The 72,089-nt window shown below is 43.0% G+C and overlaps 3 protein-coding genes across 3 annotated transcripts; 1 reads left to right on the top strand and 2 right to left on the bottom strand.

Moving 5' to 3' along the window:
- Positions 1 to 965: 965 nt before the first annotated feature.
- Positions 966 to 2,035, bottom strand: Ticam2 (toll like receptor adaptor molecule 2). The gene has a single exon (XM_041659705.1). The coding sequence runs from the start codon at positions 2,033 to 2,035 to the stop codon at positions 1,340 to 1,342; it is 696 nt and encodes a 231-aa protein (XP_041515639.1). The 3' UTR covers positions 966 to 1,339.
- Positions 2,036 to 22,089: 20,054 nt separating this feature from the next.
- On the bottom strand, positions 22,090 to 30,788 carry LOC121453176 (transmembrane emp24 domain-containing protein 7). The gene is made up of 3 exons (XM_041659706.1): positions 30,374 to 30,788; positions 26,657 to 26,902; positions 22,090 to 24,845 (listed from the first exon to the last, which is right to left on the bottom strand). Exons 1-3 carry the CDS (start codon positions 30,575 to 30,577, stop codon positions 24,609 to 24,611), a joined length of 687 nt encoding a protein of 228 aa, XP_041515640.1. The 5' UTR covers positions 30,578 to 30,788; the 3' UTR covers positions 22,090 to 24,608.
- Positions 30,789 to 30,909: 121 nt separating this feature from the next.
- Positions 30,910 to 43,977, top strand: LOC121453177 (eukaryotic translation initiation factor 1A). Its single transcript, XM_041659707.1, has 2 exons — positions 30,910 to 31,062; positions 42,277 to 43,977. The coding sequence occupies exon 2, from the start codon at positions 42,488 to 42,490 to the stop codon at positions 42,920 to 42,922; it is 435 nt and encodes a 144-aa protein (XP_041515641.1). The 5' UTR covers positions 30,910 to 31,062; positions 42,277 to 42,487; the 3' UTR covers positions 42,923 to 43,977.
- Positions 43,978 to 72,089: the final 28,112 nt, after the last annotated feature.

The following is a 72,089-nucleotide window of genomic DNA, read 5'->3' as shown; positions in this document are numbered from 1 at the left end:
GGGCAGCTAGGGCTACATAGAGAAAGCCTGTATAAAAACAAAACCAAAAAACCTGAGTAAGCATGTATAGATTCTTTTCTGTGTCTGTCATTAAAAATCAATTATGATACAAAATATCAATTCATTGTAAGCAGGCATTATGTCTTCTGCAATGATCGCACTATGTAACACCTCATGAACATTTAAGGCTTTGCTTGTTGCTTTCTGGCTTCCAGTTTTTCCTGTCCTGGGAGCGTACAAAAGCCTTTAGAGATTCATCAATCCAACCCTTTCATTTCCTAGACAAAGGAGAATGGCTGCCCACTGGCACATTCATCCTCAGTGGCAGAGATTGGCTTGCAAGTAGGTCTCCTGGCCCCCACTGGGCACTTTCTCATTATTTGACATGACTCACCCTTAGCCACAAGCCCAGCCTGTGCTTGTTTGCCGAGCTTCGGTCTCAAATAGGCTGCAGTTCTGTGAGGGAAGGTACAGGTCCATGTGGGCCTAATAGACCCAGAAAGGGGAGATGCTAAAAATACAGTCTCTACACAAACACACACCACACCCACACTCAGTCGGACCACCCTAGATAAGAAACATCCCCTGATTCAATCACTGTGTATGAGGGACGTTTCTAAGGGTTCACATACAAGGTTATTGATTTCAGAGGCAAACAGCTAGAGAATCGCATGTTTTTTACAAGCTCTGCGAATAAAACCCTGGTTACAGATGGGAACTGGGAGGTCAGGGGACATCTCCACACAGTCCCTAGTACCATACTCTCAGAATGATTGCTAATTCATGGTGGAACCTGGTTCCAGACTCCAGCACAAACAAAACCACAGAGGGTTAGATTATTATCAAAAGCCCTACCATTCTGACATCTACTTCTGATCTACTATGTGTGTGCGTCCACACGGCACATGTCCCAATCTGGCCATCCGTGTTTCTGCTTGACAGCACCAGGATGCTTTGTGGTACCATTCCTGAGAGAAATAGGAATGAGGTGGTCGGGCCTCTCACGATCAGAGCCATTTTGTTCATGTCTTTTGAGGCCTTTTAATACCGTAGTTTGGAAATGTCTGTCATACATGCCTGTTCACAGTAACGTAAGAAATGAGTTAAGAATATTCATAAACTGTGGAAACTATAAAAAAGTGCTAGAAACTGACAGCCTGGAGTTTATCATCAGAAAGTACCACAGCCCCAAGCCTGCAGAAATGTAGCTTCCCTGTGCTCCACAGAGCTCTTGAAAGCAGCCCCACTCATAGAGAAGCATTGCCTAGACACTGCTTTCTCAAGTGAAGATGAATCATTTTGTTTACAAAACAGGAGCCAGCCGGGTGTCTGCTTCGTCTCAGGCAATGAACTGTCCCCGTAGCGCATTCCGCGTCTCTTTCCATATCGTTCGCTGCCTCTCGTACACGGACTCCTGGAAAATCCTCTCCACTTGGGTAGAAAAGCCTCGGCTTTCTTCCTCTAAGGCATTGATGGTCTGTAGTGCCAAGGGAGTCCTTTCCCGAGGGAGGGGGCTGTTCAGGGGCCGCATGGGAATGACGGAGTTGTACTTGTGCTGCCTGTTCACAGAGTTCATCAGGGAGGTGTAGAACTGGAAGTTACACCAGGTGTCTCGTAGGAAGTTTTCAGTCAGTAACAAGATGGTCCACGCAGACCCATTTACAGCATCGTCTAGATTCTGCAAATGCAGCCTGCCACACGGCATCTCGGCAAAAATTATCCCTGGCCTGATACCAAAGTCATTTTGAAGCAGATCCTGGACCCTGAGGGCCTCATCTATGTCGTCCTCTGCATGCAGGATCACAAATTTGAGGAAGGCTTCTTCTTCAGCTTCCTCCTCAGGCATCTCTCCTTTTGCCTCAGCTCCCTCCTGCTCTCCTGTTGGCGGCTCTGTTCTATTGCTGTGCTCCACAAAACCATGCAAGGACACATCCTTAGAATCCTCGGATTCATGGCAGTCTGGAGCTGCATCCTCACTGTGTCTCTTGTGCCAAGAAAGAGGACAGTGATCTAGTTTAGACTTCCCAGCTCCCATGGCAGGCACGTGGAGCAGAAGAGGGAGCTTTACTTGAGTCTCAGCATTTCTTCTCAATCTAAAAAGGGAATAACAAAACAGAACATTATATGTTTAATCAAAACATTAAAAAAAACCTTTTGTTCAAACTGAAAAAAACTAAAAATAGACAAACACTGTAACATAAAGGCCTAAGAAAGAAACAACAGCCAATCAAGAAACCAAACTATCAGGCTTTTGTGAGTTTCACTAGGGCTGCCAGAGACAAGAGAAACATTTTGGTAACAAACAGATACAAATGAGGAAAATATCCCACAGATGACTGACAGTTGCTCTGCTGAGTCAGCACCAAGGGATCTGAAATGTCGGTGTTCAGGATTCACTGAATTTCTGTGGCGGTGGACGTGATGGAGAAGAAATTAGGATACACAAAACCATCTTTCCCCAGGTAGTCTTCAAAATGCTAGAGAACAAATATTCACCTGAGGAAAGTTAATAGCCCTGTTTGTGTCAAAATCTAGGGACTAAGATCTGCGGCTTTCTCGAGTAAAGCCAACCGAGGATGAATTCCCATTTATTCTTTTGTGATCTGAGATTCTGGAATTAGAAGAATTAGACCAGCTGCAAAAGAAGCGTGACCCATGTGAGTGGGATTTAAATCATTCCAGAAGATGTTGGCAAGGTTAACTTCAAGGGAGAATCTTTCATCAAAAGACAATTTAGACTACACGAATACTACTTTCATATTTTCAAATATAAGCTACGGGATATATAATCTATTATTTATGCTCAAAGACCAGATTCGAAAATAAAGTAGGTTTTTGAGCCTATGCTTTTCCCCAGCTTGCACACGTTCTTGGTGCCATCTTTCTCTTTCTTAATGACTTTCTCTGTTTCTGTTTATACCATCATATATGTGTATACAGCCACGTCCACAATGACCTAAATAACACAATGGCAAGGGGTCGATATAATTCAGATTTAGAAGAAGTAGTGACACTGTTGGAAAAACACACCTGGAATATCATTCTGGTACATGGAGAGGATAAAATCCCTTGCTGCTGCCTCAGGTTAGTGAAGGAATTGATAGTCCCTGCTTGTCACGTGTGGTATTTGTTCTTTAAGGCTGGCTCCAGGGTGCTAGTTGACCAAGAGGCAGTCGAAAGTGCCACTCTAAAACGTAGCCTGCATGCATTGGAAATAATAAAACCTAATTAATTTGCCATTCTTCATTGGCTAGGACTCACTGCTGCCTTTTGTTACTGGGGAGGGTCTCATGAGGTCACTGCTCACCATGTGTGTCTGTGTTTAGTCTGACTCACCTTTTAAAAAAAGGCAGATTCTCGGACATATACCCAAAGGGTACTTTATCCCACCATAGCAACAACTGCTTAGTCGTGTTCCTTGCTGCTTTATTCACAACCACAAGAAATTAGAAAGAACCTATATGTCCCTCAAGAGATGAGTGGATGAAGAAAATGTGGTGCATTTATACAATGGAATATTACTCAGCCATCAAAAATTAAATCATTAAATTTGCAAGTAAATGGGTAGAACTAGAAAAAGTTATCCTGAGTAAGTTAACCCAGACCCAGAAAGACAAATGTAAGTATTCACTTATATGTGGAGATAGTCAATAAGTCAATGGTAAGAAGGTATAATCCATAGAACCACATCCGTTAGGTATAGAGTGAGTGGGTGCAGATAGGTGTCCCCAGGACAGGGGAGTAGTATATTTATGAATGGATGGATGGGAGACTGGAATGGAAGGATCAAGAGGGGAAGGAAAGCGGGGAGGATGAGGGAGGGAATATGGAGCGACACCTAAAATTAACAGCCATTTGAGGAAGAGTGTGGAAACCTAATACAACAGAAGCTTCCTAAAATATATACACAAATGAAGGCAAGCTAAATGAAGGAGCCGAATAATGGGGGAGACAGATACCCAACTTGCCATCTCTTGTCACCAATGAAGCTTCAGGTTCCAGGATTGGATTATATCTAATTGAACTGTTGGCCATAGGGGTTCCATGGGAACCCCCAAAACAACCCAGGCTATTGCCAAGACTATAGGTTGCTCTCCACAAATTGATAGCATTACTAAAGACACCACCTATAAAACTCATTGAACATCGAGAAATGGGGTTGGTACCTTCACCCCTATGTTCTAGTGTCTTTGGTACAGCAAAATACTTTGCTGATGGCGGAAGATACAAAATAATCCCACAGTAGTTCAGAATTATGTATAATCAAGGGTTATTTATTTAGGGGAGACTCACAGATCACTGTTCTAGATCACAGTCCTCTACACGAATGGGGAACAGGAACCGAATCTAATAGCTGGAAGCAAGAACCGGAAGCAAGAGAGTGAGCGCACACTTTACAGCTAGCTGCATTTATAGTATAAGAGACCACACCCAAGTGTGCTGATATCTTAAAGGCTATTGGCTGAAGGAGCTGAAGGAGCTCCCACAGTAGTCTGCCTGCTGCCAAAGGAGATATATAAAACACCAAGCCAGACACTAATGGTTTGATCTACAATGGTATTTTGTTGGCAAGATATGCTAGTGCAATGGTGGCAAAAAGTTTGTGTGAGTAACCAACCAATATCTGATTCAACTCAAGGCTTACTCCATAAAATGCAACCCATACACAACAATGCTTGGGTGACCATGAACCTGAGGCTAGGTAGCCCAGGGACCTAGGGTAAAATCAAATATGACAGTTCTATAAATAAATAAAAACTAATAAAATGATTCCTAATGACATTTTGAAATACTAATAGATCAGAGCAGAGGTTCTCAACCTTCCTAATGCTGTGACCCTCTAATACAGTTCATGTTGTGGTGACCTCCCCAACTATAAAATTATTTTTCTTGCTACTTTATAACTATAATTTTTCTACTGTTATGAATCATAATGTAAATATATGATCTTCAGATAGTCTTAGGAAACCCCTGTGATAGGGTCATTAGATCCCTCAAAGGGGTCACCATCCACTGGTTGAGAATGAATGATCTTGTTCAGCCTCCATCAAAAAGGCTTCCTTCTACAGCAGATGGGAACAAATACAGAGACCCACAACCAGACATTATACAGAGAATGAGAGACCTAGGAACACTCACCCTCAAATGTGATGGCTCTGTCAATCCCTCCCCTCAGGGTTCAAAGAACCCCTTGGAAGAGGAGGCAGGAAGAGGACCTGAAAAAAGTGGAAGAGAAAGAGAGGATGGAGGACACTACGAAAACAAGGCCTGCTAAATCAATGACCAACACACATATGAACTCACAGAGACTGAAGCAGCACACACAAGGACTACATGGCAGAGGGAGAGGCAGCCTGCTCTAACTGATTTCACAGGATCTGTTACAGATTAATTTAAGATGTGTTACATTCATTTATTCTGTAAAACATTTGTTTAATGATGCAAAGATGTGTTGCTTTCTTTTATGTTGCTTTTGTTTAACTCTGTGGAGCTGGGTTACTTTGCCTGTCTAAAACTCCTTATAGTCTAATAAAGAGCTGAACAGCCAATAACAAGGCAGGAGAGGGATAGGCAGAGTTGGCAGACAGAATAAATAGAAGAAATCTGGGGAAGGGGGACGGAGGAGTGAGAAAAGGAGGAGAGGAGGACGTGAGGGGCCTGCTACCCAGCTACACAGAAGGCCCACAGAGTAAGAAGTAAAGAAAGGTGTATAGGATAATGATAAAAGCCCAGAGGCAAGAGGTAGATGGGATAACTTAAGAAAAGCTGGCTAGAAACAAGTCAAGCTAAGGCCGGGCATTGATAAGTAAGAACAAGCTTCCCTGTAACTATGTGGGAGCTGGGGGGTAGACCCCAAGAGTCAGAGAGTAAAAGACAACCAACAGCAGGAGACAAGCACTGAGAAATAAGGAGAGCAGAGAGAAGTGTCCTGAGATGAGCAGACTCAGCACAATGCGGGAGGGACGGACAGATCACTTGGGGAGAGTGCAAAAGGAAGCCAGAGAAAAGCAATATAGAAAGCCTGTGTGAAGCCCGGTGGCGGTAGCGCAGGCCTTTAATCCCAGCACTCGGGAGGCGGAGGCAGGCGGATCTCTGTGAGTTCGAGGCCAGCCTGGTCTACAGAGCAAGTTCCAGGACAAGCTTCAAAGCTACAAAGAGAAACCCTGTCTCAAAAAACAAGCAAACAGAAAGAAACCCCGTGTGTGCGCAGGATGCAGGACAGCCTGAAGTGTCATTCCTCAGGGCCTATGTACCTCATTTTTCAGACAGAGACTTGGAGCCCAACAGTTAGGCAAGGCTGGCTGGCCACTGAGCCCCAGAGATCTGAGTTTGCTGGGATCAAAATGAACACCTCCACCCCCAACTTAAAAAAAAAAAAGGGTTCTGAGGATCAAAACAAGGTCCTCTTGCAAGCACTTTACTGACTGAGTTATCTGCCCAGCCCTAGAAAATTTTGTCACAAAGAAAAAAGGTTAAAAAAAAAATGAAGGAAGACTAGTGGAGGGGAAAGGGATAATTTATAAAGGTGTTTATCAGTAGGAAAGTGTTGAAGACATAAAGGGCAGGCAGGGATGTGACGGGCAGACAAGAGGGAGTAGTTGGTCTTCACTAGATAAATGGGCAGAGTGGTATGGATACAATTGTGTGGGGGGGGGTGGGGAGGTGGAGGGGCATTGGTGGATATCTGTAGAAGGTCTCTTCTTCTCTATTCCCAATAAGATAGGAATGGGGACCTTGCTGCGCGTTGCCTCCTCTCTCATTTTGAAATGTAACAGGCAGTGCCTGTTGGGGAGAAATATCATGTCTGCATGCATGTGTGCATTCCTGCACAGCCGCAGAACGGAGGAGTCTTAGGCTTACTCTTCTTCCTAGAAGATGTCTGCAAGCAGGTCAGGGCACCAGGGCTGCTCTTTCTGCAGAAATTTCCCAGGAGGTCCCTCTCAGGTGTTTCAGCTGCAAGCCACCCTGTCTGGCCCATGACTAAAGATGGAAAGAAACATCAGTGTGCACATCCCCTTCTTGCTAAGCTTAGTCTCCCCATTCTGCTCTTTGTAATGATTAATTTCACGTGTTGGCTCCCAAGGCCATTGTAGCCAGGGATTTGGCCAGTGTAAATCCATGAAGGTGATTAACATTTAAATCAGTAAAGCTGGAGTGAATGGGATTAGCCTTCATAATGTAGATGGGCCACATCCCATCAGCTGGATGTTCAGAGGAAGGATTCTGCCGGGAGAAGGCAACACAGTCTTTAGAGTCAAGAATGTATCAACTTACTGTTGCTATTCTTGGTTGTTATTATTTTGTTGTTTTTCCAGATTTGAGATCGAACCTAGCGCCAAATACTGGCTGGGGGGGGGGGGGGGCGGGCACCTTACCACTGAGATACATCCCCAACCCCAGGAATGCGCTCTCAATTCTCAGTCTGGCTCACCCTACTTAGCACTCCCCGTCCTGCAAGCCAATCTTTAAAATTTACCCTTCTCCTGGCCTCCAGTTATCTCATATGGGGCCCATTGTTTCAGAAGGACTTTTAATACAGTCTTCCTTGGAAGGATGGAAACATAGCTCAGCTGATAGAATGCTCACCTAAGAGTTTCCTGTCATTAAGTTAAAGTTAATCTTTTAAAAACATTTTGACCACCTAATTAGAAGGGTTCTCAAATGGTAGGAGTAAAATAATAATCTGATAAAATACATATGAACATTAAACTTTCAGTCTGTCTGTGTGTTTATCATGGGAAAAGGTTATATATTTAAATAAGTACCTTTGAAATTTAGCACATTTAAAACCTTAGTATGTCTGTGATGTTTGAGTCGGAGAACCTTTTTTCTTTCCTATCTAACAGCACCATCTTGTGGCAGAAATAGGTAAAGTCGATGCTTCTTGTTCAACTAATGTTTTGCTATTAATGAAAAAAAACTGCTTTATTGTCATTTACAGGTTTTGTTGAAAAGTTATTCTACACCGAGACTTGCTGGGTTTGAAGGATGTGAATCCAGGATGGGCAGACAGACAATCAGGACCCACTGCACTCTGCTTCATGCAGGGTCCAGATGATGGGGATGCACTCGGGAGGACTACTTACAGCACGGAGCAAGGACCAGGAGCGCATGGGTCTCAGAAATGCTCAGGAATCAGAGGCCCAACTGTGTCGGGATCATTCTGCAGTAGATAGTTATAGGGTTCAAGTTTACACATGTGGGATACAGGGATAGAACAGAGGTAAGGGAAGGCTGGGGGAAATTATGAGCAGAGGAGACTTAAAGGTATTATGTTCAGGGGTCTGGAGAGATGGTTCAGTAAGCCCACATACTGGACTTGCTGAGAAGCCAGGTTCTGCTGTGGAGTATTTAACTATGTAAAGGTGTGTTGCCTTTGTTTATGATGTGGAATTTTACTGTAACTGTGTAAAGATGTGTTACATTTGTTTATGATGTGGAATTTTACTTTAACTGTGTAAAGATGTGTTATATTTGTTTATGGTATGGAATTTTACTTTAACTGTGTAAAGGTGTGTTACATTTGTTTATGATGTGGAATTTTACTTTAACTGTGTAAAGGTGTGTTACATTTGTTTATGATGTGGAATTTTACTTTAACTGTGTAAAGGTATGTTACCTTTGTTTATGATGTGGAATTTTACTGTAACTATGTAACGGTGTGTCACATTTGTTTATGATGTAATGATATGTTGCATTTGTTTCACCTTGCCTGCCTACGGCACCTGATTGGTCTAATAACGAACTGACCAGCCACTAGGTAGGCAAAGAACGGATAGGTGGGGCTGGCAGGCAGAATAAATAGGAGGAGAAATCTAGGCTCAGGAAGAAGAGTGGAGAGAAGAATGAAGAGAATGAAGGAGAAAGAGAAGGAGATGCCCAGGGCCAGCCAGCCAGGCAGCTATGGGATAGGACATACAGAAAGAAAGGTGAAAAGCCCAAGGTAAAACATAAAGAGAAAAAGGTGCTGGGCCATGGTGGGGCACGCCTTTAATACGAGCACTTGGGAGGCAAAGCAGGTGGATCTCTGAGTTCAAGGACAGCCTAGTCTACAGAGAGAGTTCCAGGACAGGCTCCAAAGAAACACAGAGAAACCCTGTCTTGGGGGAAAAAAGTGGGGGTTGGGGGTGGAAACAGGTTAATTTAAGTTAAAAGAAACAAGCCTGAGCTAGGCCAAGCATTTAAAACTAATAGTAAGTCTCTGTGTCATGATTTGGGAGCTGATTGGTGGTACAGGGTTCAGTTCCCAGAATCCATTGGGTGCTCACAACTGCTTACAACTTCAGCTCCAAAGGATTCAATACCCTCTTCTGGCTCTATGGGCTCCTAGACTCAAGTACAGACATCCACACACAAAAGCGGTAGCCCAAGGCTACGTCTCAAACTGTCAGCAGAACATCCCTGTGGCACTCATTTTGGGAGCATGGAAGACGTACATTTGAGGGATTGTGGAATCCCGATCCACAGTTTTGGAGAGCAGCTGAGGACAGGCAGTATGTGCCAGGACTAGAGTCCTTGCAAGGAAGTGTTGAGAGGCCCATGTGTGAACCTGTGAAGACGAAACCTAGGCTTCAGTGGAGATCCCAGGATGTTGGTGATGGCAAAGCTGTGGGATGTCTGCCGTAGAAAGCTGTGAGTATGGAATGGAGGGGGCTCAAGAGCAAGGCTGAGTGCTGCAGGTGGCAAAGCTGGAGGAGTTAGGCTACCCAAGGCCTGGCCAATTTAATTGTGACAGTACTACAACCACCTCTATACCGGACACTGAGCTACAGGATTTGGTGTTCACCCTGCTGGGTTTTGGTTCAGTTTTTGTCTGACTATCCCTTGCTATGCTCGGATTCTTCTCTTTTGAAATGAGAATGCTAACTCTGGCAGGGGACTGGAGCGATGTCTCAGAGGTGATGAGCATACTGTTATAGCTATACAAGCATTTTATAGCATACTATTCTTGTTATAGGACCCAGGTTCAGTTCCCGGCACACAAGTCACGGGGCTCACAACCTCCTGTAATTCCAGCTCCAAGGGCTCTGACATATTTGGCTTCCAAGAGCACCTGTAGACAACGTGTACACACCCAACACACAGCCATAATTAAAATAAAATAAATCAAGAATGTTTACTTTGTGCCATTTTATGTTAGAAGAATGAGATTTAGTTTTGAACTTTTATCTGAACTCATAATTAAGAGAATTTTGACTTTTAAAGTTTAGTAACTATTAAGGACTCTGAGATCTTTTGATGCTGGACTGAATTTAGTGTCCATTAACAGCTATGAGCCTACAGGGACGAAGAGTGAACAGTGATGGCTTAAAAATGATGCGCTTGCCTGTGATGTCGACAAGAGGTGAAACCGTGACAGTCAGCGCCAACTGTCAACTGGTTGCATCTAGAATCACTTAGAAGCCACGCATCTCCACATACCCACCAGAAATGATCTAGTTTAGTCTCTGGCCATGCCTGCGGGGGATTGTTTGCTTAGGTCATTGTGGTGGGAAGGCCTGGGTATTGGGGTTAGCGCCATTCCCTGAGTTGGGATCCTGGACTGTATAAGAAGGAGAAAGTAAACCGAGCATGCATCTGTCACTTTCCGCTTCCTGATGGCACTGTGATGCAGCAAGCGATTTCAAGCTCCTCCTGCTTGGATTTTCCAGTGCTGGGGAGCAAAACACCTGAGGTGTTCCGGGGCTTGCTAGCCAGCCAAGCTGAATCGGCTAGTCCCAGGGCGAGAGAACTTGCCTCAGAAATCAAGGTGGGCGGCCATCTTAAGGGACAATCCCATAGGTTGATCTCTGGCGCACACAATGTGTATATATGTGCATGCACGATCATACCCACAGGCTCCCATATGTACACACACACACAGAAACAGTAGCAATGTTTTGGTATTAAGAAAGCACCCCAAATATTCCTGCAGTCTGGGAGGACTGATTGATAGTTACAAGAGTGGATGAAATATGGCTGAAGGAAGGCCTTTCATGACTCTAGGAGATTTTTGGGTCTTGCTATGTAGTCCATCTTTGACTCCTGCCTCATGTGCTACCACTCCTGCCTTAGGAGATTTTTTTTCAAAGGTCAATGAGCTCGTCTATATTTGAGATGTCCAATAGAGAGTAAACTTAGTGTTCTTATTTCCAGAAGTCACCCCTTCCTCTGAGCCCATGAGAGACTCAAACTCTGAACGTTGTTCTGTGGGATTTCCATGAAGGCAAGACCACAAGAATAAACACCAGTGACAGGGACCATAGCATTTCCTGGAACAGCTCACCACTATTGTTCTTAGTAGGTCAAGCCAATAACCCCTGACCCATAATACACTGTCAGTACGTGCAAAATTGATGGGTGGATGGACGAATGGACCATTTTTTTCTTTTTAATCTGTTCGACCTCAGACATGCTTCTCTGTAGATGAAAGGTTTATATTATCTGTTTACCAAGACAGAACCCTGGAAAGAACCCTCACCCCCTCCCCCATTCTCTCCCTAGCTTCTCCCAACTAATCTTTGATTCCTACAAATATGTCTCCTAAACTTTACAAAGCCTTTTTTTAAAATCCTTTCCATGGTATTGTCTCTATGAGGTAAAGACTCACATCCCTCCTTAGATGTCTATAAATCCCATAACTCAGCTGGCCTCATGGCCTCCACATCTCTACCCTTTTAGGTTATTTTTAGAAACATTTTTCTGCAATGGAAAATCAGAAATGAAAAATGCTATTTTTCTTTTTTTTTAAATATTTATTTATTTATTATGTATACAATATTCTGTCTGTGTGTATGCCTGCAGGCCAGAAGAGGGCACCAGATCTCATTACAGATGGTTGTGAGCCACCATGTGGTTGCTGGGAATTGAACTCAGGACCTTTGGGAGAGCAGGCAATGCTTTTAACCACTGAGCCATCTCGCCAGCCCCCGAAAAAAATGCTATTTTTCAACTGCTTAAAGATCCCCAGATAATAACCTATACCTTTGAGGGAAAAACTCTTGTTTTCTTTGAATAATATACTAACCCTCCATGACTGCATCTCTCCTTTTCTCTGTAACATCTGCCCCTACTTTGTTACCTTTCAAAGATATAACATCCAAAACTATTGGCAATCCCCAAAACCTTCTGTTCTAGCTTCATTTCTGTTGTTGTGAGAAAATATTCCAGCAACAGGTGATTTAGAAGAGAAAGGATTTGTTTGGCTTATAGTCCCAAGTTCCAACACATCTGTGGTGGTCACAGACTTTTATATTTGAATGTTTGGGTCCCAGTTGTTGGAACTGCTTGGTAAGGATTAGGAAGTATGGACTCATTGGAGGAGGCATGTCATTGGGGTGAGCTTGGAGGTTTCAGAAGCCCAGACCAGGACCAGTCTTACTTTCTTTGTCTGTGAATCAGGATGTAAGCTCTCAGCTATTGCTCCAGCACCATGTGTGCCTGCCCACTGCCACACTCGCCCCTATGATGGTCATGGAACAACCCTCTAAGTAAGCCTGCAGTAAATGCTTTCTTTTATAAGTTGCCATGGTCATGGTGTCTCTTCACAGCAACAGAACAGCAACCAAGACACCATCATTCAGGGAAATGGAGGCAGGAAGTCAAGCAGCTAGTCACATGACATTCACAGTCAAGAGCAAAGAGGGAACAATGCATCCTTGCTTGCTTGCTCAGTATTCAGCTAATGCTCTTTAGTTTTATAGAACCCAGAGCCCAAAGCCAAGGGATGGTGCCACTCACAATGGCTGGGTCTCCCAACATCAATTAACAATCAAGACAGTCCCCTGTAGACAACAGGCCCACCTCATTTATACAGTTTCGTAAGTTGCCAGCAAACCTAACCAGCACACCCTCGTGTGTCTTACCTGTGTTTTGCGTGTTTAGAACATAGGCTCCCATTGTCTACAGAAGTAGTCTTTTCTATTTCAAGAAAAGACGGTTTAGGGCCATGTTGTCAGAAAGCATACCATGTCTGGGTTGAACTGAGTAGTGTTCCCCTGAGTTGCTGTAGTGTCCTGGCCACCTCAGCACTCTTGTAGTCCTTGCTGACTTGGGAGGCAGCTTCAAACTGCCTCAAAACCCACTCTGGCAAATGGCAATGTAAAGTGTTATTTATTCCCATGGCAGAATCCTATTAACAATGTTTATCAATTAAATTAACTCCTTCTGTAATAATTAGTTGATACAAAATAGTATATATAGGATGACCCTAGCTTTGTAATGCAAAATACTGATAAAATAGACAGGAAAAACTACACCAAAGTTAGTATTGATTATCTGTGGATGTTATATATACAAGGACATATAACTATTTTTGTTCATATATATTTACACATATGTATAAACACATAAATATTTCTCACATACATAAACACACATAAGTACATGTATTTTACAAGGATTATGCTATATGAAGAAAGGGGACTTACTATATAAAAATATTTTCTGTTTTGTCTTCTAAAATGCAGGTCACATTAACTCAATGCCCATATAGCGTGGGTTAAGCCACCTTTATATTTAACTATATTCCATCTTCTTTTTATATATGTACAAATTTTGCAATAGAATGGATTTGCTAACTCCACAACAAATCCAGTTCCCAGAGCTTCTCCAGTCCTCTCCACAACTATAAATACTACTCAGTCACCAGAATCTGAGTATCACCACAGCATGCAGAGGAGGCCCTAGAGAAAGCAAATGCTTAATTACTTTAAAAACTGCCTCTGTCAAGGTTGGAGAGATGGCTCAGAGGTTAAGAGCACTAGCTGTTTTTCTAGAGGTTCTGAGTTCAATTCCCAGCAACCACATGGTGACTCATAACCATCTATAATGAGATCTGGTGCCTTCTTCTAGTAGGTAGGCATACACGCAGGCAGAACACTGATATATATATATATGTATATATATATATATATATATATATATATATATATTTGTGTGTGTGTGTCTGTAGGAAGCCTTAAAGCTAGTGGTTACCCACCCAAATACATATACATGTATATGTATAAAATAAATAAATAATTTAAAAATGCCTCTGTCCAAGTACAAAAAACAAAATGAAAAATTGATTTTCATCCGCGTATCTATTTTTCTGATTTTGGGAATCCAATCTTTTAGACTTTCTCTTCACCCCCTCCCAGATTATTGCCTATTCTTTTTTTTTTTTAAGTGGCCTCCCAGATCTTTTTTTTTTTTAATTTTATTTATTATGTATACAATATTCTGTCTGTGTGTATGCCTGCAGGCCAGAAGAGGGCACCAGACCTCTTTACAGATGGTTGTAAGCCACCATGTGGTTGCTGGGAATTGAACTCAGGACCTTTGGAAGAGCAGGCAATGCTCTTAACCACTGAGCCATCTCTCCAGCCCCTATTGCCTATTCTTTTTGGTACATTTCAAAGTTCTAGGATTATGGATGACTGGTACCGTATCCAGCTCTTTTCTTTAATTTTCTATATCCAGAAGACAAAATGAGAACTTGTATAAAAGACAAATCTCCAAATGGGGAAAGATGATTTACTTTTAAAAATAGAATTAATTTTAAGGCAATGGAATGTCCAAATGACAGTCAAAAGAAAGACGGCAGGGCTGGAGAGATGGCTCAGAGGTTAGGAGCATTGACTGCTCTTCAATAGGTCCTGAGTTCAATTCCCAGCAGCCACATGGTGACTCACAGCGATCTATAATGAGATCTGGTGCCCTCTTCTGGCCAGCAGGCAAACATGCAAACAGAACACCATATACATAAAATAAATCTTAAAAAAAAGAAAGATGTAACCCAGACCCAGAAAGACAATTATCACATGTACTCACTCATAAAGTAAAGAAAACCAGCCTAGGGGCTGGAGAGATGGCTCAGAGGTTAAGAGCACTGACTGCTCTTCCAGAGGTCCTGAGTTCAATTCCCAGCAACCACATGGTGGCTCACAGCCATCTGTAATGAGATCTGGTGCCCTCTTCTGGCCAGCAGGCGTACATGGAGGCAGAATGTTGTATACATAATAAATAAATAAATCTTTAAAAAAAAAAAAAAAAAAGAAAACCAGCCTACAAATCACAATCCCAGAGAACCCAGACAACAATGAGGACAGTAAGAGAGACATACATAGATCTAATCGGCATGGGAAGTAGAAAAAGACATGATCTCCTGAGTAAATTGGGAGCATGGGGACCTTGGGAGAGGACTGAAGGGGAGGAGAGAAGCAGGGAGGGGAGCAGAGAAAAATATAGAACTCAATGAAAATAAAAATCAATAAAAATAAAAAAATAAAAAGAAAGATGGCTGTACAGTTTTAACATCAGCAGCAGCAGGCAGATGGTTTATAGATATCACAGTTTCACGGGATACCGCAGTCTCTGCTTACTGGGGGTTGCTTTCCTTCAGTTTCAGTTTCATGGGTTTAACCACAATCCAAAACTACTAAATGGAAAAGTCCAGAAATGTGTAATTCTTGTTTTAGTTTCTTACTAGTCTAAGCAGTGTTCCACCTGGACCTGAGTCATCCTTCTGTCTGGTAATATCCACACTGTATTCTGTTTGTCCTGCAGTCACTATGTAGAATGTCCACACTGTATATTCTGTTTGTCCGGCAGTCACTGTGTAGAATGTCCACACTGTATATTCTGTTTGTCCTGCAGTCACTATGTAGAATAACTGTCAGAGTAATACAGGGTGAGTATCCAAGTAACCCTTATTTTGGCAATTTTATTACAGTATACTGCTATTACAGTTCTATTTTGTCAGTTACTAATTTCTAGCTATGCTTAATTGATAAATTAAGCCATCCTATAGGTACATGCATGAAGAAACCCTTACTTTTCATGCGGTTTTCAGGAGCCCCCTGGATTGAGTGGATAAAGGCCGGCTGTTGTACTAGCTTCAGTACCTAGCACCCCACTCGCAGGGCAGCGGCAGAGGGTCTGGTTATACCAGGGCAGAGCTCAACTGCACGTGAGAAGGAAGAGGGGAGCGAAGAGTCAGAGGGAGTAGCAGTCACTGTGGCAGAGAGGGAAGGCAGAAGAGATCAGAAAGTCGGGGGTAGGATCCCAGGCCTTTAAAGCCACTGTTAAAATTGTTTGTTTTGCTTTTTAATCATTCTGATGAGAAGCTACCAGAGGGTTTTGAAGAGAGTAAAAGTTCTGACATTAAAAATAAATAAATAAATCACTGTTTTTTAGAGGCTGGCTCTAGAGAAGCCAGGGCAGAAACATCTCCTATGGCTTAGCTTGAGAGGGAGAAGGCAGTCAGGTGCAGACCACGGAGTTTGCTGGAGGCTTGAATCTCAGCTGAAATGAAGACAGCAAGCCTGGGGTGCTCATGCATACCTTCAGTCCCAGCACACAGGAGACTGGAGACAGAGACAGATGGATCTCTCTGAGTTTGAGGCCAGCCTGGTCTACACAGTGAGTTCTAAGACAGCCCCAGCCTACATAGCAAGATCCTGTCTCAAACAGCAACAACAAAACCCAACCAACCAACCAAAGGCCAAAATGATTCCTAGAGCTGGGGCCGTAGCTCAGAGGTGGAGCACTTGCCGGTCATGCACAAGGCTCAGTCCCCAGGGCCGGCAGAAAATAACAGTTCCCGGATTGTGACCCGCATAGACGGCAACAGTGTTCACTGAGATACGGAACATCACTAACAGCAAGCAAATGAGAGGCTGAGTGCGTTGTGTGTGACATCAATAGTTCTGTTTGCATATATGAAATTAAAACATCTATTAGATTGCTAGTTGGACACGTCAATAAAGAGCTGGATGTATGCTTGCGAACTGGAGAAGTAAAGCTAGAGATTATAATTTGTAAACCATCATTGTATAGATGTTACGTATAGTCAGGGACTAATGGTTCCCGGTGGAACTCATCTGGGGAGAATATATCACTAAGAAAAAGATAGCCAAGACCTGGGCTCTGGGACACTCTTTAGTCACTGAGAAGCCTCAGTGACCAATGGGGTGGGAACACAGCAGAAACCAAGAAGCTGCAAGTCTAAGGAAGAAAGCAGACCACTGAGGAGGCACGCACCTATGACAATGGCGACTGACTGGTCAGGGAAGACGAGAACTGAGAACTGTGCGCAGACACCAGCTTTCACAAGACTGTCCCTGATGTCACCCAGAGCCAGCAAGGGGAAAAGGAGGAGGAGAAAAAAAATAGAAGTAGGAACACAGGCCCAGAGGCAAGCCTTCCAAAGAGGCTACTTATAAAGGGGAGCCAGGATATGGGGACATTTGGCCTGGGGGTATTATTTAAAGGTGGTATTCAACATTACACACTTGCTAAATTGATGACTAAAAAAAACCCATCAATGAGGAGCAAAGGAGATGTGATTGTACGACAGGAACGTGGTTTGTAGGGGGCTGGAGAGATGGCTCAAAGGTTAAGAGCATTGCCTGCTCTTCCAAAGGTCCTTAGTTCAATTCCCAGCAACCACATGGTGGCTCACAACCATTTGTAATGGGGTCTGGTGCCCCCATTACATACATACACACAGACAGAATATTATGTACATAATAAATAAATATTTAAAAAAAAGAAACGTGGTTTGTACTTCAAGCCCCATATAGTAACAATGACTTTGCCTCAAATATAACTCATTATTCTTTACGTGCTCATCTGTTCTCCAATAGAAATGATAGACAATGGAGCTAACTCCGAATATGTCCATGACACTGCTAAAATGTTACGTCAGTAAGGATCATATTTTAAAATACTTTTTAGAAGTTTATTGTTCTACAGAACTTGAGTGGTTCTAACTAATGCAATATTGAAACCAGCTCAAATGACCTCCATTCAAATTAGCCCTGGAAAAGCAGAAGAACAAAAAGCCTCACCCACAAAATCTTTCTGCATTGGCTCTGCGTGGCTGGCTGAAACAGCACAGAGCCCTTAAAAGTCACGTAAGCCGCTGGGCTATTTGCTCATGGTCCTGGGTGTCTTTCAAAAATCTGTTGCCAGCACTCCAGAGGGATAGGAAGGATAGAAATTTGATGGGCTACATAGGGGTGGAGGCTAGCCTCCACTACATGTCTTAAAACAAAACCTTCCTAGTCAAAACGAAACCCAAGATTGGCAAATAGGTGCGCGGGTTTTCCCTCCAGAAAGGGGCAGCCCTCGGATGGAGGCACCGGGCCTGCCCAGCAGACACTGCGGACCGACCTGGGCAGCACGCTACTCCCAGCCGCCCGTTCCCGGCGCCCGCAACTTGCCTGGGAAGCAGGGCTGCGCGTCCACGAGGCTCTTCAGTTTTCTTCTCCCACTGAACAAGCCCTAATTGACAGGTGACTTGTCGCAGAGGTCTGAAAGTTAGAATGTGACTGCCAGAGATCTTGTTCCGAAGCTGCCGCGACTCGGCACGCCACGCCCAGCGAAGACCTGGGCTGGTCCTGGAGCCCTCGGGGCGACGGGCTTTGCCTTCAGAGGTCGTGCTCTGCGGGCCTCCCGGTGTCCTGGCAGACTGGGCCACCAACGACCGAGTGGAGGGAGGATGGGGTGCACTGTCCCCAGGAGGAAGCAGATGGCCAAGGGCGGAGGAGGGGAAATGCCGTGGGGAACTGCTACCCAGGCAAAAGCCGGCTTGGCTCCCTGGTTTTTGTTTTCTTCGTTTTGAATTTCTGTTTTCCTCCTTTTAAATTAAGTCCCAAAGTCCAGGCTAGGAGAAGCCCGGAAAGGAATTCGGCTTCTATCTGTTCCTTACAGTCCAAATAAGGCCCAAGACCACCACCACCACCAACAACAACAACAAAAAAACCCCAACCAAACCAACCAACAAGAAGAATCTAGTAAAACTACAAACCTTCCAGAGTCCCCATACTCGATTTTTACCTCAGGCTCCAATGTTGGACATACCTCAAAAATTCCGTTAGATCTTCTCTCTTCTGACATTTTGGTGATTTTGAGACAGGGTCTCACTATGCAGTTCTGGCTGTCCTGGAACTCACTTAGTAGGATAAATTAAAAAAAAAAAAACGGATGCGACTGCTCTGAGGTACGATGGAAGAAAGTTTACTGTGGAGATATGGGAAGAGCATAGTCAGAGACAGGGACATCTGGGAGAGTCCACAGTGGACCATGAGGAGAGGGACGGGGGGGGGGGGGGGGGGGGAACCAGGTGCAGCAGCCGAGACAGCAAAAGGTAAAAGAGCGAGTAACCAAAAGATCTGGATTATATAGGAAAGAGTCTCTGGGGGAAGGGTAGGTACTGAGGGATGCTGCGAGAATCTGGCAGCCAGGTTCGTTTTGATATGTTAATAGGCACCCCAGCCATTTGTTCCAGGGTTTGAGATTTAACACAGACCAAACTGGCCTTCAATTTAGGGATTCTGGCTCTGCTGGGATTAAAGTGTGTGCGCCTCCATGCCTGGCTAACTGACAATTTCCACTTGCTTATCGAGGAAAGGAATTTTTTTTTTAATATTTATTTATTATGTATACAATATTCTGTCTGTGTGTATGTCTGAAGGCCAGAAGAGGGCACCAGACTCAACTACAGATGGTTGTGAGCCACCATGTGGTTGCTGGGAATTGAACTCAGGACCTTTGGAAGAGCAGGCAATGCTCTTAACCACTGAGCCATCTCTCCAGCCCTCGAGGAAAGGAATTTAACCAAATCCAGGGAGCCCACGGATAGCAAATTGGCCTTGGAAGCCTGTTGTCAGAGGCACACAGAACAGACCTCCGAGTTACTCTCCTCTCTCAGCAGCCAACTGGGTGTACCACTAACCTTGGGAGCCAGTAGATAGTCCCTACTCAGACTGCTGCCCTGCTGCTCCTTAGGGCGCTATTTTTCTCTGGCCATTGTCTTCTCCAGGGTTGCTTGGGTGTTGCCCCACATGGTCTTTGTGCTCTTCTTGCCTCTTCTCTCAGTTTCCTTTGCTTGCCCTCTTCCTCTGGAAGTTTTAAGAATCAGTGTCCCCTGCCGGGCGATGGTGGCGCACGCCTTTAATCCCAGCACTCGGGAGGCAGAGGCAGGCGGATCTCTGTGAGTTGGAGACCAGCCTGGTCTACAGAGCTAGTTCCAGGACAGGCTCCAAAGCTACAGAGAAACCCTGTCTCGAAAAACCAAAAAAAGGGGCTGGAGAGATGGCTCAGCGGTTAAGAGCATTGCCCGCTCTTCCAAAGGTCCTGAGTTCAATTCCCAGCAACCACATGGTGGCTCACAACCATCTGTAATGAGGTCTGGTGCCCTCTTCTGGCCTTCAGGCATACACACAGAAAGAATATTGTATACATAATAAATATTAAAAAAAAAAAAAAAGAATCAGTGCCCCTTTTCTTCTCTAGTAAACTATAAACTACTTATGTGTACCACTTGTGTACAATGTATAATCACATCATCAATCTAACTGTGTGCATCCAGATTAATGTTGAGTCAGTATTCTTCCTCTGGTTCTCCCGACCATTCCCAGAAATTCAGAGAACCTTGTTTGCGAAGAAGCAGCGGTAAAGCCAGCATCTCTAAGTCCCTGATCTGTGATCTCAAACTCTATTGTGGTGACTTGGACAATGTTGCAAACCTCTGTTTTTGTTCTCAGTGGAAAATTAGCCTTTGTAGCAGCATGTCCCCAGTTTTCCCTCAATGAAGGAACCAGCAAGGTTTAGTTTTATCAGTCTTTGTTGTAATTGGTTAGTTGTGAGGCTGATCATTTGTCGGGCCAGGCCATTTAGTAATCAATAGGAAGGGTTAGCTCATCAAGGACATGACAAAAAGGAAAGCAGTGCCATCTGTTATGGCTAACTTCACCTTCCGTGCGTTCCTGCTGTAAGGTGAAGATGCTGAATGCAGGTAGCTGCAAGGTTTACCATCCTAGCAACCACAGAACTTCAATCAATAAATACTGCTCCACCTGTCTCTCCTCCGAAACAAACTAATGACAGATGTAACGAACACCTACTTCCCCATTTGACACACCAAGTGCGCCAATGAGCTAAAAGTCATTACCGTCCAGGGTAAACCGACTCAGCCTTTCCCACTCTTAAATTGCCTCAAATGTGGCATCGATCATCACAACACATACATGTACTGTCTGAAGAAGTTAAATTCGTCATACACATATAAACTTGTTTTTTTTTAAAGATTTATTATACAGTATTCTGTCTGCATGTATGCCTGCATGCCAGAAGAGGGAACCAGATCTCATTGTAGATGGTTGTGAGCCATCATGTGGTTGCTGGGAATTGAACTCAGGGCCTCTGAAGGTACAGCCAGTGCCCTTAACCCCTGAGCCATCTCTCCAGCCCCAAACTTAAGTTTTTAAAAGGATAAAAAACAGGACTTTTCAGTCCTTCACAATCCAGAGTAAATATTCAACAAATGCCAGTTTGCACAAACTCTAAGTTTCCTCTTTGTAGAGACCTGCCCAGGAACCAGATGTCTTGTCAGTCTGTGTGGGTGGGGTGAAGGCAAGTCAACTCTAAGTTTTTTTTTTTTTTGTTTTGGTTTCTCAGGACAGGGTTTCTGTGTAGCTTTGGAGCCTGTTCTGGAACTCACTCTGTAGACCAGGCTGGCCTTGAACTCAGAGATCCGCCTGCCTCCCAAACCACCACCACCACCCAGCTTAAGGCTATTAAATTTTAAACAATCTAAGTTAGCTGACTTAAAAATTAGACCAACTGATGGTATCAATGTCGTCCATGAACATTTTCATTAAGAATTTTAAGGATAAAAAAACAAAGCAGTGGTTGCACCCTTCTTTGTAATATTTTCATTAGTTCCTCCTATGTCCTCCTCCTTTATGAAACGAAAAATAAACACTACTGTTGCAGAACAATACTATGAGCTGTGTTATTTTTGTTCTTTGTCTTCGTTTTTTGAAACACACATGGTTTCTCTGTTTAGCTCTGGCTGTCCTGGAACTCACCCTGTAGACAGGCTGGCCCCAAACTCAGAGATCTGCCTGCCCATGTCTCCTGAGTGCCGGGATCAAAGGTGCTCTGTGCCACCACACCTGGCCAGTTCTACACACTGGCTAATCTCTTTTGTCTTTCTTTCCTCTCTGAAACCATTTAACATATAAACACTGCCCAGTCTGAAACAGTACTATGAGCTGTGTATTTCTAAGGAGTTTTAGAAAGAATTAAATTCTGATAGAAACAAGTCAAGTCAATTTGTTGATTTTTTAAAATTTTTTATTTTACATGAAACTGATTGGTGCAATCCTGTGGAACCATCTTTAGAGAAAATTCTTTTTCAAAAGTAAACAAAAATCCTTTGTATTATTTATATATTAATTTGCCTAATTTTTGAAAACAAAACTCATAGCTTTATCCTACTTAACTATAAATGATACATTTAAGAAATTGAAACAAAAGATGGATAGCATAGGCATAAATGAAACCGTTCAGTAAACTGCTTCAGTCCACTGTATTATTTGAGCCCAAAGGAAAAGCTGTAAGCCACAAACTATAGTTTTAATAGAACACAAGAATGTTTAGATTATTAGCAAAGCAATATCTTAAAACATATCTTCATTCAATATTTCATATTGAAATAACTCATGTATAAAGTTGCTTTCCATTATTTACTTTAAAAATAATACAATTATGATGTTCAAATATGTAGTCATATGACCAAACAAAAAAAATATTTGGAAAATTCAAACTCCTGCAACCACTTATATAAAGATTACAGAAAAAAAAAGGACAAGCTACAAAATACATCATAGGAGGAAAACAATATCACAGCATTTATGTTGGGTATGTATTTTCTTATATATTCATACCAGTTGAACAGATAGCTGTCAAAATTTAGTGAGCTATTAAGAAATGAAACTAAATTCATACTATTTTTGACATTAGGTAACTGCTGATTTCATGTTTGACTCATGGTTTCATTAAAAATGATTTATAGTAATATTTACTATCATGACATTTTGAGAGGCACAGATTAAGTGAGGGCATTATTATGCCAAACCTGGCAGAATCTATACCTGACTCCATTTAATTACAGTGTAAAGTATCTGAAGAGCCCATGGCAACCAGATATGGCATTTAATATGTGCCCATGCTGAGTAACCACATTAACATTGGTGATTAAAACATTCACAGCTAAGTAGATGAGACATTTTAAAAAGCTGCAGGACAACTTCAATACAAGAACTCAAATGGATAAATCTCCAAAATCTTAAACTCTTCTTAATCTGTTTGTAAAGTTTGTTTAAGGAGTGGTGGTCTAGTCGTCAAGACCCTAAGAGATGGAAAACATGTTTACTCCTTCTACACTGGGACATCATAAATTAGTAAGCAAGACAACCTGAACTCATTTTGCTCTTACATGCAGAAGTGTGTGTGCGTGCGCGTGCACATCTTAAAATGGCTTAAATTTAAGAGTCAACTTCTCTAGTCAGTAATGGTAAAAAACTAGAATCACTAGTCAGTCACTATCCCATGATGTCAAGTGTTAAAGTCTCCACAGCAGGAGACTCATCTGACTCTCATCACCTGTGGTGAAGAGGCATGACTGAGAAGCAACTGCCATGGTTGTCCTCTTTTCAACAGAAGAGAAGCCTGCTACCTATACAATTTTCCATCATTATGTATCCTATTCTGAATACTTGGATCAAAATCTCATTTCAATCAGTTTAATCCACACAAGAGTAAGACACAAACAGTAGAACCAATTCTAAAGACTTTAAAATAGGAAACATTCACAGCATTCAAAATTTGTAATTTTAGGGCTGCTAGTCAGAATCTGTAGAAACAAGACAGAAATGAAGAGAAAAACTGACTTCTCAGTGCACCACATGGTCAGTATGGCACCTATGTGGTACCAGGTCCCAACTGTAGACTGAAGCTGGGAATGACGTGACCAGAACGTTCAAATGACTCAGATCCCCTTTTTTCTTTGTAAAAGCCCTGGAAATGCAATGTCGCGGACAACTCACTAAAAATGTTTCTATTTCATTACCCATATTGTAGTGTCTCATATTCTTTATCCTAAGTTACACGGTCTGATTTTTAAGGTCTATTATGCATTTTTTCTGAGTGGTGGCAACACCTCTAAACAAATAACATAGCTAGTTATAAATCATAGAATGAGAGATAACAAACAAACCAAAAACCTGTACATTTTCCAAACTAGCAAGAAATAAATTATATCATGATATATCAATGAAAATTGTACCAATATTAACTAATAGTTCTATGGTAGATTATTTTCCCTCATAAAATTAAGCAGTGCAGAATAGGGCTTGGCTACAGTTAATCACTTTTGGTTTTCTTAAAAACACAACTTTATTCACTATAAACAATTAAAAGGCAGTTTTCTTCCTCTGTAATACACAGACATTAAATCTAAGATTGTTTTTTAAAGTCTCAACTACCTATTAAGAAAAGGATTTTTAAATGGTTAAAAGGAATCAGAATACCAAAGTTTAGTGTATGAAGAGTACATATAAACCAAGAAAAAGTAGATCATTGGTGTTAGGTATTTCATATGAATAGCTGCATTAAGGTCCAAAGTTTTTCCATCTTTACAAATAAAAAAGGTGTCCTCTCCCCATGGGGATCTGCATCGTACATCTCTCCCAGCACGTATGAGAAGGGTTTTAGAATGCTGCCAATGTTAAATCTTCAGTACCTAGAGTTAGAGGACAGTAATTACAGTGGCAATGGTGCATCTGAAAGCGTAGTTATGATCCAACACGAGTTGTGGTGGTTCTTTTATCTGAGAAAAAACTTTTCAGAAGAAACACCTGCCCTATGCTAACCACCAGAAGAATGAGGGCTTCTCCTACTGACCAATAGGCCACTCTTGTATTTAGATCCTCTGCTCGGCTTCGGCCTTGAGCCTCCCTCAGTCGGAAATGAGTCTGATAGTCGATGACAGACTTCAGAGCTTCGTGAATAGAAACACAAGCAGATTCCATCTAAACAGAAACATTTCCAGTTAGTTTAATGTCTTTCATAGTTCTATACCTAGCATATTCTTCTGCTGTTTTTCATCTCACTCTCTCACTGGTTTAACTCTCTGTAGTGAACAGGCAACCATTCTTTCACTCTTATTAGTTGCCCTGGCAGCGATGCTCTTCTATACATTCCCCTGGGCCAACCACTGAAAGAGGCCTGTTCCCCCAACCAGGATGCCACACTTCTAAGGCAGTTGATGGGACACAAACTAACAAAAGTGAATATTTTCCTTTTTTAGTTAGGGTCAGTGGTTATTAAATTTCAAAAAGTTCTTAAGAACTAAAAGAGGCCGGGCGATGGTGGCGCACGCCTTTAATCCCAGCACTCGGGAGGCAGAGGCAGGAGGATCTCTGTGAGTTGGAGACCAGCCTGGTCTACAGAGCTAGTTCCAGGACAGGCTCCAAAGCTACAGAGAAACCCTGTCTCAAAAAAAAAAAAAAAAAAAAAAAAAAAAAAAAAAAAAAAAAAAGAACTGTTATACTTGCTGGTGTAGTGGTGCATGTCTTTAATCCCAGTACTTGGGAGGCAGAAGCAGGCAGATATCTGTGAGTTCGAGGCTGGCCTAGTTTACAGAATGAGTTCCAGGACAGTCAGTGCTACACAAAGAAACCCTGCCTCACCCACAAAAAAAAAAAAAAAAAAAAAAAAAAAAAAAACCAAACAAACAAAAAAACCAGAGAACTGTTAGGTTGGAGAAAATTACTGCAATTAAGTTAAATTCATTCCTACAATTTTTGAGATATTGGCTAATTTTTAAATCATTAAAAGTGAAAATTTTCATATATATTCAAAGAACAAAATAGCGAGTCCCATATCCATATTTATTAATGCATGGCTGATCTTGTTTCATCTTTATTTCTATCTTTCTGATGATTTAGAGCAGTTCTTTTTATTAAGATTTTTTTCTCCATTTACACATGCGTCTCACACACACTCACACACACACACACACACACACACACGAGTGTTTTCTGCATGTATGTATGCCCACCAAGGTCTGAAAGAGGGCATCAGATCCTGGGGAACTAGAGTTACTGATGATTGCTGGGTCCTCTACAGACCAGCAAGCACTCTTAACTGCTGAGCCAACACTCCATCCATATTTAAAGCCATCTATGATACTGTGGCATTCCTTTACAACTGAAAGAAGATGCTTTAGAACACTGGAATTATTAGCCTTGCTACTTTTCTATCTTAGTGGCTGCTATGGTATGGGTCCCCAGTGTCCCCAAAGGCCATAAGCTAAAGCACTGGCCACTGATGGAAGAAGAGAGAATCTTTAGGCGACAATGTCTACTAGAATGGAGTTCTGTCTTTGGGGGTTCAACCTTGAAAGGTATACTAGGATCCTGGCCCCTCCTCTCTTTGCTGCAGCGAAGGTGAGCAACTTTCCTCTACTACGCATCCCTGGCAGTGTTCTACTTCTCTACAGGTTAGCTGACCAGAACTGCAAACTGAGACACACAAACCAAAATGACCCTTCCCCGCCTAGGTTGGTTATCTTCAGCTCTCTGTCCCAGGAACGGGAGACGAGCTGTGAGCTACCACCCGTGTTAACACTTCTTCCTTTCTCTACACTTAGGGGTTCATAACATCTTTGAACATGGGGTTGCACCACAGAGGTCTCATTATCTATTGAATGTCTAATCTGCAGGAATTTAGAATTTTAAATCATTTCAAAATTCAATGTTCATCAAGGAGTGAATACATGCTATTACATCATGTACTCTTTCCCCCTTTTAAGCAATGCTCTTCAGCTCTTTTTCATTACCTGGGTAAGGGCACTGACTCGGTTCTCACTGGGAAACAAAGGTGGGTCTTCTCCAACTTGAAAATCAAAATACACCGTTTTGTGTGTGAAAGTAGAAAACTCATTGCTGAAGCAAAATTTGTATGTCCCATTTCTGGAGGCAGTGAAGGTGAAACTGTCGTACTGTTTCTTCATCTCCTTGTATAACACCTGACCGTCAGGATCTTCTAGTCGACAATCTACATCGTAGTGACCACCAGTGATCACCTGGAAGAGAGTTACAGTGATCACGGTAGCTAACATTTGAAAACAAAATCAAATTTCTTTCTAAAATGACAGTAAGGCTGACAGAGGTCTTCCTATCACAACTTCACAGACCCTGATTTTTACCAGTGGATTAAAGACAGAGTTTAGACTTCAAAGAAATTTCTATTACTTATATGACCTTTTGTTTCAATAGTCACACAAGATATAATTTGTATTCACAGAGCTACAATGTACACATATATATTATACACACAAACATGTACAAGTACAAATATAAATGAATGAACTCGTTGGATTAAGACTAGGGCTGTGAAATGCTATGTAAATATTATACCAATGAGCTACATCCCTTGCCTGATTTTGCTTGTGGACTAGATCTTGCTAACCTGATCAGAATGACTACAAACTTGATCTGGTTGCAAGCCTTTAATGGGTAAACTCTCCCTCCAGCCAGCACACGTTTTGTTTTGTTTTTTTCTTTCAGTTTTGTGTTTTAGTTTTTGGAGACAGGATTTCTCCAAGGCCTGGCTGTCCTGAAACTTGCTCTGTAGACCAGAGCAAGATCAGCCTGTCTCCCAAGTACTGGGATTAAAGGCGTGCACCACCACTGCTTGGCCTACTACAAATTTGTAACTCACCACTTCAGTTACAAAGAAGGTGGGATTACATGTATGCCAGCACACATGGTCAGATAAAACATTGTGGGGCTACAATTTTAAAAAGCATTTAATAAACAGGGCATTTACCCTTCTCTTTAAAAGTAAATACCGTTTCTTCTAAGAGAAAATGTCTTCATTCTAACATATCTAGATATTCATACCTGATTACAGGATTCTGAATAAAACAAATTGAAAAAAAAAAGACTTGGTTACCAGCCACATTTGTTCTATCAAATTTAAAAACAAGCAACCTTACTTTAGTTAACAGTACCTCTTCTAAATTTGCTCACCCGTTCCAACTAAAATTGGGTATCATCTCAAACTCAAATTCCACCATCTGTTCACAAGATCACAACACTTTCTTGACCATCCTAAACCGTCCATTACTAATCCACAATATGCTATGGTCCCAAATGCCTAAAGGTTCTCAAATCTAATCTCTTCTAACATGGGGTTTCCCAACCTGGTAGTAGGGGCTGTATTGTTCTGGGCACCATACCACATTCAAATTTAGGACTAATCTCTCTGCAATCTCAGTATATTAGATGTCAGCTGCAGCACCCCACAACTTGCAATTTCTCCCTGTGGGGTGGGAGTCGGGGTGTCCTATCTATTTTTATCTTTCAATAAAAAAAAAACCCTCACTTAAAATCTTTTGAACACTCACTATACCCTATCAAGAGTCAAGATCTGTCATATCAGCATGCACTCCCTCCTACCTCTTGCCTCAGCAACTTCCTGTTGTCACCCCCAGACTTCACAAGCTCTCTGCCTAACATCTCTACTGACAATGGGGTTCAACAGAATTTGTTTGCCAACATATCACAGAACCTAACACTGCAAATGTTTATAAACCTAGTTTATTACAAGACAATGTAATATAAAACATCATTGCCAAAAGTTCTCACAGAGATCTGGAGAGATCAGGTATGGGCCTTCTTTGCCCTTCCCTTTTGCCATCTGGGCCAGATGTACTCAGACCAGGACCATTCAAGTGTGAAAGGAACACCTTGCAACCAGAGAAACCAGAGTTTTGTCTGAGTTGTCTTCTGGCCATATAGGCACAGGTAACTAAACTTTAGAGCAGGGCTCAGAGTCAGGAATTGGGCTACAGGGGAGCAGAGAGACCAAATACAAATCATGTTAGTTACAGGGGAAAAAAAGACAATCTGATCCAAAATCACCTCTTCGAACTCTCAGCTCGCACAGCCATAAAGCAATTTTTTTTTTAAAATTTATTATGTATAGTGTTCTGCCTGCATGCCAGAAGAGGGCACCAGATCTCATCATTATAGAAAGCTGTAGGCACAAGGGTTGCTGAGAATTGAACTCAGGCCCTCTGGAAAAGCAGCCAGTACTCTTAACCTCTGAGCCATCTCTCCAGCCCAAGCAAAACTATTCTTACTACTTGAGAGCCACCTGCTAAGACTTTAGTACCAGAGCTTAGCCTAATGCCAGGCCTGCTGGAACTTTCAAACTATCTCTTCAGTGTGCCCTTTCCTCCTCTGCTATATCGCAGACCAAACCTTAATTATCCTTCCTTGGGCAGCTCAAACCTCACTGCTCCACTACATTTCTCCTGGTGAGCGCTTTGTCCCCTGCCAGCATTCTGCCCGTGTAGCACTGCACTTTAATATCCAGACTGTGTCTACTCTAGGCAGTACCACAATAGAGTTCATCTTGAGACTCTCATTTCTAGTCCTTACAAGTTGGGTGACCTTGGATCTAAGCCCACCTTGGGTTCTGTTTTACCAATTGAAAGGAATACAAACTCTTCTCTATTTTATATTAGTTTTCTTGAGAAAGAACATATATAAAACATTTGGCACTCTGTATACATAGAGATTTTTTTAAACTGTTATAGCACCAAGCATATTATCTACAGCTATAAAGTTCAAGAAATGTATATGGAACTCAGGAAAGTCTGACTTACATCTTACAATTCCTTTGTAATTATATATGCTGAGAATTGATACACACATATATCCTCAATTCTTTTTTGATCCTTAGTCTCCTCTCCCTCCCTCATCAAGTATTACCACGGATATAAACACAAATTACCACGTACTGTTGATTTTACCTTTTGTTTTTCTCCTTCCGCACTATGCTAACCTAGTTGAAGCTATTATCGCTTCTTTAAAAAAAAATACGTTTACTATTTCCAATTATGTGTGTGGGCGTGTCTGGGAGAGAGTGTGTGCATATGAGTGCCAGTCGAGGCCAGAGGTTGTTGGATAACAAAGGGATGCAGCTCCAGTTACAGGTGACTACGAGCCACCTAGCACTCCAGAATTGCTGGAATGTTAAATGAACCTATGAACAAAAACGGGAGACTGTTTTAGTCTACTTTAAGAAATCACACTGAAGAGAAAAGTTCCTGGTTTACACTGTCCCCAAACTGAGAAAGAGCCTCTGGTGTAGTCACAGTTTTTTTTTTTTACAACACCCTTGACAGATGATCTTTAAAAATCCCCTAACAGAGAGCTTCCAATCACGTCTGCAGTAACCAAGAGTCCGGGGTCATAAAAAAACACCCCCCCCCAGACCCTAAAAGATCATGGAGTTATATTAAATCCGATTACACTGGAGTTTTGGATTACAGGAGTAGAGATGGGCATTTGTGTGCAGTAACAACTTAAAATAAACCCCTTAATTTCTTAAAGAATAAAGTTATTTAATAGTGCTCAAATTCAATGAATGGCACCGAAGAATGTCACAGCCACAGGAAGCATTTCTGAAATTCACAACGCCCTGCCTCCATAACCGATGTGACTCAGGTTAGGCCAACCACAGTGGCTGGGGCCGGGGGTACCTGGAACTCCAGAGTGCACTTGGTGCCCTGAGTGATGTCCTCGTAGAAGCACTGCTTGGCATTGTCGGGCAGCTCAAAGGTGATCTCGGAGGCGCCGCTCGGGCCAGACAGCAGCAGCAGCCCCCACAGCAGCGGAAGCAGCCTGCAACCCCAACGGCCCGCAGCGGCCGCCCAGCGCGGCGACGGCGCCGACCCCGGCATCATCCCGGCAGCGCGGCGGCCTCAACGGAGCTGCGGGGCCTCGACGCGCGCAGCAGGCCCGGCCCCCGCCGGCCCGCGAGCCTCAGCGACGCGTGCGACGGGGAGCGAGCGCGGGCTTCCGAAGAGACGCGCTGAGGGAACCGGCGCCGCTCCGGGAAGAGCCGAGGGACACGGGGGCACAGCCGGCGGACCAGCGGAGGAAGAGGCCTCGCTGACCGGAAGTACAGCGGGCGCCTCGGCGGAAGGGGCGGGGCCGGGGCAGGCCCCAGCGACCCGGATGTGATATCCGGGGGGCGGGCGAGACGTTGGAGTGAGGACGTGGAAGCGCGCGAGGCCTCGGCGTTGCGGGGGCGGCCTCCTTGGGCGAGGGGCGGGGCCGCGCGGGAACTCCACGGAAGGGGCGTGGCCGGCCGTTGCCTAGGAGGGGCGCGTGGTCTCGCTGCTCGCCCGGCTGCGGTGGTGAAGGGCTTCCGCTGCGTTTTGTCACCGTGAGTACCGAGTTTGGGGACGCTCCGAGGGACTCCGAAGAGCTCACCGGGGCGGGGGCGGGGAGCGGGGACCCCTTCGCCGGTGGCGGAGCGCTTTCTGGTTTGCAGGAGGCTCTTATTAATTGTAACAGTGGTGGAGGAGGCAGCTTCGGCAAAGAGCGCATGTTCTCAGAGCTGAACACGAGACTGGGATTTCTAGTCCCTGCTCGTTACCTCCCGGCCCTCTGACCTCTGCCTGGATGCTTAAACCTTCTGCTTTAATATAAAGAGTGCTGATAAATACGGATTATTGCACGGCTTCATTATCTGGGAAGGGCCTCTAGAGGAGGGGCTGGCACGTGGTGAGCACTAGCCAAGTTTCGGTTTAATAAAAGCACACGTCTGTTGTGTACCCCTTTTCAGGGTCCTTCCACCAGAGTAAGGGAGTTGAGGATCCAACACAGCAGAATTACTAATTTACCTATGAGCAACATGGCGTTTCTTAATACATTTTACCATGCGTCTGCCAGTCAGGTGGTGGCTTTTTTTTCCTTTTTTTTTTTTTAGGAAAAGGCAGGGATGGACTTTATTAGAACGGGGGTTTGTGAGTGAGGGTGGGGTAGGTTATATAAAAGGAGAGGAGACGGAAGTCTCCTCTATGGCCTGGGGCACCCAAAGCTTCTGCCGTGGCCAAAGGAATGGAGGCCAGAGGTCACAGCCTTAATTTTATCAAGACTGGGGAAAGACTACACCTTCCTGAGAACCAGGCCAGAAACAAATATTATTTTGTTGGCGAGTGAAAGTAAAACTGAATTTGACAGTGAGAACTGTAGGTTCTGTTTTCTGACTGAGCTGGGTGAGATAAAAGGTAATGCTCTTTTAAACTAACCTCGGGCCGCAATCCCAGCACTCATGGAGGCAGAGGCAGGCGGATTTCTGTGAGTTGGAGGCCGACCTGATCTACAGAGTGAGTTCAGGACAGCTAGTGATAGACAGAGAATCCAGTCTCGAAAAAAAAAAAAAACGAACAAAATAGAAAAGAAAAAAGAACTGAGCGGTAACGTGACTCAGGAGAGCTTGTCCAAGGCTGACTCTTCAGCCCTGCGGGGGTGGGGGTGGAGGGGATATCTACGACACACCCAAACCAGTCTGCCTTCTTTCTTCCTAAGAGGACAGTGCAAATAAATAGGGAAGAAGGAATAAGATTTAAAATCTCAGTACAGTATGAGGGGTTTGTGAGGGAGGAAAGGGGAAATGATATAACTATAATCTCAAAAAAAGTAATAAAAATCAGCGCAATATCACTTTTAATCGCAATTAAATATTACCAGACAGGCAATTTTTTTTTAATGATAAACATTTTATTTCTGTAAGTGTAGTATAACAAAGGCAATCTTGGTGGCGAAAACAACTAAATAGCAAGGAGAGGGCAAGAAGAGAGGTTAGAAAGAAGGAAGTGTTGGTGCGGCTGCTTCGACAGGCTAACAATGCTAGACATGGTTGTGCACCGCTAGTAGAAAGGTGAACTGGACAGCCACTTTGGGGAAAGCCTAACATGTAATAACGCGAAAGATACATGTAGACTATGGAATACATACATGACCTGCAAGTTTCACTTTCCATATTTTTAAAATTGTTTTTTTGTTTTGTTTTTTTGAGACAGTTCCTCTGTAGCTTTGATGCTTGCCTAAGAACTCTACAGACCAGCCTGGCCTTCAACTCAGAGACCTATCTGCCTCTGCCCCCCCCCCCCCCCCCCCCCCCCCCCCCCCCCCCCCCCCCCCCCCCCCGAGTGCTGGGATTAAAGGCAGTGGACCACCCTTGCCCTGCCGGGCTAAGATTTATTAAGTGTACAGTATTCTGTTTGCATGTTTGCCTGTACGCCAGAAGAGGGCAATGGATCTCATTAGAGATGGTTGTGAGCCGCCATGTGGTTGTTGGGAATTGAACTCAGGACCTCTGGAAGAGCAATCTCTCCAGCCCCACTTTGCATAATTTTATATCATACTGTACAATGTACCTTAGAGTATTTACTGTGGAGCATGATTCTCAGAGTATCTTCTGAAGTCTCCTGGAGGTTTCTGAAGCTCTTTCAGAGGGTTTGTATTTTTTGAGGCTGGATTTTTCATGTGTTTCGATCAACACAGCATAGCAGATTGAAGGAGGTGAGCATTCAGGCTTTTTTATGAGTCTAGATTTATAAAAGTAGTAAAGCACTGTCTTTTATTTGATGAATTATGCCTCATTTTCAAACATATTGTGTGTGATAGGTTGAGTTGTATACCTTCAGACACGATTCCAAGACCTCATTCCCATCTCTGTGGATATCGCTTCATTTGGAAGTAAGATTTCTGCAGTTATTGTTAAATTAAGATCCCCATAAGAGATTATCCTAAATCTGGAGTGAGCCCTTTTAAGTGCAGTGATTGGTGACCTGATAGAGAAAAGACACACAGATAGATTTGAGTGGTGTGTGCACAAGCCAGGGAACACCGAAACTTGTCCATAGTCCCGAGAAGCTGTTCAGAGCCTCCAGACAGAGTGAGCCAGTACCTTCACTTCAGCTGTCAGGGAATAAGCTTGTTATTTTAAGTCACCGAGTTGGTGGTTATTTGTTACATGGTATAAGGGACATGACCATATTTCATAAGTTTAGTGAAAACTTGTCAAATATCTTTTATATAAGAAATGTCACATGGACCCAGTAGTCAGCACTCATGCAGATGTGGGGGACAGCAGTTGATAATCAAGTGCCTCCTATTGATCTCCGCTTGGGTTTGGAAACACGTTATCCAGGATCTCACAGATTGGGCTAGACAGACTGGCTAGCAAGCCCAAGGATCTTCCTGCCTCTCTCCCTAGCTCTGGGGTTGCAGGCACAGGGCACCCCCGTGGGCTTCTTTATGGGCTCTGCAGGTCTGAGCTCAGGTCCTCATGCTTGTGCAGCAGGCACTTCACCCTCTGGGCCATCAGTCAGCCCAGCCCCTTTTCATAATTTCTGTTTCAAGAGCTAGACAGACAGACAGACACAGGACAGATGCTTGGAGTCCATATTCCTAAATCTCTGAGAGCTTCTACAGCCTGTAATTTCCCCACAGTAAATTTGAATTTCACAATTTGGTGTGTGAGTGTGACAGCCTATCTGATCCCGAATAGAGAACAAAGCCACGAGGAAGCCCTGACATTGCTTTGTCAGACAGGGCACGTTTGTTTCTAGGAAAAAGCAGAGGGTCAAAACCACTAGTTCCAGAAACTGCTAACCAGGAGCTGAAGTGGCAACTATGGAAGAAATCTCTAAAAGCCAGGAATCCAGTCAATTCCTGGGTGGTTAACTCGTCAGGAAGTTTGGTAGACCATATTGCTTGTCTCTTTGTAGAAGAAGTTCCTCAACATGGCAGAATTAAAATTTGGTGTTACGAGCTTGATATTTTGGGCCAGTAGTTTTTTTTTTTTTAATTTTATTTATTTATGTATGTTTGGATTTTCGAGACAGGGTTTCTCTATAAGGGCCAGTATTTTAAACCCCCAATCTGTGTAGCGATATGGAAATTGAAGGTAGTGAGAGCCACGCTGCCTTTCTGTTTCAGAAAACCTCATTGCCCCAACAGCCTTTGGCCACCAGGTGGTGCTGTTCACTTTCCAGATTCCTGCACAGGCACTGCCTTGTTCTGCTTTCCGAGGTTTACAGAATTGCAGCTAAAACATTTGTGCAGAATTCGCTCAAAAACACCAGACCAACAAAAGGGAGAGTGGGGGTGGTTAGGTAATGGAGAAAGAACACTGACAGCTGCTTTTAGAGAGTCATGTTAGGAATGTAAGCCTTTCCCTAGTGCGGTGAAGAACCGGCAAATTGAACCACAAAAGGACCTAGTTGGAGTTCTGTTGTTAAAAAGAATGTTCTGTCTGCCATTAGATTAGATTGAGGTGTATAAATAGGGAAGTAAGATTAATCTATGTAAAAAAGTCATTAGCAAAAATATGACAGTGGTTGACTAGGTGGCTGATGGGAGTGTCTGCTGATGCAAGGTGACTGGAACGGAGAGGCTCTGAGTCATCACAGAGGCGCAGAAAGACTGGCCTGCTGTGACTGAATGAAGGTAGGGATGCTCAGGAGAGCGAAGTGGGGGGCAGTACCTGAGGCAGACACAGAAGAGGCTGGGGTGGGGGTGCTTAAAGCAGTCGTTTCAGTCTATGAATGATGATCTGTTTTCTAGACCCCATGCTCAGTGTAACTCATGGTGCTTTCCTCTGTTATGTAAGACACTTTCTTCCTTTAGTTACTCCCATCCTCTAAAGACACCGTATAACTCCCCTTATATAACTTTCTTGCTCCTGTATTGGCACATAATGAATGCCCGACTCTATTAGTTAAAGACATGTTATAGAATGATAGAGAGGCACCAAAATCTTCCCCTTTTGTTTTGATATACATGGTAATGCTATTTTAATCATTGTAAATAATTGACTTTCGTGGCATGCATGCTTTAAATGGTGTATTTACTAGGCTGTTTTGTATCATATGTGATTGGTTATCTTTTTGTTTAAAGTGCCATATGTCTTGGAAAGCAAACCACATTGACAGCCACAGGTAGTTGTAAGTCTGTATTCTAGGTAGGAAGCAGCTGAAAAGTTTATCAGTTCATGGGCATAACTGAGGGTTTACATGAGCTGTCCTGTGCATCCAGTAACAGCGGAAAGAATAATAAACAATGTCTTTTAGCCTCATCTAGGCCCTGGGGTAGGGACAGCCTGTGTGAGGGACATTGCAGCTCAGAAGAGCCCAGTTAAGAGTGAGTGTCCTTTGGAAGGCCACTGTGTGTGCGTGTGTGTGTGTGTGTGTGTGTGGATAGATAGGTAGGTAGATAGATAGATAGATAGATGTAGTTAACTATACATTCAGTTCCCTTTTGAGGTCTGTTGAAGCAACTTCTGCCTTTTAGAGAGTCACTGTTGGAATGTCCTCTCTCCACTGGGCTCAGGGAGCCAGTTCATGCCCATTTGTGTATTCATTCTTCCCCACTTCCCAGCTGAAACGGGCTTTGTGCTTGTTAGACAATCCCTTTAAGGTGGAGCCACATTCGTTCTTATTCAGCATTTCCCACCTCGCTAAAGACAGCTCATAAAGCATATTTAAATAGTTCCAGTGTGCTCCTCTCAATCTAATTACAGACAAATACTGTAATTATTAGATTATTAAACAGGGTTTCTCTGTGTCTCTTTGGCTGCCCTGGAACTCACTCAGTAGACCAGGTCGTCCTTGAACTCAGACAGATCCACCTGCCTCTGCCTCCCACGTGCTCGGATTAAAGACGTGTGCCACCACACCCAACTTCTCTCCCTTTTTTTAAGGACGTTATCCTTTTTTTTTCTAAAATATTTATTTATTTATTTGTTTGTTTGTTTATTTATTATGTATATAATATTCTGTCTGTGTGTATGTCTGCAGCCCAGAAGAGGGCACCAGACCTCATTACAGGTGGTTGTGAGCCACCATGTGGTTGCCGGGAATTGAACTCAGAAGAGCAGGCAATGCTCTTAACCTCTGAGCCATCTCTCCAGCCCCTATCCTTTTTCTTTTGTGTTCTAAGCCTGCATATATTTTTAAACACACACTAAGCCATTTAGAGGTTTTTTCATCTAAATCTAACTTTACTGTATATCCTTTTCTGACCACACGAGTCTTTAATTTGCTAAGCGATGTGGCTAGGATTAAAGCTGTGGCTTTGACTGGGTCCACACCATTCCTTAGCTTTCTGAGAGTCTAGCTTTGTGGTGGAGGTACTGGTGGGAGCCATGTTTATTGCCAGAACTCTATGGAGTTTCAAGGTCCCTGCCACCACCTAGAAGCCTGTGGTCGGCTCTATAAACACTATTTAAGTACTGTGTGAAGGACAGTTTGCTTTTGTGGTGCTGAGATGAAATGCAGCTCTTTTGCATGCTAGCTCCAAAGCATTAACTGTTCTTTTCATATGGGTTCGGATATATTTGTTCATAGGACCCATAGAAGTCATAGGGAAGCAAAACACACAAAGACACATATATCTCGGCATAAACAAACATAACTGTGTTTTTAAATACATGGAGAAATTAAGGTTGTAAAACTAATAATGGTAAAGTCAAGGTTTGAAACCATATTTAATAATGGGATTCTACACTCTTTATTCTTAGGTTTTTTGAAAATTAAGGGGTTGAGATGGGTGTTCTTTATTTACTCTGAAGCCATTACACTGGAAGTCCTCCGTTCTTGGCTGAAGCCCCCCTACCCCCTGGGTCTCTCCATGTAAACAAGGCTGGCTTGGAACTCACTGTGTACATCAGGTCATCGCAAACTCCTCATCTTCTACCTCAGCCTCCCAAGTGCTGGGATTACAGGCATGCACCTGTACACCGTGCTGCTTAAGTATTAGTTTCAATAGACCCAATTTAATTATTTATAGAAAATTGGAATGTTAAGCCAGACAGTGGTAGCCTATGCCTTTAATCCCAGCACTCTGGAGACAAGAGACAGGCGGATCTCTGTTTAGTTCAAGACCAGTCTGGTCTACAAGAGCTAGTTCCAGGACAGGCTCCAAAAGCTACAGAGAAACCCTGTCTCGAAAAACCAGAAAGAAAGAAAAAAGGAAAGAAAATCGAAATATTAGCTTTTTTTTTTTCCAGATTTTTTTTTGCTCATTCCACAGTAGGCGGCATGAACGTCACATATTTTTATTGAGTTTTCTTGCCATCAAGTCCTGCAAGAGTGATCAGGCTTAGATGACTGCTGCCAACAGTGGGTTTGGGTTGCAGCTGAGTTGGGTTGCTCACAGAATGGGCAACCCACCGCTTTTACTGCAAGCGTAAAGTAAGCCTGCTCTCGATCTGAAGTAAGATGACAAATTTAGCAGCTCAAAACATGACCAAGACAAAGCCCCAGGAAGGGCAGTCAGGCTGTTTCAGACTTGATAACACCAGAAGAGGAAGGCAAGCGGCCCATGGACACAGCCTGTCAACGTTACTGCACTTAATACCCAGTACAGAGCTGTGGTATCTGAGCATGTTCACAGTTTGCTTCTTCATACCCACCAGGTCCATTTCCAGCAGAGCTGATGAAGAAAGCCAATTTCCCCAACTCACAGTGGGTCTTATTGACTTAACTTATGCTAATTGTATAGCTTGAAAGAAATCTCTTTTTTTTTTTAAAGATTTATTTATTTATCATGTATACAACATTCCTTACCTGTATGCTTGTATGCCAGAAGAGGGCACCAGATCTCATTACAGATGGCTGTGAGCCACCATATGGTTGCTGGGAATTGAACTCAGGACCTCTGGAAGAGCAGTCAGTGCTCTTAATCTCTGAGCCATCTCTCCAGCCCCCGAAAGAAATCTCTTAATGCATGTGCATCTCTTTGACCAGTAGTTAGGTTGAGCATCTTTCCCTATTGACTGGCCCCTCGTTGCTGCTGTGAACAGTATGATGTCCTTGTTTTCTCAAGTTTGTTTACTTGGCTCTTCTTGAGCCCTGGAAAAACATGGCTAGGGCTGTCAGTGTCACAAATTGAATAAGACTCTGGTCTTGTCCCTTAGGTTCCTCCACACTAGTTGGGGGATGAACTGCACAAGCAAATGGTCTGAATGCCAAAGGTCAAAGTTAAAACATAGTTCTCCATCCAGCTGTCACAGTCCTTCCATTTCCAGGTGGAGATGTAAGAAATAAACCTTCTGCCCCAAGGCACAGACCACTGTGCAGAGAAGACAGTTCTCATAACAAAGCAGATTCCAGGCTTGTGATAATAGGAACAATGTACCAGGGTACAGCAGGTCAGAGACAGTAAGATTACATTCCTAATATACACAACCTTTGTTAAGTAAAGAGAATATGTAAGAAAATACTATACCATCAGAACATGTTTTTATTAAAGATAGCACAATACCATGAAAAAAAATTCGGAAATGAAAAAACCAAAGTTTCTTTTCTGTTGTCATTTTCTAACAATGTGATACTAAGAAATTTTGTTAATAATGTCACAAATAATATAAAAAAATGTTAAACATAACCTCATATTTGTGGGGCAAATACATATCGTGTATATATGAAAAGTTTAAATCATTAACTTTAGATCAAATGCATTTTCTACCAAGATTTAAGTTACCTTTGTAGAAATTGACAGATTGATCATATGGATGTGGAAAGACCTCAAACAGTCAAAAAAAACAAAGAACAAAGTTTAGTGAGTCATACCTCATCATTTTAAAACTTACTGCAGGAATTTACACAGCATGTGGTTCTAGTGTTAGGACAGATAAAGCCTCGTAGCTACAGACAGTTGTGTCAACAAGGGTGTCAGAATTTCTTGCCCAAATATCTTAAACTTGTACCAGCAACTGTTCTCTCTTTCCCTAAATACAAAGCTATTGCTTATAGTCCTAGAGAATTGTACAGTTCTTTTGTGTGTGGTTAGTGGTTTCAAGGCAGGGTTTCTCTGTGTAACTTTGACTATCCTGTAATTTTCCCTGTAGACTAGGTTGGCATCAAACTCAAATCTGCCTGTCTCTGTCTCATGAGTGCTGGGATTAAAGGTGTGCACCACCACCACCCCACTGAGCATTGCACTATTCTTTATGGTGTGGTTTGCTATTGCATGTTTATAAATATTCCTTCAAATTACCCAACATGACTGTACCATCTTTTTACCCAGTGAACCCTGGGACTAGCCCCAGAAATCAAAGCAGAGTCTTTGAAACCGACCCTAGATTGTGTTGTGCAATACTTGAGGAATACATAGAGAAATGGGCACTGTTGCTCAACTGTCACTACTGATGACCTGAAATGACAAGGTATTAAGAAATCAAGTAGCTGTGGAACTTGACTGCTGCAGTGATAATGCTTTTTTTTAAAATAGCGTCTCATGTGGCTTATTTTGATGGCACCCTAGAGAACATAAGTGGAGAAAAGGAGACACGAAATAGCCAGACTTCATGAGCAGTCTGGCTCTAAATGTACTATGTATGTATTGCAATATAGACAATATCGCTTAGTGCTCTGCATAAGATCTAATATAGGTTTGCAAGGATTGTCGCACCAGTTAACCCTCAAATCCATGTGGTTACTTATGGTAATGTAAGGACACTTAGGAAAGAAACGGGTGGGATTCTGAATCATGACTAAAGGTTTACTTAGTAGAGAGAAATCACACCCAGGTTTCACTAGTCTCACATGTGCTCCGTCTCAGTTGATTGCTAAAAAGTGGAATAGCCTGTTGATAACACAGTTCTAAGAAAGCATGCTTGTAGGAGGCTAGTTTATACGTTTGAGTATGTGCCTTAAATGAGTGGCTGAATTAATCTAGTAACAACAAATGTTTGCAAAACTGTACTAGTAATTTAGTAGGACAATAAATTCTTGGCAATCAATAATATACAATTTGTTTTTCAAAAATTGTAAACCATAAAAAGAAAAAACTTGTTGGGATTAAAAACAAATGACAGAAAACTCACCAATATAATATTGGCGATAAGAAATAAAGTCCCGAGTTGAAGAGCCAGGGAGAACATTACTAACTGTAGGTGTTATTCGCCCTGCTCACCCTAAAAAGACTCAGGACTGACAGGAATTTTGAGTTTAGTAAAAGCACTGGACATCTTTATGTAAATATCAAAATACTAAAATATTTAAATGATATTTTTGGGTTAGTTCAAAAACTTTAAAAATTCAGAAATAAATTCTGCAAAAAACTGAGAAATTTAAAATATATCTACATAAAGGAAATAATTTGACATTTTAAGATATTTAGACTCAATTAAATGTTAATTCTATCTGATTGGTCTATGGATGGTATATAAGAAAAGAGAAAAAGGCATTATATCTAAGTTCCCGAAAGAACTGAAAAGTAAGGAGGCTTGGGAGATGGTCAGTTGGTAAAGTGCTTGCTGTAGAAGCATAAGGACTTAGACTTGCTCCCCGGCACTCTGGGTTTACTCTACCAGCGTGCCTAGCGCTGGAGATCCCTGGGGCTTGCTCACCACTAGCTGAATCCGGGAGCTCCAGGTTCAGTGAGAGATCCTGCTTCAAAAAACAAGATGGAGGGGCTGGAGAGATGGCTCAGTGGTTAAGAGCGCTAGCTGCTCTTCAGAGGTCCTGAGTTCAGCAACCACATGGTGGCTCACAACCATCTGTAATGAGATCTGGTGCCCTCTTCTGGCATGTGGGCACACGTGGAGGCAGAATGTTGTACACATAATAAATAAATAAATCTTTAAAAAGAAATTTTGTATTAAAAAAAAAAACAAGATGCAGAGTGATTGAGGAAGACATCCGGTGGTGACTCTGGCCTCCACATGAACATGTTCGTGTGTACGTGTGTCAGCTACACGCACAGACACATGAATGTATGTACACAAACACACAAACGTAGTTCAAATTTGAAACAAAAACTTAAATTTATCAAAAGTGCAATATTTGAATTTTTTAGTAACTAAACAGTCTTTCTGTCAAGAATATCTTTTCTGAGTGTTTTATCAGGAGCATAGATGGACATGCTTGTGTCGTTATACAATGCCAGAATTTATTGAATACAATAATTCATAAGCCCACATTAATTTTATTTGATTTAAGAAAACCCGATTTGCTTGCTAGCTGATCACTGACAATTACAGGGTCTTTTATTTCAACCTTAATTACTGATATTAACTCCCAGATCACACGTTGCACGTCACTGTATGGTGGGTTGCAGAGTCTTCCATAAGAAGGGGTCAAAGAGGCTGCCTGTGTTCGGATTGTAGAGGGGCTGTTCTGAAAGCAGACAGCTACTGGAGGAACAGGGGCAGGCCTGTAGGGCACTTAGACCACAGCTATTCAAGTGCTACATTCGGCCTCTGGGTGCACCTTCTGGTACAGTCTCCAGTGAGGAGGGTACCTTTTGTGTGCTTGGTAAGCTCACGTGTCTTGTAATTTGATGGGTTTCACTGTTTATTGGCAGAAAATACCAGTCTGTGTCTCCTGATGTGCTAGCAGATGATGGTATTTACTCGTGTAAACAAGATGTGGAGCCATTTTTTCTTGGCACTTAACGCTGAAAATGGAGTAGCTCAGGTCAGGGCTGTTGCTTCATTAGATAGAGCAAGCCATGGCTGGGCAGAGGTTAGAAGTCAATATTTCAGACAACACGGTGCAACCCAGAGCTGACCCAGCCTGTTTCTCCATGGTGACTTAATATTTACAGGGAACTTTTACTAAAAATATTTTTGTTTTTGCAGCTAGCAGAAGCCAGGACTCTGGAACACTTTCTGCTGCCTGTGGATCTTCTGAACTGACAGTTTACCAGAAAGCTCCAGCCACTGCACAGTTTCTTCCAATCTACCACTGTTAAGACACTTCCTGCCGCCCATCCTTTCCTCTTGGAGAGGAGTTGCAGGCAACGTCAGTAAAGAGTCTCTCACCTCGACTGTTGTGGTTGCCCTTACCATCATGCCGAAGAATAAAGGCAAAGGAGGCAAAAACAGGCGCAGAGGTAAAAATGAAAATGAATCTGAAAAAAGAGAGTTGGTGTTTAAAGAAGATGGGCAAGAGTATGCCCAGGTGATCAAAATGCTGGGAAATGGACGGTTGGAAGCAATGTGTTTTGACGGTGTAAGGAGGCTGTGCCACATCAGAGGAAAGCTGAGAAAAAAGGTTTGGATAAATACCTCAGACATTATATTGATTGGTCTACGAGACTATCAAGATAACAAAGCTGATGTAATCTTGAAGTATAATGCAGATGAAGCAAGAAGTCTGAAGGCGTATGGAGAACTTCCAGAACATGCGAAAATCAATGAAACAGACACATTTGGTCCTGGGGATGATGATGAAATCCAGTTTGATGATATTGGAGATGATGATGAAGACATTGATGATATCTAAGCTAACCTAAGCATGCTACATCCCAAGTTTTCTGAAGATAGTTTTGCATACTTGGGATCTTGACCTTCAGCTGTTAAGTAAAACTTCTTTTAGCATGAGTATGACTTGTTAAAGCAGATTGATGTATTTTTATTTTTTGAAGTATTATATTTCTTTGAAAACCAAAGATGTTATCGTAAGTGACATGTTAACCCTTTGTTCTTATAGATGTAACTGAACTTAGGGGTAGAGCAGTGTGCACTGTTGAGACTGCCTTTCCATTTGGGACGCTTCATTTCTGGCACATGAGTGCTTTGAGTCAGCAGTTCCGCCTGTCGAGCATCCTGGGCTGAATATGCCCCAGTTCCAGCACATCTGCTTCAGGCCCTTAGGCCTTGAGACTTGAGTCAGATTTCCACATTTGTAGTCAGAATGCAGCTGTTTTTGTACTTATGGAGCCATGCCATTTTATACTTTTCATGTTCTGTAAATTTTAACCTTTATGTTGTTGCCACCCATAAATAGGCATTTTGCAGTGCAGTTTTTAAATTACATCAGTAGCAATTTTGAGTTTTAAAAATTAGCCATTGCAGAAATTAAACACTTAGGTGATAATCATCTTGACTTTAGAAATACAGTAGTTGACAATGTTTATATGTAATTTTTACTTTCCTAAGGCATACGCAAGAATTGAAAATAAAAAGTGAAATAAATATGTTCTGATACTTGCATAGAGAAGGTGGTTGTTAATAGCACATAAAACATTTTTACTTTGCAAAATAGGATGTATAAAAAGTCATTTCCAAAAAGCTACTGTATTGAGGCTTTGAATAATTGCTGTGTATGGATTGAAGTTAATTACATAATTGTATAAATAAAGTCTTCCTTAAGCTAAGTGTAGGTTAAAGGGAGAGGAGCCACAGCTTAATGCAAAGGCAGTCCCTGTTTCCTGAACGGCAGAGTCCAGAAGAGAAGCCCAGTGAAATATGTTGGCATAAAAATACTTTTTCCTTTTAATATGTTCATTATCTCTCTGGTATGTAACAAAAATAAATGACTGGATGATTTTTAGTTCATCATGCGAGAGGCTTTTTCTTTAAATTAGACTCTGGTGCTTAAGAGATGAATTTGCTGTTTGCTCATTTAAGTGATGCTGGTGTCGGTCTGCAGTTTCACCCGTGCTGCGTGGGCAGGGAGTATAGACCTTGTCTGTCAGCCCTTGATGCCTTCTCCCTAAAGAGTAGTTGCTTTCTCAGGCTTTGTTCCAGGCACCTTTAAATGGAGAACTGGACATGAAAATAACAGTATTCACCTTTTTCTTTTTTCCCAATTAGCCCATAATGTAGCTTAAGAAAATTCCCCAGTCAGAAAGAAAGAAAAGCAAATTCAATTTTCCTGGTGGTTGATGGGTGGATTTCTTTAGATGGGTTTGCAGTTCCTTGTAAAGGCTAATTTTGTAAAATGAAGCTGGACATGGTGCCAGACTGGCATTGTCTTTCTCCCCAGAAGGACAATGTGTCTTCTGGAAAGAGAACACGTTTCTGGAGCTTGTTCTACGCAGCATACCTAACTATACTGTTAGCTGACATTTGTCCCATTACCACTGTAAATTGTTAATACAGAAGAAGCGTGATCATGGGCCAGCTAGCCTGGTGTTTTCTTTCAACAGCAAACAAGAGACTGTTCCTGTAGATCACCAACCAGTCAGATCTTCTAGCTTCAGGGTTTCTCGCCCTCAGTGCCAGTACTGACCACAAAAACAATTCATGTAGATCATATCCTAGGATGTGTTATGATAGCTATCACTATTTATTCCTTGAAATGGCCATGCCCCTGCCTTAGTGCCACCCTGCCCTTTTTAAAACTGATTTTCTAATAAGAGCTTATACATGAACACTGCCCTTAGCCAGCAACTTTTTATTCTTGTGTTACATTTTGCTCCTAATACCTCCCTCCAATTTTATCCATATCCATTTGGAAGTACCCAGTTTTCTACCTCCCCTTAGATGGTACATTGCTGTTTCTGTTCATGAAAATACTGGGGTCTGTGCTGTCACTCTGAACACCAAGGGCTATTCCTCTGCATTTGGAGTTCTTTTTTCCTCTTTTTCCCACAATCCAACCTAGAGATCTTTACTCCTTAGCCTCTTTCCCCATGATTTGCTTTTTGTTGGTTTATCCTTAGTGGTTATTTAATCAACATTTATTAGATATCTCCACATTCTGTGCACCTTAAGATAAAGACTGACCCTGGAAAGATGACAGGTGGCTGAGCATCCTCTCTTACTAAATCCTGCATGCCAGTCACAGGTGTTTTTTTTTTTCAAGGCAAAAATCCTACGTCACATGGACCAAGTTGAAGCTGCACCCCAAAGGCCCGAGAGTCATTCGCAGGTGCCTTGTCTTCAGAAGAGCCAAGGCTCTTCCCCTGCAGCTGGGGTGCTTTTTCTAAACGGGTGAGAAGAGTACTTGACAAGAAACAAGCAAGAACGGTGGAGCATAGTTGGAACAAGGGCAGGAAGTAGAAACTCTGAGACTGGGGAGTGGGGGAGAGACACGAGTGAAGGGCACTTAGAGGCAGAAGCTTCTTCACCAGTGTTTGCGTCACTTTGTGTCCTGTCATCTCACAAGTATTCACAAGACTCTGTGGGGGTTTTCACCTCTGCACTGCCTGAAGGTCTCATTACAGGAAGAAAGCAGTCACAACTGAATGTGACCCCTGCAAACAACACCTGAGCAGACAGAAGTTAGAGGAAGAGTTTGGATTTCCAGAAGACTGACTGAGGCTGTCTTAGGGTTTCAGTTGCTGTGAGGAAACACCATGACCAAAAGCAAGTGGGGGAGAAGGGTTTGCTTGGCTTACACTTCGTTGAAGGAAGTGAGTCAGGACAGGAACTCAAACTGGACTGGAACCTGGAAGCAGGAGCAAACACAGACCATGGAGGGGTGTGACTTGCTCAGCCTGCTTTTTTACAGAACCCAGGACCACTAGCCCAGGGGTAGCTGCACCCAAGGTGAGCTGAGCCTTCCCCCATGAATCATTAACTAAAATGCCCTATAGGTAGGTCTTATGGAGGCATTTTCTCAGCTGAGGGTCCATCCTTTCAGACAAGGAGTCAGCACAGGGTTTAGGTTGATTTGCCCCTCATAAGGACTAAAGGTCCTTGACAGTGCTGTACACAGGCAATCAACTGATGGACCACAGGTGGCTCCTAGCACTTAAAATAGACTTGCCGCTGGACGGTGGTGGCGCATGCCTTTAATCCCAGCACTTGGGAGGCAGAGGCAGGCGGATCTCTGTGAGTTCGAGACCAACCTGGTCTACAAGAGCTAGTTCCAGGACAGGCTTCAAAACCAGAGAAACCATCTCTCGAAAAAGAAAAAAAAAATAAGACTTGCCAAGCATGAACAGCATGTGAGGAGCCTTTCAAGCAGGGGGTCCTTTTATCCCTATGGGTCTCTAAATGTATAATTTTGCAGCCATATTTTCCTAAGTAAATACTGGAGGGTTCCTAAATTGAGTAATCATAATCTAAAATTAGCCACTTGCCAGAGTTAACTGGGGAGCCTTACACAGGCATCTAGCTGCTGCTGAGTGCTACAAAATCCCCAAAGTGCCATGCGCAGAAAGACCAGAGCTTCCATCATTCTCCAGCAGGCTAAACTACTGTCTGCATCATCAACATCTGCCTGGGGTCATGCAGCTGCTGCTGTTCTTCAAATGGTCACTATGATGTCACTTTTATAGTTTGTGCTTGTGGTCTGTAGAATTGCCACATTGCTACTGTTTTTTTTCTGGCTTTCTAGTTTGTTAGCACCAATTTCCTCCCGCCTGTGGAGATGGAAACAGCCTGGTGAGGTAGGTTTCCCTTCCAAAGGTTCAGCAATTGATGACTAGTAAGTGCGAGCATTCTGGTAATGCGTGTGTTAACTTCCGCAGTGTGTCCTCCACATAGCCCAGGGACCGCTAGAATGGGAAGGCTGTGTTCAGTGACTCTGGAAAAGCTGACAGCCTCGTGCCAATGCCCAGTGCACCTTTCTTGTGCTCTCTAGGGTTAGCAGGTGATGGCCACTAACTCGTTCTTGGCTTCAGCCATTTGAGTCTTCTTCCTCTTCCATCTTCCTCCTCCACCTCCATTTTATTTATTTATTTTAGTCAGCTAAAAAGTTGGCAATTCTTGTGAATCTTTTCAAAAAACCAGCTTTTAGACTTGCTGGTTTTTATTTTCAGCTTCATGTCTTTGCGCTCTAACCTTTACTGTTTCTCCTGCTGTATGTGTAGTTTTCTCTTACACGCCTTAGAGTACTCCACTAACGGGAGGTGGTTTGGGGCGTGGCCACCGCCGCCCAGCAAGATTTCATTCTTTATGCAGGCATTTACAGCTATAAATTCCCCTTAAAGGATTACTGTGGTGGCCGTCTACAAATTTGGGTGTGTTCTATTTTCATTTGGTGAGCCCAGGGCACTCCCTGTGCTCTGCTCCTCCCCGGTGTCCCTGACCCTGTCCTCTTTTGTCACTGCTGTGACAGTGGGCATGAAAAGTCACTACAACAGAAGCACTTACAATCCATGCTAGAGCCTGGCAGTGGTGGCGCACGCCTTTAATCCCAGCACTTGGGAGGCAGAGGCAGGCGGATCTCTGTGAGTTCGAGACCGGCCTGGTCTACAAGAGCTAGTTCCAGGACAGGCTCCAAAACCACAGAGAAACCATGTCTCGAAAAAAACAACCAACCAAACAAAAAAAAAAAAAAAAAAAAAAAAACAATCCATGCTAGATCAATAACATGGCTGAGCACCAGAGTGAATGCACATATGCACATACTGGGCAGGGAGAAACTAAAGTCGGAATCTTTGTTTAAAGGCATTACTGTATACCAAGCTGACAATTCAACCAGAATAGAATGGGGAGCGATTGTTCCAGACACTGGACATGAGCTGCTGATCAAGACAGATAAAAAGACCCAGCACTCCTGAGTTATGGGCAGATAAAAGTGCTACAAACAGATGGAACGTTTTAAATTATGCAATTGTCAAGCGTACAAAGCATGGGAAAAACCCACAATATTTTTATCACTCAGCCCAACAATGATTGACACATGGCCAAACTTATTCAGTCTGTAACTCCCATACTTCAGAACTGCTTGAAAGCACAGTAAATGCTTTGACTCTTGCTTGCAGAAGTCCCTCTTCTGATTGTTAGTTAAAACAAAGCAAAACAAAAACCTAAAGCAGAGCCCTCAATTTTCCCAGCCTTGGCATGGTGAGAAGAGCTTTTGTTCTCAGTAGGCTAGCCTCCCGTGGAAGAGCCTGGGGTGGCCAGTGCTCACTCACCAGCCCTGGACTGTGAGCCTCTGTAACCATCTGAGCCGACTGTGCTCTGTTGTTGGCGCACTGAACCAACCACCAGCCACAACGTGATTCTGGCTCTCAGAAATGAATGTTGAAGAAAAATCTCTCCAGATGCATACACGTACACAGAGCCTCGCGTTCCATGCACCGTGGTGACCGTGTCCTTTGTTTAAATGGGAAGGATTTCGATGTGACCGCAGACGGTCACTGTTTTCTCCTCTGTTAGCCACCCGTCCCCAGTTACTCCCCCTGGATACACACGGTTCCCATCTCAGCGTTTGCACTGGCTAGCAGGTCTACTCTCGGACCTAAGTGTCTGTCCCTAACGTCTAGGCCCATACCCGTTTCCATTTGCCAGGCTGGTACACTAGTGTGCTACCCAAGTGGAGTGCAGGGCCCACTCTCTCGCGTGCTGCAGTTGGTGAGGAACAGGACTAGCTCTTTCATTTTCCTGACCCCGCGGCCAGCTCTGTCACCTAGCACAGGTAACAACCACGTGGCAGCTGGGGAGGGGCAGAGGCATGCTCCCGCCCTCCTGCCCTCAGGGCTGGTCCACCTGCATTCCTGAAGTTAGGCTCAGCTCCAGTGTGGGGTGCAGAGCCGGTTCTTAAGCGCTGCAGGCGCGGAGGGTCAGGGCTCGCTCTTCCATTTGCTTGGCCCCCAGCCATCTCCGTATTAGTAGTGCTGTCCCTCACATCTGTCATAACCTATATGGGAATCAATGCAACTAGAAGAGAGAAGAGAACTATAGCAGAGACAAAGACTACACATGGGCTCAATAATGTCATTTCTATTACCAAAACTGATTTAACCATTTATTAATTAATTATGTCTAACCTGTCATCACCAGAGGCCAGGTTGGATGACACTTTACCTTGAGGTCAACCTAGGCAGGGGCCTTTCTGTCCGAGAATGGTCAGTAGTTAAGCTTTCTAGGGAAAAGGCCTGTTTTGGGTATAGGATGACCTTTTGACCTCTTGGAGCCTTAGTCAGCACCACCCTCTAGGGACTTAGAGAATGTTTACTTGCATAAGTTCCCAAAGAGCATAGTACCCAGCCCGAACCCATTCCACAGAAAAGTAGGCATGAGTGTGGGCAATCCACTCATACCATGCCATTTATAGCATCGTCTCAATGTTCCTGACTTTACACAGTATTGCTATGGTCATATACAGTTAGCGCTGAGGTGCCATTATGGGCACACTGCCCTAGAAATGCTGCCACCCTTAAAGACACAGTGTAAAGACTAAACCAGAGGCCTTTATATGGTGCTGTCTGTCCCCCATAAGAAGTACACGTTCCTGATGCCCAAGGGGGGTGTGTTCATCACTATAACAAGATATCAGAAACCGTAAAGCGTATGAAGAAAAGATGCTTATTTAGTTAGCAGTTCGGGAGGCTGAAAGTCCAAAAGGCGTGGCACAGATTTTATGAGGAGCTCTTGGCTGGTGGCATCAGGGTGGGAACACATGTGAGAGGTATCGCATGGGGAGAAAAGAAGCCAGGGCATGATGGAGGTCCCACAAAGACTACATTAATCCCATCTAAGATACAGTCCCGACAACTTCAAGACCTCCTGCTAGACAGCCCCACTACCTCTCACACCACCACGCTGAGGACTAAGTTTCCAACACAAGAACACTAGAGGAGCATCCCTAAACTATTTTCAAACAATAGTGCATTTGAGAAAGATGGCTCCACTTGCCGCCACCGCCATTGACACACAGGGATCTCCTTCCAGGGAACTCTGGGTTCTCAAAGGTTAAGGTTCCTGATATTAAAGGATAATCAAAGACATGTACCAAGAGTTCTAGTGATCCAAGTGCTTGGGCACTTTGAGCTCCTTGCACTCACAGGCCAGCAGATAAGAACAGTCACCACTACCATGGGCGGAGATCTGGCCCTAAGCAGCAGGATGAGGTAACAATGTTCATTTCAGGCTTGCACACGAGAGCTGGTAGAATACAAGCAACCCACTGGGTCTTAGGAACACTCACCCAGCTGAAAGGGAATGTAATTTATGGCAACCCTGGTCTAACCTGGGTACAATTATCAGGAGCCTGTACCCTGAAGTCAGACATCAAGACCTTACTTTGGGATAAGAAGCCCACAGTTCACTAAGTAGGTTGGAGGACAAAATCTGTCTGGCACTGGATGGGCTGAGGGATGATGTGGGAGGTCCTTCTGTATATGTGTTGCTTTTATTGGCTAATGAATAAAGCTGTTCCAGCCAAGGCTTATCAGAGTAAAGCTAGGTGGGAAATCCAAACAGAGATATATAGAGAGAGTAGGCAGAGTCAGGGAAATGCCATATAGCTGCCAAGGGAGAAAGATGCCTTGGGAACCTTATTGGGAGGTCACAGCCTCTTGGTGATACATAGATTAATAGAAATGGGTTATTTTTAAGCTATAAGAGCTAGCTAGGAATATGCTTGAGCCATTGACCAAACAGTGTTGTAATTAATACAGTTTCTGTGTGATTATTTGGGTCTGGGCAGCTGGAAAATTTTCGAGCTATCTCCATTTACAGAGGTACTGCTCCAGTCTCTTCAGAAGAGGACTTGCAGCCTCAGAGGCTCACCAACTGCCGGCACCAGGGCCGTGCCTTCCCCAGGCAACACTGGCTACACTAGTTCCCAACCCTCCTTGATTTCTAGTCTTACAAGATTTCATGAATTCTTATTAGAATCCACTTTTGATTAGTAGCATGGACATGAGTGACTTAATCAGCCACCAATCAACTAATTGGGAAGTGTTTAAACAGAGACCAGACAAGAAAAATGCCATTCTAATTAAGGGTAACCATGTGGAAATCTAAGGTTTTAAAGCTATACTTTGTTAATATAGGTAGCTACTTAATATTCTATCAGAGCAGAAAGAAAAAGATTAGTGAAATGGAGATTTTATGCAAAAATATGCTAATGTGCTCCAATCCTCTCCACACTTATAGTTGATTGAAAATAAAAACCAAGAGCAAGGATGACATGCTGAGCTTATCTAGAAGGGCCCAGGTATAAAGATACAGCCCTCTTCTACCCATTCACAAAAACAAGACCTCATAGTTCCTTCTAGGAGCAAATAGGTCTCGGGATTCTGGACCAATTAGATGCTCCCAGACCTGAAGAAATATTTGAAAATGACATAGGCCAAAAGGCATATTTGGAGGCTGTGGGCCAACCTTAGTAGACACCATGTGATATCTTTGTGTGTAATGTTGCTGCTAAGCACACACCTCACAAGCAAAGTTTACTTGTCTTCCCACATAGCTTAACTGTAGTAATAAGGGTGGCGGGGCTGCGTTCCCAGCACCCCGGCCGCCTGCACGGCTAGCTAATGCCCTGAAATAATTACACGGACACTGTATTCTTTTAAACACTGCTTGGCCCTTTAGCTCTAGCACTTACAGGCTAATTCTCACATCCCGATCAACCCATCTCTAATAATCTGTGAGAACCGGTCTTACCAGGAAGATTCTAGCCTAGTCCATCCTGGGTCGGAGCTTCATGGCAAGTGTCTGCCCAGGAGCGGGGCATGGCGTCTCTCTCAGGCGTCTGCTCCCGAGAGGAGAGCTGTGGAGTCTGACCTCACTTCCTCTTCCTCCCAGCATTTTGTTCTGTTTACTCCACCCACAGGGCCAAGCAGTTTCTTTATTGCTTAACCAATGAAATCAACAGATTGATATATGACACTCCCACATCACTTAACAGTTTCATAAGCCTCTTCCCAAGAAGCATCTATATTCTCAACATATTTTATGAAAAATGTTTATTAGCATATAGGTACTATGTTGTGGACAGCTTATACATTTCACTGCTGCCTTCTCAAAAAAAAAAAAAGAAAAGAAAAGAAAAATCGATGACAGGAAAAACTAATCAATGATAAAAAATGAGTTAAATGGAGTCTATCTAATTTAATGTTTATATTTCTATGTAATCTAAATATTATTTTATTGGTGAAGCTCACAAAGATGAGAGAGTAAATAATCTGCCCCTTAGTAATTAGTGGACGTGGGATCAAAGCTATGTGTGTCTGGCACTGTCCAAAGACTGGATTGTTACCCTCTGTGGATAAGCTAAGCATTACTCCCCTGGAACTCCCCAAAACAGATAACATACCACCAATGATAGCACGACTGTTGATTTATTGTTTCAGTTGTATTATCTTGCGTACTGTTCCCTGTGGGAGGGTTAGATTATGTCCCCATTTTTCTACAGGAAATAAATTGAAGACTAGAAAGGCATAGTTTCCACAATTAGCCATGAGAACTACAATCAGTAGTTCTCCCCACACCACTGCACAGCAAGTGTAAAAAGAATATAAAAAAAACCACTCTCAAATTCAAAAGTTCCCCAAGATTCAAAGGACTCATGAAATCCTGACAGATATTCTCATGGTGATGGGGCATTACAGTGAAACACTACCACCAAACAGTGTATGGGCCACAAGAGTTGCCCTGGGGAGCTACCAGCGATGCTGTGGACCGGGCTTACCTGTCCCTATACAGTGTATGGCAGCATGCACTGTTCACTGCCAACCAAGGGAGCTCACCATCCTGCAAGTCCAGAGCTTGGCCTGTGAATTGGTCACAGAGATATTGTTTGACTGACCACCTGGTTGACTTTCCGTTTTCAGTCCTTCCAGAAGTTGAGTTGAAACCACCATGTTGCTGTCTACTGCTACCAAAGGTATCCAGGTAAGCAAATGCCATGAGGGATTCCAAAGGCCCATTTCCTGGGAGCAAAGGACAAAGGTCAGACTGATTATTTACCACATAAACTGCCCATCGCATGGTGGCAACAACCATTCCTCTTTTTTTGGTTCTAGTCCAGGTTCTTCTTGTTGCAGTTGTTTAGCCTATAGACTGTAGGTTCTTTTCTCATATAAAAATATTTACGAGTATTTATTAGTTTTATGTGTAGGGTGTTTTGCCTGCATGTATTACCTTAGCCAAAATTGGTTGCTTCAACATTGCAAGTGGGACTTTGGGTGATTGCTCAGGCAGCCAGTTGTCTCTGTCATCTACTGTACATTTTGGAAGCTGCGTGACTGCACTTCCGCCTACTCAGTAATAGTATCTCCCTTCTCAGGCCTTCAATGGGGTTAAAGATTATAGTCGTAGTATAATTAAAACTTCAAGGTTAATAGATATTCATCTGTATTAGTCAAGCTTATAATCATGTTAGTTAGGTTTTCTATATATAGAAAGATATATTTCAGTTAGATAGGTATTCTTAAAATCTTTCAAAGACTACAAAATATGACATTTGAAATGTTTTAAGAACTTAGGACTTTTCATGACAATGAGACACATCTATCTGTTCTTGGCAGCACCAATTACTTCAAGAGGATGATGGGCATCAAAGAGGCTTTTTAGGAAGTTTGTTAGCCATTTGGGTAAGAAACTGCTCTTGCCTGGACTGCTTGCTGTTATGCTGTATAAACTGGACATGAAGAACCCACACACACAAAAATGGCTACTAAAGTTTCCTAAAGAAGGTAAAACAGTCCTTCAGGGTTCCTACTTCATGAAAGAGTCTGCCAGACATTCTTCAGGGCACACACACAAACACACACACACACACACACACACACACACACACACAACTAATGGACTTTGTCATTATAAGACAAAACCGATCTTCAAATTTTCTGCTTCATGGAAAAATCTACTGGATACTATGGGCCTGTAGTCTAAAGATGGATGCTCCAAAGATACAAAAAAAATTTGGGCGACTTTCCAGGCAGTGAGATGTCTCCATTAATTCTAGAGTTTTAAAAGTTACTTACAATGCACTTCCTGTTAACTTAGGTAATATTATATCCTTCTGCCATCTTTGATGGAGTTGAAGAATAGATAGTTATAATTATAGTTTTCCTTAGTTATGATAAAAGATAAAGTCAATATAAATATTGTAAATTTAATTCTTACTTAATATCTGTTTTTTTTATATGTAATATATACATATGTTTTACTATGGTAAAGTTAAAACCTTCTTTTTTATTTAAACAGAAAAGGAGAAATGGTGTGGAAATTCCTTCATCTATGTGTTGCTTTTATTAGTTAATGAATAAAACATCTGCCTCGGCCTGTGATAGGGTAGAGTAGAGCTAGGCAGGAAATTAAACTGAATGCTGGAAAAAAGAAGGCAGAGTCAGGAGACACCATGTAGCCACCAGCGGGGAAAGATGTAAGCTGTTAGCTAAAACCTTGCCGGTAGGCTACAAACATCATGGTAAAATATAAAATAATAAAATGGGTTAATTTATTTGTAAGAGCCTACTAGAAATATACTATAGTAATTGACTGAGCAGTGATTTAATTAATACAGTTTCTGTGTGGTTATTTTCCTCTATTGTATCTTCAGTGCTTGTGTAACAATCCTGGCAGTCCTGAAACTCTCTTTATAGACCAGGATGGCCTCAAACTCACAGAAATCTGCCTGCCTCTGCCTCCTGAGTGGGATTAAAGGCGTGCACCACACCACCTGGCCTAAATCGTAATAACAATTAGAAATCTTACTTTGTTCTCTGACATCAATTCTGGAGGATAATTCTGCTGTTTGGATCTTCCCGTGGTTCTTTGACATTGATAACCCTTTGGTTGTGTATCTTTAAGAGCATCCAATCTCCCTTCCTTTACTACCTGTGAACTGAGGTGCAGTACTCCAAAGGAGATGCTCCTCCATCTTGAGGGTACCACCAACTTCCTGGTCCTGTGCAGATTATACAGCTCAAGAATCTCCACTCTCTTTTTCTGTCTGGGAACACTACTGCTGATTAACTCTGATTCACAGCACTGGGGAGACCTTAGAAGTCCATGACCAGTTTGGTTCCTGTTCCTTCCAGTCCTGGAAAATTGCCTTGTTGGAGGCTTCCAGGTCCTCCTGCAGCAGCTATGAGTGCTGGACCCTGTGCATGTCAGGACTCTGTGCCTTTCTTTCTGCAGCAACCCCATTACATACATCTGAGTGTACATACATGTACAATACATACATGAAGATGTACACCATGTCTGGTCCCTATGTCTTTTCTCAGCAAGCTCATTACATACATGTGAGTGTACATACATGTACAATACATACATGTAGATGTACACCATGTCTGGTCCCTGTGTCTTTTCTCAGCAATCCCATTACATGTGTTTGGAATATGAATTTTCTGACTTCATCTTTCTGAAAAAAAAATCCAGTCTATAGTTCACTGCAATTAATCTTTTATTTCTATATTGGGACACAATATTTTTAAATCGTCTTTATTTATTTCAGAATTTTGGAGCATAAGACAGACACTTCTTTGTTTTACGTATTTAGTTGACTATTTCCTTCTCTTGATTACCTAATATTTTAGTTCTAACTCACAGCTGCTGTCCTCAGTTTAGCTGGTCTGAGACTCCCTGAAACCATAAAGCAAAATGTTATGTATCTGCAAACATGCACATTTTCCAGTAATACTTGTTTTCAAAGAAAGCCATGAGCCACGTGTATGATGATTATATAAAAACAAGCTAGTCAGGGTAATGTAGTAAGACTCTGTCTAAGAATTCAAAAAGGTAGATAAATAAATGAATAAATAGCATTGAGCAGAACAGCAATATGATATTGATTTCAGAATTTTAAATCTGATCTTGAATTTTAGAGCTTTTAAAAAAGTTTTAAGCCCGGAGTGTCTTTGATCTGAGGGCTGGGAGAGGCACAAGGGACTGAAGCCTCTGATTTTCTCATAGGTTTCCTGTTACCCGGCAAACACTGTCAGCCAAATCCAGACCAGGGAGGAAAGAGAAGAATTTCTCATGCACATTCAGAACAGACAGTGAGACAACGAACTATGAGTTCCTTTGCCTTTGTTCCCCGTGGCTTCTCAGAGAGATCCCTCTGGGGGAGCAATTGAAATTTCAACAAGAAAAGGGAGAGAAAATATTCTCTTTCTTCCCTGCAAAGGAAACAGAGGTTAAAGAGACATGTGGGCACAAAGCAAACCAGCGACAGTCTGTAAATGGGCAGCATGTCTTTAATAGCTGCACTTGGGGTTCTGTAAACACACGAGTCCAGGGTCAAGTGGCCTGTGGCCTTCCAGAAAGAGAGCATTTCATGGATCCTTAGCAGCGGCCTCCAGACAGTCAAAACGGTGACAACCGTGAATGATGGAACACAGTTGTGTTGAGGGCGAAGCCAACACTGCAAATCTCGAGACTCTTGAAGATCACGTCTGAACTTCATAAATAACACTGAAGGGTGGGTGGCCAGAGCACAGTTGTTTCTCTGCTTCTCCTTTAGTGGCATCTGAGGAATCTGCTTGGGTTGCTAGAGGAATCCTTGCAGGACTTATAATCAGGTAGCAATTTTTTGATAGCTCTGCTTACCTGTCCCATGCTAGTGATTGCTAGATGCTAGCTGTGGACAAGAGCTGTTAAGTGGATCCTCTTTTAAACCTTCTCTGACAATATTTGGGAATCCGAGGACCCCCTGAAGATGGGTTCTGTAAAGAACAACAACCCCAGCCTCTTTTCTGCTCTGGAGGTGCCGAAATTAACCGTCAGGCATCACACACCTCCCCAAGCTTACCCAGCTCCTTAGAGAGATTCCAGAGTCTTCAGGGTCCCTAGTACTGAGCCAGGTTTGAGCTAGGCATAAGAAAGTTTTCTACTGCTCAAATATGTTTCCGCTCTTGAGTCCCTCCCTGTCCTCTGGCTTTGGCAATGACTAATCTGTCTTCCATTCCTGAAACCTAGTCATTTTAAACACGTTAGATAAGTGGAAATACATAATGAAAAACGTTTTGGAGTTGGCTCCTCTTCATTCAGTGTAATATCATGGAGTCATCCAAGTGACTTTGCTTATGCATAGAACTCCCTGGTGTAAATATACCATAGTTTATTAAACTATCGACACATCCAGCTTTCTGACTGTGAAAGAGAGAATGTTATGCATACTTTTATTTATTTATCTGTAAGCACACGTTGCCATTCTTTCAAAATAAATGTCCAAGAGTATAATCATGAGGCCATAAGCTTTAATTTTATAGAAAGTTATCAAAAAATACTTTTCAGTATGACTGGGACATTTTGTATTTCTGCCCGCGGTTGACCGAACTCTAGTATCCTTTCGGGATTTTCACTACTCTTTATTCTGGCCGTCCCGATAGGTGTGTAATGACAGGTAACTGTGGTTTTCATTTTCATTATGGCTAATGAGACTGAATGTCTTCAAATGCTGCTTTTCCTTTGGAGATCCGTCCTCGCCAGTGAAATGCTATTAATGTCTTTTTCCCATGTCCTAATAGGGTTGTTCTTTTACTGTTTATATATTCTAGATGCCCATAGTCCGTTGTTCACATGAACTATTTCAGTACTTGCCTATTGATGGGAACACACAGTATTTGTCTGTTTATGATTGGCTTGTATTACCTAGCGTAATGTCCCAAGATTCAGACACACTGTAGCACATACCAGAGGTTCCTTTTTTTTTTAAAAAAAAAACAACTAAGTGTACTGCATTGCAGGCATATCTTATATCTTTTTTTAATTAATTAATTAATTATACAATATTCTGTCTGTGTGCATGTCTGCAGGCCAGAAGAGGGCACCAGACCTCTTTACAGATGGTTGTGAGCCACCACGTGGTTGCCGGGAATTGAACTCAGGACCTTTGGAAGAACAGGCAATGCTCTTAACCACTGAGCCATCTCTCCAGCCCCCGATGTGTAGTCCAGGCTGGCCTCGAACTCGTGATCCTCCTGCCTCTGCCTCCTTCAGCAAATCCTACCAGTGTGCACCACCACAACAGGCCATACCTCATATCTTGCTTCCTGTTTCCTAGATGAGAGACTGGGGCAGTCCGTCTGCTGCCTCTTGTGAATACCGATACTGTGCTTGTGCATGAGAACCCCTCTTAGTGCAATGAGCAAGATTTTGGTCTCAATTTATAATTTTCTGAGGATGAAATAAGAATTCTGATATATAAAGAGTTATACCATTTGTAGCACCAAAATAAATCAGTCTCTTGACCCTATACATGTACTGAAATGCTGTTGCTTATGTAGTTTAAGGCCTCCTGGCAACTTTTACCAAGGAAGTAGGACATGGTGAGATAAGAGAAACTTATTTTTTTTATTAAATTTTTTCATTTACTTTACATACCAATAGCAGTCAGTTTCCCTTCCCTCCTATTCTCCTGTTCCCGCCCCCAACTCCTGTCTACCCCTCCCCCATCCACTCCTCCTCTGTTCAGAAAAGGACAGGCCTCCCATCGGAGTCAACCAAGCATGGCACTTCAAGTTGAGGCAGGACCAAGCTCCTACCCTTGCACCAAGGCTGGGCAAAGTATTCCAGCATGGGGAATAGTTTCCAAAAGCCAGCACATGGGGCATGGACAAATCCCGATCCCACTGCTAGGGGTTCCACAAACAGACCAAGCTACACAACTGTCACCCACACACAGAGGACCTAGGTTTGTCCCATACAGGCTCCCTAGCTGTTGGTCCAAAATCCGTGAGCTCCCACTAGCTCAGGTCAGTTGTCTGTCTGGGTGCTGCTGTCATGATCTTGATCTTCCTGGCTCATATAATCCCTCCTCCCTCTCTTCAACTGGATTCCTGGAGCTCAACCCAGTGCTTGACCATGGATCTCTGCATCTGCTTCCATAAATTACTGGATGAAGGTTCTGTGATGACAATTAGGGTAGTCACCAATCTGATCACAGGAGAAAGTCAGTTTAGGCACCCTCTCCACTATTGCTAGGAGTCGTAGCTGGGGCCATACTTGCAGATTCCTGGGAGTTTCTCTTACACCAAGTTTCTCCCTAACCCCAAAATGGTCCCCCTATCGAGATATCTCTTTCATTACTTTTCCCCTCTGTCCCTATTCCAACCTGACAAACTCAATCCCTTATTTTCTCATCTCTCCATCCCCCAATCCACCCCCAGTTTACCCAGGAGATCTCATCTACTTCCCCTTTCCAGGGAAATCCATGCATCCCTCTTTGAATCCTCCTTGCTACCTAGCTTCTCTGGGGCTGTGGATTGTAGCCTGGTTATCAAGGTAAAGGAAACACATAATAAAAAGGAAGACCACTGTGGTGGTTTGAATGAGAATGGTCCCCACAACTCAATGTTTGAAAGTTTGCTCCCCATTTAGTGGAAACTGTTTGGGAAGAGTGAGTGGGTGTGGCCTTGTTGAAGGAGGCGTGTCTCTGGGTGTGGGCTTTGAGGTTTCCAAAGCCCAACACCATTCCACTTGGCTGACTATGTAAGCTCTCAGTTACTACTCCACTGCCATGCTTGCTTGCTTGCTTGCTGCAATGCACTCTGCCATGATGGTCATGTTACAACCTCTGAAACTATATGCAAGCCCCCAATAAACCCTTTCCTTCTCTAAGCGGTCTTAGTCATGATATTTCATCATAGCAATAGAGAAGTCACTAGGACAGCCACCTACAGGAAGGGGCTCTGACGATAAGAATCAGAGCTCTAAAGTTCCTGCCATCACTAAGTATTTGTGTGCAGAAGAACTTGTAGAAGAGGGGGTAAACTCGTCTCATCCCAGCTCAGTCTTTTCCACCTAACACTTTGTCATTGGAACTTCCTCTGTGGGTTCACATGACCTTGCCTGAGATTTGTCTCAGAGACATACTTGGAACAACACACATGCGTCATTTTCACAGATAATTCGAAAGACAGGATGAGGCAAGAGTTGTTAGTGTCCTATGAAAAGAAGAACAGAGCTTTGTATTTCCTAATGTTTGGCTACTAACTGGTTTCAAAGTACTAGACTCCATGTTTCAATGTACGGATAAAGTAAAAAAAGGTGTTGTGTCAAGGCAGCTTGCTGTTTCCTCCCTCTGAGTGAATCTTGCTACACCCATCTCTCTTGGAGAATTCTGGCAGTCTTGCATCTATTTTTAACTGAAGGCAAAGTGCTGCAGAGCTCAAACCAGATGCTGAGTTACACACAGAGTGTCTGTGTTACCAGCATGTAGTGTGAGACTCACAGTGTTTACGTGTCTTCTTACTTTCCTCTGGCTGTAGGCTTGACTGGATCAGAACTGCTTTGTCTTGGATAATTCCTGCTTGAAAACTTAAAAAACCAAGTTAATTAGCAGCTTATGGAGGAAAAGTCTTCTCAAGGCAACAGGATTCTCTCAAGGGAAGCCATTGATTAGAGAATTTATTTGTTCAGAGTGGCTGGGTATATGAGTGGGTAGACATAAGCGTATTTTTAAAGTGGAAGAGAGGGGGAAAGGGTCATTAAAGTTCCTATTATCCTGTGTGTGCAATGTCCCAGTTTGTATGACATAATCTGTAAATCTTGTAAATGTGTATCATTATGCATATATTAAAATAAACTGAAAAATGTCAAAAAGTACCTGCTACCAATTATTTTAAATTTCTAATTAATTTGGAGGTTCTGCATATAGAATCAATACCACTGTTATTTTTAAGGCATGAAATAATTTTGTGCTGCTGAATGTCAGAAAAATGCTGTAATTGTTTGTTCTTATCTTCTAGGTCTCTTTAATGATGTACTCTTATGTTAGATAATTTAAACCTCAGGGTATATAACTGCATTTATACAACTATTCTGGTTAGTAGCTTTAAACATTTAAATACTTGGAACTGGAGAGCACGCTCAGCAGTTAAGAGTGCTTGCTGCTCTTTCAGAGGGCCCAGTTTGCTTCCCAGAACCCATATGCCAATTCAATACTGTCTGTATCCAGTTTCAGAGGGTCTAATAGCCTCTTTTGGCTTACTTTGGCACTAGAAACACATATGGTACACACACAAACATGCACACACACGCACATTCACTCATTAAAAAAAGACTGAGCTAAAAGAGAAATAAAATACTTAGAAACTATGGAGGAATCAAGACAACATGGCACTGTCTCAGAATAGAATAGAAAGCCATAAGAAGTAGTCTATGAGTTGATTGCAAAAAGAATTTTTTGTTATTATATTTTTAGAAAGTAGTTCAACAGGATTCATTAAATTGTACTTTCAACAACTTTCAGAATTTGCCAATAATGTGTGGGCTCTTAAAGGCCCAGCTCGAAGGCCCTCTCCTTCCTCATAGGTCTCTTGCTCTTCTGGGGCACATAGCTGAGTTTGATCTGTGGACTTTGAAACTCTCACCTACCAGAACATAAGTTTTGCAAGATCTCATCTGTCTAGCTCATCAGTATGGTCTCAGGCCAAGAGCAGGTGCTCAGGAAAAGAACCATGTTCCCAATCACTGATTCGGGTCATTAAACTACGAACCCAGGTGTTCCTGGGTTCGTCTCCTAGGCAGTCCTTGGACAGTCCAGGACAAAACCACAGTGGAGGGTATCCCTGCTGCTCCTGGGAGCCTGCTGGAATGAAAGAGCTTGATGGCCAATTATCCTATAACATATGTATGCCCTATCTAATAAACTTAAAGCTTTAAGAGAGAGAGAGCAAAAGAACCAAGGTTCCTTCCAGTGTCTGCTGAATTCTCTTTCTAGACTGCTTTTAAACTCAACACAGTAATCTGAACTCCTCCTGGAAGTTCTATCTTGCCCTACTCTGCAGAGTTTGGGCTTGCAGAACCCATAGCCTCACAAGCCAGTTAACCCACCGTGCTCCCTCACACACACACCTATCGGATTTGCTTCTCTGAAGAACCTTGACTACACCAGGACACAGGACAGCTTAGCATCAGTGCTGCGCTGTGTTCACTATGTCCTGTGTGTTACCCCCTAGCGCAGAACCCAATTACATAGGCTATGTGGAAAGAGAAGAAATGAACTCAAAAGCTCTTCTGCTTAATTTCATCTTACTCCAGAGCAAGGGGGTTGGAAAGAGTAACGACAAACAAACAGAGGACCAAACAGCAAAGGTCACAAAGCTCCTGACCTCACTGGTGAGGACACATTCTCTGGCAGTGCTGTACCAACCAGCAAATGTTTCCCAAAGACAAACACACAGTCTGTTGCTTCAGGTAGATAATGGTTTAACCTCTGCGATGGCCATTCTTGGTTCTCAACTGAACTACATCTGGAATGAACTAAAACCCAAGCAGCTGAGCATACTTGGGAGGGCTTTTGCTTGATTGGATCACTCAAAGTGAGAAGACCCACCTTAAATCTGGGCCACACCTTCGGCTGGCAGCCTACGGGAAGAACAAGGAAGAAGGACGCTCTTGCCCTCTGTCTGCCTGCTCTCGCTCTCATTGGCACGTTCATTCCTTCACTGGCATTAAAGCCTACTGCTCTGGAATGCTGGCATACACTGAAGACCAGCTGAGATAGCCAGCAGTGGACTGAACCACTACTGGATTCTTGGGACCTCCTGTTGGAATACAGCCATTGTTGGAATAGTCAGACACACCCTGTAAGCCAGTCTACTATATATCTGTGTGCATATATATATATATATATTTTATGTGTGTGTGTGTCTGTGTGTGTTTCTACCATTCTACCAGTTCTGACTAATACAATCACAAAGGAAGAAAAACTCCATAACTGAAGAAAAGTATTTGAAAACAAATGTTTAGAAATCATTTTGTTACTGAAATTTCCCTGGGAGTTACCTATAGATAGGTTTGGGTAAGATGATGGATCAGAAGCTGTCTCAGGGTGACCTGATGAAGTGTGAAGGGTAAGAAATGGCAGATTCTATAGAAATAGAGAGAAAGACCGTAGAAATTTTGGACATCCGTGAAAGGGATGCTAGGACTCCTGAAAAGTACAGAGAAACTGAGGGGCAAAGCACCAGAACAGAAGGAAGTCAGCAAGAATGAGTCCAGCTACATACTTCTCAGTTTTACCCTTCCGCCGTGTGGGTTTGCAGTATGGAACTGTCGGGAGGGAAGCCCAACAAATGTAGAAGATCCTTTACCAAAACTGGAAGAGATATCCCAATGATCACAAACCCTGAGTTTCAGAATTCAAAGGCATCGACATGGGTAAAATATCAACTGAGGGTCCGGGAAATCAGTGACCTCAAAGAGGATAAATGCAACTAAATGAATAAAGAAACCAATCCATGACCCAGACAAAGAATACAGCAACATAGAGACAAGGCAACAAAACCAGATGAGAAAATCAGCAAAACTGATGAAGCCAGCAAAACAAAAGAGATTCAGCAAGGAAAACTAAACTAAATGCTGGAAATGACCAGGTGGATCAATCAGTTAAAAAAATAAAAACACCATGGAAAACATCACTGGTAGATTCCACCAAGTAGAAGAAAGACTATCAGAGATGGCGGCAAGGCTGAAGAAACACTGCATTCAAACATCAAAACTTTAACCCCCAAAGTAGTTACCTATGAAACTGCAAACTCACACACTTGAAAGTTATAAATCAAATGTTTAGAATAGTGAACATCAATCAGTTTGACTGAGAATGCCCTGCATGGGCTCCTACCTTTGAATGTTTGTTCCCTAGCAGGTGGAACTGTTTAGAAAGGACTAGGGGGTGTGTTGGAACCCACAGAAGTGGATCTGTTCCATCTTCACTAAAGGTCAGAGAGTTCAGGCCTATTCTTGCCCCTTCAAGGTTACGACAGGAGATTTGACCCAGGCTGTAGCTGACTACAGGATGCTTGGCCTAAGATGTGGTTGCTGCATGTCCTGCCTAAACAACAGAATAATTAACTCAGGATATAATTACTTGATGTTTCAGGTACTGAGGAGGTAATTACTCTGTTCTTGATATCATGGTAAAGAAGTTTTTTGCCTTCTTCCCCCCTGTTGGATTGGCATATATAAAGCATATAAAAAGTAAACACAGCCCCACCAGGCGGTGGTGGCGCATGCCTTTAATCCCAGCACTCGGGAGGCAGAGGCAGGCGGATCTCTGGGAGTTCGAGACCATCCTGGTCTACAAGAGCTAGTTCCAGGACAGGCTCCAAAACCACAGAGAAACCCTGTCTCGAAAAACCAAAAAAAAAAAAAAAAGTGTAAACACAGGCAGATTCAGTGTTCACTGAGTTGCCCTCCCGACTCTAACCTGTGACTCTGTATACTTCTTTTGTGTCTCTGTTTTTCTGCCTAACACTTAAATCCATATATCCCTACCCTGGAATGTATGAACCCGTCGAGGCTGGACCCCAAATGATGTTGCCACAACATGGAGCAATGACAGATGGCCCTCAACGTGGGGACCACAACAGAGGTGTGGCCTTGTTGGAGATGACATGTCACTGGAGGCAGGTTTTGAGGTTTCAAAAACTCACACCATGTCTAGTTTTGCAGAGCCTGTCTTTCTGGAGGAGATTATATGTTGTGAATAGGTGAAATGCAGAAGGATTGCACAATGCGGAGGGTTTCTTGCAGTGTGACCTTGACATGTTAACGGCTTAGCAGCACAGATTGCTTATGGCCCTGCTGTTTATGCTCAGATATCTGCTGTAAGGCATGGATAACAACTTTACTTAATAAAGGAGCAGGGGAATAACTATCTAAGGTCCTTCAAGGACCCTCAGAACTTTCTCCTGAATTTGTTGGCTACCTGTTACAGCTGGGAAGTTGCATTTTTGGGGAATGTGGACACAGCTATGCCTGTCATAAAGCAATTGGCCTATGAAAATGATAACAATTAGAGTCATTAAGCTATATGTCCCCATAGAAATAGGAGTTTGAATGACTATATCCAGATCTGCAGGGACGTTTATGGCACCCATGCGATGGGACAAGTAATTGTTTCTGCCCTTAGGGGGGAGTCAAGGTGGAGCTAGGTTAAGGACTTGTTTTCACTGCAGAATGTTACCTGATAAAGTTATTACATCATATACCCAGGCAGAAATACCTTGGCTGCAAAATTTTGCTGAATATAGGGCCTTTTTAAATGCACTAACCGCCGGGAGATGGTGGCGCATGCCTTTAATCCTAGCACTCGGGAGGCAGAGGCAGGCGGATCTCTGTGAGTTTGAGACCAGCCTGGTCTACAGAGCTAGTTCCAGGACAGGCTCCAAAGCCACAGAGAAACCCTGTCTCGAAAAATCAAAAAACAAAAAAAATAAATGCACTAATCCCTGCACGTTTGATAATTCTTACCTTTCTGATAAGTTGGTCACCTTTTTCAAAAATTATCCAGTATGCTTCCCTAAAGTTATTTCTTTACATCCTTTGGCAGAGGCAGAGAGTGTGTTTACTGACGGGTCTTCCACCAGGAGAGCCATGGGGGCCTCCCCTCCTGATTTTGATATTCTGACTGTTATTGCTAAGTCTGCTCAGCTGGCTGAATTGATCCCTGTACAAATGGCCCTAGAGAAATATGCTGATATTTTATTTAACCTTTTTACTGACACCCAATATGTAAGCAAAATCCTTGCACCTTTGGAAACTGCAGCTTATATTACCTCTGTATCTCAAGTTCAGATGCAGTTATTGGCTATTCAAACATTGCTTTGGGCCTGACCCATTCCCATTTACATAGGGCATTTTTGGGCTCATACCGACCTCCCTGGTCCCTTTAACGAGGGAAATGCATTGGCTGATCAGCTTACTCGCCAAATTTGTGCACTTAGTCAAGAATCTTATAAAGCTGCAGATAAAGCTCATAATCGTTTTCATCTCATTGCTGCGTCTTTAAGACTTTATTTTAAGATATCTTGAGAGCAGGCCACTGATATTGTTTTAAAAAATGCTCTCTGTGTACAGAACTTTTAGCTGTTCCCCATTTGGGAGTTAATCCTCGTGGGCTTGCTCCTAATCATTTATGGTAAATGGATGTTACCCATGTTCTTTCTTTGGGGCGTATGCAATATGTTCACATAACTGTAGATACACAATCTCATCTTATTTTTGCCTCAGCCCATACAGGAGAAAAATTATGGGATGTTAAAAGTCACTGTCTCCAGGCTTTTGCCTACATGGGAGTTCCAAAAACTGTAAAAACTGACAACAGGCCAGCCCATACCATCATTGGCTTTGCTAAATTTTGCTCTGAGTTTTCTATTTCTCATAAAACAGGAATACCTTATAATCCTCAAGGACAAGCTATAGTGAATATATATATGTCTCGCCCTTTGTTTTTTTTTTAAAAGTATTTATTTATCATGTGTACAATATTCTATCTGTGTGTACATCTATAGGCCAGAAGGGGGCACCAGACCTCATTACAGATGGTTGTGAGCCACCATGTGGTTGCCGGGAATTGAACTCAGGACCTTTGGAAGAGCAGGCAATGCTCTTAACCACTGAGCCACCTCTCCAGCCCCTATATCTTGCCCTTTGAACTCATGTATGGGCAGCTGGTTTTAATCCCTGGCCTCTCACCTAAAACCTCTCCCCTTCCTGATCACCTGGTTACTCCTCTGTTATCCCCTCTTTGCTCCCTATTGTGGGATTTTACCAACATGCCAATTCATGCCCACCACTGATTAAAATAGGAGATCAGGTGCTATTCTCTCCCCCAGATCAATGCTCCTCACTCCTTTCCTCTAAATGGCAGGGCCCTTTTAAAGTAATTCTTGTAACTCCCATAGCTGCCAAGCTTCGAGGGACTCTCGTTGGATCCACCTGTCCCATCTTAAACCTTCTACTCTTCCAGCTCAAGATATTCCCCCATATACGGTAACTCAAACAGGGCCCTGATCCCTTAAGTTCCAGAGGACAATAAGATCAGTCACTTTTTCTCCAGTTCCAGAAAAATAAAAGTTTCATCACCATACTCAACTCTCCTGTGCCCAAAACTCCAATACAATCCCTCGTCCTCTTTCTCCTATCTGCTTTACAAACTTCTTTATATCTCCAGTGTCATACTTAAATTTCTAGTTAACCACTCAGCTGTTATTACAGGGACCATCATTAAACATACAGCCGGAGGTATAAGGACTGCCAAAATCCCAGGTGGTAAGAAACAATAAGTTTGGAGACATTCATAGCCCCAAACTCCAAAAACTCACAAAACAAACTTTAACATAACAGGTTTATCACTGACTGCAGCAGTGTCTCCTGGATGTTAAGGTAATACCATGATGATAAAAAGAACAAGTGCCTTAAGATTTGCTTCAGGTGAAACCTTAAGGGGTCTAATAATTCCCCTTTCTAATAATTCCCTCTTCTTTTCCTCCCTCCTCCCCACTGTCTTCCATTCCAACACTATATCATCATAATCATAAACTTTAAATATGTTTAAAATTTATTTCTTTTCAAACATTTCTTCATAAGCTCCAGGGAGCCAACTGGAAGTATCTAAACAGACCAAACTTGCCAAGAATGATTCTTCCCTTATCATTCCTGGTCTCAGGAACCCCTGGGAAAATCCCTCCTCCACCCTGCCCCAAACCCCTCTATCTTCCATTGTGGGACTCTCCTCCCTTAATTACTGGGATCTAAAATTTTTTCCAGACATAATTCTCTGCCTTTCCAGCATCTTGTGAGGTCTGTGCTGCCAGCGAACCAGTTCCACAAAGCCTGGAAAAAAAACACAAAAGTAATCAGCCACCCCAGTACATGGTCAAGCATCTCAACTCTCTAGTGCCCACAAAATCAGCAGGAAGTAGCTATGAGAGACCTTATGATGCCCTATTCCCACCCATTAAAGACTCCAAACTCAGAAGCAAGAGAGCACGGTTCACGCTGCTTTTTAAACCATAAGAGACAACGCCCAAGTGGGCTGGTATCTTAAAGGCTATTGGCTGAAGAAGGAGAATGTGCTCCCACAGCAGTCCTCCATCTCAGCCTGTTTTAGGGTTTCCATTGCTGTGAAGAGACACCATGACCACAGCAACTCTTCTAGAGGAAAACATTTAATGAGGTGGCTTGGAGTTCAGAGGTTAAGTCCATTATCTTCATGCAGGGAAACATGGTTACACGTAGGTAGACATGGTGCTGGAGAAAGAGCAGAGGGCTCAACATTTTGATCTTCAGGCCACAGGAAGTGAAATGTGTACCACACTGAGAGTAGCTTGAGGACAGGAGACCTCAAAGTCCACCCCATAGTGACACACTTCCTTGAACAAGGCCACACCTACTCCAGCAAAGCCACACCCCCTAATATTGCCTCTCCCCTTTGGGGGCCATTTTCTTTCAAACCACCACACAGTCTTTGTAGCAATAGAATCTGGGGCAAGGTGTATCATGCCCACCACTGTTTTACTGCATATAACAGGCAAGGTGGGTCAGGCCTGTCATTATCTCACTGCATGTAACAGGAAAGTTGGGTCAGACCCATCACTGTCTTACTGTGTGCAACTTGCATGGTTTCACTTAGTCACACATTAAGTTAGAGAGGTATTTGTTCCACATGACGTTTTACGTTGAGCCTCATCCAGTCTTACTTAGGTGATACCTGCAACTTGGGACTTTAGTTCTCAGAGTTGATACTAATGAATTGAGGTTACTGGAATAGAATTACTATATTTTGCATAAGGGGGGGATGGACTTCTAGAGACTAAATGCACATATTTTTTTTGAAAATGTTTATGTTGTATTTACTAAGCCAGTCTCTCTTTTTTCCTGATAAAACCTCCCATTAAAATAAAGTTTCAAAATCAATTTATCCCAGCCCTGTTTTGTTAGCTCTCCATTGCCATGCCAAAATCCCTGAGAAAATCAAGTTAAAGGAAGAAAGGCTTTTCTGCTTCACGGTTTCAGAGGCTTCTGCCCATAGTGTGAATTTATTCTGTTGATTCTGGGCCTTCAATAAAGCAGGGTACATGAGGGTTAAGGCTGCTCACCTTACAGCAGCCAAAAAGCAGAGCAAAGGAGGAGCAGAGACAAGACACCCCCTTCCAGGACATATCTCCAGACACCAACTCCCTCCCACCAGCCCCACCTCCTAAAGTACCTCCCTTCTCCCAGCGTTGCCGAAGGTTGGTATCCATGGCCACTGGAGACAGTTCAGATCCAGGTCATCACAGTTTCTATATCACAGTATATAGAACCAAGGATTTAAAGTGTGACAACAAAGATGTGTCCCTCATGATGATGACGCCGTCTAAATGACTCTTTGCTATTTCGTGCTTGCTTTAGGACCTTTGTGTTATACCGGTATAGTTTGTGATGACTTCACAAATGCAGGTGGACTGGGGCTGCGTACTCACAGTGCTCTTCAGGTAGGGATTTGTAGACAGATTCAGTCTGTGTAGCCCAGGATGCCCTTGAAATCACAAAGATCTCTTGGCCTCTGTGTCCCAAGACCTAGGATTAAAGGTGTGTGCCACCACCGCCTGGCCTGTATGACTGACTAGTGTGGCTGCTTTGTCTTCTGATCTTTAGGCAAATTTTATTTATTAAAACACAAATAACATACCACTATAGTGACATATTTGCTTTTCAAGTTAATTACATTTAGACTAAGTGTTAAGAACCTATTTCTGCTCTTATTTTAGATACTTATTAATCACAGCAATCAAGATTTCCTTCTTTTTCATACTGAAGGTTCTGGCTGACATGAAAACAGGGACCATTCAGTTTTGTCTGGGTGGAAGACTTCTATTTTGTCCTAACACTTACCTAAGATCCCTGCTACAAACTACAGATGAGAAATTCTGGGGAAATGCTCACATATTCTTCAGCAAAGACCTGATGATGCCTATTTGAGTCCACAGGAGAGCAGGCTCAAACACCTTGCTTCACCGAAATGGAGGTGCATTGTTATTTCCACAGCCTGAAGCCTGTCAACCTTCACAAAGTTTCAGTGCTTCTGCAGATCTGAGTTCAGAAGTGACGAACATCACAGATGAAGTCTCTTCCACGGAGATTAGCAGAATGCCTTTATTTTGCCCCCTTTCTCCCAGGCCATTATAGAACAGGGGGTGGGAAGACCAAGAGTCAGAACTTCTGCAGCGAAACAGTATTTGCTGGACACAGCACGACTCACAGTGGCTGCTACTATGTGCACAAGACCTGTGCAAGGTCAAGCCTAACAAAATCCCAGCATGGAGCAGGGAGGGAGATGGAGTTTTCCTCAGGGATGTGGCCCTTGCAAGGCTATCCATGCTCCAGCAGATGGTCCTACACACATGCACATACAGGAAACAATAGGTGGACCCAGTCAGTGTTGAGAGAGAGGAGAGGACACATTCAGGAAGCTGAGAGAGAGAGAACACAGACATAAATTGGGAGAGAAAAGTGTTATGGGGCATAAGGGAGGAACTGGAGGAGAGGAAATGAATAAATTCGCTCAAAACATATTCTATGGGTGCATGAACTCCTCAATACACAAATAACCGGACGAGAAGATGGGCAGAACAGGAGTTAACTACCGAGGGCTAAGGAACTGAACTGATTATGGCTCGGTTTCATCTATAATGGGCATATGAGCACTGGCTTCTTTCCGACTTAGTAACATCTATTAATACCCTCAGCAGGCATTTCCTTTAGATCCCACTGAACTAAAGACTGTGAGGTCTTTTCAAAAGTTAGTATGATAGTAACTCAATTAGTGACATTTGCTTAGTGCCTCTCTGCACGTGGCATTGCACTAACTGGCATGGAATTATATTGCCAGCAGTGTGGTTTACGCCTCTGATAGTCTCCACTCTACTATATTAGTGATATGCTGAAGTTGATGATACTAATTCCTGAGTTGCTTTTAAAAGTATCAACCACTGTTATTAGATGTGGCTGTGATTGAGAACCTGAAAGTTACCCAGAACCCTGCATGTTACAGGCCTGGTAGTCAGACAAGGGTACTCTTGGGAAGGAGTGGAAACTTTAGGAGGTGGGTGGGGCCCAATAGGAAGTTGGGTCTCAGAAGGATGTTGGTACCCTGGCTCCTTTCTCTTTCTCTCTAATTCCCACAGCCATGTAGTGAGCACCTTGGCTGTACCACATACTCTTCATCATGAGGTTCTGCCTTTCACAGACCCAGAGAAGACAGACCAGTAACTGCAGACTGAAGCTTCAGAGATGAGTCCCTCCTCCTAAGTTTTTGGACTCAAGAGTTTCATCACAGTGGGAAAAGCTAAGGAGAGTGTACAATGCTTTTCTAAAAGTGACTATTTCATAATTTCTCCACGTACCCTGTCCAGTTTTATTATGCTGTATTTAGCAAAGGTATACCAATGTGTGTCGTCTTGGTTTGAATACAATACACAGGATGGCAACTGGGAAACAAAGGACAACAGGATTTGGTGAAGGGACAGTCACAGAAGCTGGGGGTGGGGAGAGGCTGCAATGCCTCCTGAAGTTTTCGGTGTCTCTAGAGCACATTGTGTAATCCTCTTGCTTGTCCCTCAGTCGGACACAAGCTCTGTGCTCTTGCCAAGTTGCGTAAGGAGAGATTTCAGGGCTTTGAAAATGTGCTTTTACCATGAGGACGTTGTTTACTGTGGCAAAGACATCGGGCCATGCTGTCTGTGTTTAGGGCCTAAAGAAAAGACCGCGTATGCTCTCATTTCTTCCTTCCTTCCTTCCTTCCCTTCCTTCCTTCCTTCCTTCCTTCCTTCCTCCCTCCCTCCCCCCCCTCTCTCTTCTTTTTATGTGTATGGGTGTCTTGCCTACATGTATGCTTGTGCACCCTGTCCCTGCCTAGTGCTTTGGGAGGCCAAAAAAAGGGTGTTGTTTCCCTTAAAACTTGAGTTACAGATGGTTGTGAGCCACCCTCTGGGTGCTAGAAATCAAACTCAGGTCCTCCGGAAGAGCAACCAATGCTCTTAGCTACTGATCCATCTCTCCAGACCCCATATATCTTGTCTTTCTCAGTGGTTTGAGTTTGCAGCAAGCTGCAGGGCATTCCAAGTTGTTGAGTAGAGTAAGGGTGGTAGTGGGGAAGAACTTGGGTGGTGATGGCTGGAGAGGCAGTTAAGAGTTCCGCATCCACACGGCAGTTTGTCACTACAGTTTGTAACTCTAGTTCCAGGGGATCTGATGATCTCTTCAGGCTTTCACAGGCTCCTGCATACACTTGGTACACAGGCCTCATGAACACA

This window comes from Microtus oregoni, unplaced genomic scaffold (genome assembly GCF_018167655.1).
Source record: "Microtus oregoni isolate MIOR12 unplaced genomic scaffold, Mior012 000011F_ref0000422, whole genome shotgun sequence".
In the NCBI taxonomy this organism is placed as follows: domain Eukaryota; kingdom Metazoa; phylum Chordata; class Mammalia; order Rodentia; family Cricetidae; genus Microtus; species Microtus oregoni.
This window is presented reverse-complemented; position numbering and strand designations above follow the sequence as displayed.

Excerpts from the sequence above, each read along its gene's own strand:
- LOC121453176 (XM_041659706.1), bottom strand. The coding sequence starts at position 30,577 with ATGATGCCGGGGTCGGCGCCGTCGCCGCGCTGGGCGGCCGCTGCGGGC. Across the intron at positions 26,903-30,373 it reads AGTGCACTCTGGAGTTCCAG|GTGATCACTGGTGGTCACTA; the intron begins GTACCCCCGGCC and ends ACTCTCTTCCAG. Across the intron at positions 24,846-26,656 it reads GAGTCAGTGCCCTTACCCAG|ATGGAATCTGCTTGTGTTTC; the intron begins GTAATGAAAAAG and ends GTTTCTGTTTAG.
- LOC121453177 (XM_041659707.1), top strand. The coding sequence starts at position 42,488 with ATGCCGAAGAATAAAGGCAAAGGAGGCAAAAACAGGCGCAGAGGTAAA.
- Ticam2 (XM_041659705.1), bottom strand. The coding sequence starts at position 2,035 with ATGGGAGCTGGGAAGTCTAAACTAGATCACTGTCCTCTTTCTTGGCAC.